The 70,383-nt window shown below is 49.4% G+C and overlaps 3 protein-coding genes across 3 annotated transcripts; 1 reads left to right on the top strand and 2 right to left on the bottom strand.

The window, feature by feature from the left end:
* Positions 1-20,324: 20,324 nt before the first annotated feature.
* Positions 20,325-27,987, bottom strand: LOC148813469 (uncharacterized). The gene is made up of 7 exons (XM_088908242.1): positions 27,716-27,987; positions 24,156-24,208; positions 23,662-23,994; positions 22,937-23,215; positions 22,351-22,629; positions 21,969-22,259; positions 20,325-21,569 (listed from the first exon to the last, which is right to left on the bottom strand). Exons 2-7 carry the CDS (start codon positions 24,196-24,198, stop codon positions 21,472-21,474), a joined length of 1,323 nt encoding a protein of 440 aa, XP_088764368.1. The 5' UTR covers positions 24,199-24,208; positions 27,716-27,987; the 3' UTR covers positions 20,325-21,471.
* A 2,911-nt stretch (positions 27,988-30,898) lies between these two features.
* On the bottom strand, positions 30,899-40,001 carry LOC148813468 (uncharacterized). Its single transcript, XM_088908234.1, has 6 exons — positions 38,959-40,001; positions 34,340-34,392; positions 33,863-34,195; positions 33,252-33,524; positions 32,671-32,955; positions 30,899-32,395 (listed from the first exon to the last, which is right to left on the bottom strand). The coding sequence occupies exons 2-6, from the start codon at positions 34,380-34,382 to the stop codon at positions 31,872-31,874; spliced, it is 1,458 nt and encodes a 485-aa protein (XP_088764360.1). The 5' UTR covers positions 34,383-34,392; positions 38,959-40,001; the 3' UTR covers positions 30,899-31,871.
* Positions 40,002-54,344: 14,343 nt separating this feature from the next.
* On the top strand, positions 54,345-62,946 carry LOC148813467 (uncharacterized). Its single transcript, XM_088908244.1, has 6 exons — positions 54,345-54,766; positions 56,080-56,138; positions 56,548-56,871; positions 57,159-57,446; positions 57,844-58,131; positions 58,309-62,946. Exons 2-6 carry the CDS (start codon positions 56,090-56,092, stop codon positions 58,578-58,580), a joined length of 1,221 nt encoding a protein of 406 aa, XP_088764370.1. The 5' UTR covers positions 54,345-54,766; positions 56,080-56,089; the 3' UTR covers positions 58,581-62,946.
* The last annotated feature ends 7,437 nt before the right edge of the window (positions 62,947-70,383 follow it).

Raw genomic sequence — 70,383 nt, 5'->3', positions numbered from 1 at the left:
ATAACTACACCTGTCTGCTGTACTCTGAACTGTCATCTGTCCTGTAGCGCAGTTGGGGACTGTTCTAGTGTGAAGGGGTTAGATGTCTGTACTAAACTGACTAATATTTTAATCCTCCATTCTCTGTTCATCAGTATGGTGCTGTAATGGACAAACTGGCCTTTTTTTAAGCTTTAGCTGTTGAGATGTTGACCTGTTCCTGTGCTGCGTCATTTCCTGTTTTACACCACCCCTGGGTGAGGCCTCAGCTGCAGCCTTTTTTCCCCCCACCCCTGGGTGCTGCATGTTAATAAAACCACTGTGCTGGAGGTGTTCAAACAGGGAACATGAGACCACACAGGCCCCCCTGAGGGGTGGGATGTGGGAATGAAGTCGGGTGCGTGCTGTTTCAGAGGGGGGGGGGCGATGTGTTCAGGTTTGGTTGGTGTAGAGGAAGGGACTTTATTTTTTGGTACGGTCTTGGTGTTCAGGCACAATTCCTTTTGTTTCTGGTTGGAGCTCATCGCTGTTTGTTTTTTTGCCTCATTTTTCCCTACCCAGTGGGAACAGGAACATGCACGGCCGCAGTTCTGTTCTGTGGTCATCAGGAAGTAGACTGGTTTGCAGGGGGCAGTCTGATCTCTTGGGTGGTCTTTTGTGTTGTGACTGTGTGTGGGCTCTTAGATGTGTTTTTAAGGTTGTAACGCTCCCTGATTTAACTGCTCTGAGCTGCGACAGGGTTATTGGAGAGGTGTGTGACTCCTGGCTGGCGTTGTGCTCCAGGACAGAGCTCTGCGTGGTGCCTGTATGCCGGTAGAAGGAATATCAGCTCTTCTAGAGGAAACGTAGCCTGTGTGCAGCAGGAGCTGTGTACAAACACACCACCCCTCTGTCTGAAAGGGGAGAGAGCTGACTGAGCTGTGAGTGAAGCCAGTAAGTACTGGAGAGACTGAATATTAACCCACCTGCTGCCTCTGGATACGAGTGATAGAGGTTGAGCAGGAGCTCTTAACTGTTCAAGAGGGAGAGAGCAGGTCACTATTCCACAGAGACAACCAGTCTGCTTTCTTTTTAATCTAATATACCACCTTGCTCTTGGCTCCCTGTTGCAGTCATCCACTCCAGGCTGGACTGGTCTTACACTGAGCTATACAGGTGGGGCAGTGTACGAGTGTGTTTAAAATGGGCCAAGGGAGGGGTACAGTCTCAACCGTCTGTTACTCTCTCACTGGGACTGTCCTGCTGCACGACTTCCTGAACTACATTTCCCAGCAGGCCATGAGGATGGTGGTGGCCAATAGGCTGCCTCCCCTGGGTTAATGAGGCTCAGCTGGTGTATATAAGGAGGGTATGGGAGCTCAGCTCCTGCAGAGGGGTGGAAGGTGGAGGCAGGGGTCTGTTCAGTTATTTGGACTTGGTGGTGGGAAGAAAACATCGGAGCTGCAGAGAAACTGGCAGCAGTTTTAAGAAAGGAAGAGATGGAGGGACAAGCTGGGTGGTTCTCAACGAACTAGGAGCTGTGATAGGGGTTGGGTTCGGGTGTTATTAATCTCTTCCTGAATCAGTCCTCTCCCCTGGGAGGGGGATCTGTGTTCCTGCTGTTTGAAGGCCAGTGGGGAGGGCTCTGGGGTGCAGGCAGGGCCAGTGTTTCACTTTCCTCTCAGAGGAGGCTCAGCAGGAGCCCTCATGAACCTCTAGAACTAGACTGGGCAGGGGCCCTTATTTCTTCCTGTGCTTGTCTCTCAGGGACCTGGGATGGATGTGTGCTGGTGACCCTCTCTCATTTGACACCCACCCTGTAGTCAGACCCTCAGGAAGAGGGCTCAGCTAGAGACTCATCACTGGTTTTTCTTCCCATCTTTTTTAGCTGGGAGGGGTCGAGGGGCTCACCTGGGCCCAGTCCTCCAGTGCAGGAGGCCCAGCGGGGCAGCTCTGGGCACAAACACTCACAGCCACAAGGTAAGGGATCGCAGTGCTCTTTATTCACAGCGAGGGACACAGCAGGCCAGAAACCACAAGACAGACCCTCGCTCTTACCTGGAGCCACCACCAGCTTCAAACCAGGCCTGTGGCAAGAAAGCCAGCACTCCCAGTTCAGACCTTCTCCTCTTCCAACAGCAGCAGCAGCACAGCTCTGAAGCTCCTCTCTCTCCTGCTCCGCTCAGCACAACCACTCTCTTCCCCAGCCAAGGCCTGACTGAAGGGCTCCGCTGCCTGCTTTTTAAATGTCTCCTGACCAATGGGCTTCCACCAGTTAGCCAGGTAATTGTTTGGCGTGGCCTGCTGGGAAATGGAGTTGACATCTTGCTGCCCCTCACAGCGTCCAGAGCGAGTGGCACAGAAGCTGTTCCTGAAGTAGCTGAGCCCGTCGGCGAGGGAAATAAACCCAATTCAAATAAAAAAGAGCAAGTAGTCTTCTCGGGTGAATAAAATAATAATTGTTAACGTTTGTGAGAATTCAATGTAAAACACTTGTCCTGTGGAGGATTTGAACCTTCAGGCTGGAGGGGAGCAGGTGAGAGCTCTTCCACAGAGCCACCGTGTCTCTCAGCAGGCTGGGGCTCCTGTGGGCTCTTGCTCTTCCCGGCTCAGGGTTCCAGACTGAGCAGTAAAAGGCAGAGCGATGGCATCTCCTCTCAGGGCAGGAGCAGGTGGAGCAGTGGAGATGGTGCTGCGCTCGTGACTGGGAGGTTGCGAGTTCGAATCCCAGGTGGGACTTGAGGTTGATAAGAAAAGTACATGATCTCAGTGTCTCTATTTATCAACTTGTCCCTGTTTTCAAGAATTAAATTGAATAAAACAAGCAGCTAGTTTCTCCCTGGATTTGAACCCACAACCTCTCGGGTACAGAGGCAGAGCTCTTCCACTGAGCCACCGTGTCTCTGTTGGTCTGGGGCTCCTGTGGGCTCTTGGTCTTCTTCCCAGTTCAGGGCTGAAACGGAGGGATAAGAGCCGGACCGAATCCCTCTCCCCTTGGGCCTGGAGCAGGTGGAGGAGTGGAGATGGTGCTGTGCTCATGACCAGGAGGTTGTGGGTTCAAGACCTGGCTGATCCCTGGTAAGTAAACCAAGGTGAGTATGTGGGCAGGATGATGGGGAGGGGCTATTACTGGGGGGTAGTGGGGGGGTGGAGGAGGCAGGGCCAGGAACAGGTAGTGGGGTGGGTTAGGTAGGGCAGGTGCTGGGTTAGAGAGAGGGGTGGAGGAGGAGTGGGCTAGGGGGAGGTGTAGGGTAGATGGGGTAGTGGTGGGGTGGCAGAGGCAGAGGCAAAGGTAGGGGTAGAGGAGGAGGAGTGGGCTGGGGTGGGGGTAGAGAGGGGAGTAGGAGAGGGGGCAGTCAAGGAGAGGTGAGGGAGGAGGAGTGGCAGGTGCCCTGGGCCTGAGGGGCAGCAGGAGGAGTTGGGAGGGGGGCCCAGGCCAAGGTGGGGTGGGGTGGGGTGGGAGGGAGAAGGTAGTGGGGGATGAGGCAGGGTGAGGGTAGATGGGGGGGGTCAGGCAGGAGGGAGGATGGGGTTGGTGGCTGCAGGAAGGGAAGGAAGGAAGGAAGGAAGGAAGGAAGGAAGGAAGGGAGAGGGGGGGGTGGGGCAGGCACCTCAAATTTTCCCTTGATTTTTTCTCCCCCCCCCTTATTAGAATTTTGGGAGATAAAATTTGAGGTGCCTGCCCTCCTCACTGCTACTAACCTACTAACCACTGACCCCATCCTCTTCTCCACCCACCCCCATCTACCCTCACTTACCAACCTTCTCCCTGCCTCACCCCCACTACCTTCTCCCTCCACCCCCACCTTGGCCTGGGCCCCCCGCCACTCCTCCTCCCTCACCTCTCCTTGACTGCCCCCTCTCCTACTCCCCTCTCTACCCCCACCCCACCTACACCTCCCCCTATCTACCCTAGCCCCCTCCTCCTCCTCCTCCACCCCTACCTCTGCCACCCCACCACTACCCCATCTACCCTACACCTCCCCCTAGCCTAGCCCACTCTTCCCCCACCTCTACCTCACCCCACCACTACCCCTGTCTACCCTAGCCCACTCCTCCTCCACCCCAGCACCTGCCCTACCTAGCCCACCCCACTACCTGCCTCTGCCCCCTAGCCCTGCTCTGTCTCCTCCACCCCTCCCTTCCTAGCCCACCCCACTACCTGTTCCTGGCCTGCCTCCTCCACCCCCCCACTAGCCCCCAGTAATAGCCCCTCCCCATCATCCTGCCCACATACTCACCTCAGTTTACTTACCAGGGATCAGCCAGGTCTTGAACCCACAACCTCCTGGTCATGAGCGCAGCACCATCTCCACTCCTCCACCTGCTCCAGGCCCAAGGGGAGAGGGATTCGGTCCGGCTCTTATCCCTCCGTTTCAGCCCTGAACTGGGAAGAAGACCAAGAGCCCACAGGAGCCCCAGACCAACAGAGACACGGTGGCTCTGTGGAAGAGCTCTGCCTCTGTACCGGAGAGGTTGTGGGTTCAAATCCAGGGAGAAACTAGCTGCTTGTTTTATTCAATTTAATTCTTGAAAACAGAGACATGTTGATAAATAGAGACACTGAGATCATGTACTTTTCTTACCAACCTCACGTCCCACCTGGGATTCGAACTTGCAACCTCCCAGTCACGAGCGCAGCACCGTCTCCACTGCTCCACCTGCCCCTGCCCTGAGAGGAGATGCCATCGCTCTGCCTTTTACTGCTCAGTCTGGAACCCTGAGCCGGGAAGAGCAAGAGCCCACAGGAGCCCCAGCCTGCAGAGAGACACAGTGGCTCTGTGGAAGAGCTCTCGCCTGCTCCCCTCCAGCCTGCAGGTTCAAATCCTCCACAGGACAAGTGTTTTACATTTGATTCTCACAAACATTAACAATGATTATTTTATTCACCCAAGAAGACTACTTGCTCTTTTTTATTTGAATTGGGTTTATTTCCCTCGCCGACGGGCTCAGCTACTTCAGGAACAGCTCCTGTGCCACTCGCTCTGGACGCTGTGAGGGGCAGCAAGACGTCAACTCCATTTCCCAGCAGGCCACACCAAACAATTACCTGGCTGATTGGTGGAAGCCCATTGGTCAGGAGACATTTAAAAAGCAGGCAGCGGAGCCCTTCAGTCCGGCCTTGGCTGGGGAAGAGAGTGGTTGTGCTGAGTGGAGCAGGAGAGAGAGGAGCTTCAGAGCTGTGCTGCTGCTGCGTCAGAAGAGAAGGTCTGAACTGGGAGTGCTGGCTTTCTTGCCACAGGCCTGGTTTGAAGCTGCCTGCACCCCAGTGCCCCCCGCTACTGGCCTTCAAACAGCAGGAACACAGATCCCCCTCCCAGGGGAGAGGACTGATTCAGGAAGAGATTAATAACACCTGAACCCAACCCCTAGCACAGCTCCTAGTTCTCTGAGAACCACCCAGCTTGTCCCTCCATCTCTTCCTTTCTTAAAACTGCTGCCAGTTTCTCTACAGCTCAGATGTCCTCTTCCCACCACCAAGTCCAACTAAGTGGACAGACCCCTGCCTCCACCTTCCACCCCTCTGCAGGAGCTGAGCTGAGCTCCCATATCCTCCTTATATACACCAGCTGAGCCTCATTCCCCCAGGGGAGGCAGCCTATTGGCCACCATCATCCTCATACCTGCTGGGAAATGTAGTTCATGTAGTCCTGCAGCAGGACAGTCCCAGTGAGAGAGTAACAGAGGGTTGAGACTGTACCTCTCCCTTTGCCCATTTTAAACACACTCCTACACTGCCCCACCTGTATAGCTCAGTGTAAGACCAGTCCAGCCTGGAGTGGATGACTGCAACAGGGAGCCAAGAGCAAGGTGGTGTGTTAGATCGAAAAGAAAGCAGACTGGTTGTCTCTGTGGAATAGGGACCTGCTCTCTCCCTCTTGAACAGTTAAGAGCTCCTGCTCAACCTCTATCGCTCGTATCCAGAGGCAGCAGGTGGGTTAATATTCAGTCTCCCCAGTACTTACTGGCTTCACTCACAGCTCAGTCAGCTCTCTCCCCTTTCAGACAGAGGGGTGGTGTGTTTGTACACAGCTCCTGCTGCACACAGGCTACGTTTCCTCTAGAAGAGCCGATATTCCGTCTACCGGCACACAGGCACCACGCAGAGCTCTGTCCTGCAGCACAACTCCAGCCAGCAGTCACACACCTCTCCAATAACCCTGTCACAGCTCAGAGTAGTTAAATCAGGGAGCGTTATGACCTTAAAAACACATCTAAGAGCCCACACACAGTCACAACACAATAACACCCAAGAGATCGGACTGCCCCCTGGAAACAAGTCCACTTCCTGATGAGCACAGAACAGAAGTAGTACTCCGGCCGTGTACGTTCCTAATCCATTGGGAAGGGAAAGATGAAGCTAAACAGAACCCAATGATGGGCTAGAACTGGAAAAAAGGGAGTTGTGCCTAAACAGTAGGACCGTTCCAAGAAGAGTCTTCCTCCCCTCTCTGAGACACCACGCCCCTGACTCCCTTCCCCCCATCCCACCTCGCAGGGGGGCCCTGGGGGGGCTCATGTTCCCTGTTTGAAGACCTCTATCCCCTGTGGGGAAAAAACAAAAGGACTCCAGCTACAGCCTCACCCCCCGAGAGGGTGTAAAACACAGGAACAAGCTCAGGCTCGACGAGGCTCAAGCTTAGGAAAGGACATTTTGTCCACTACAGCACCATACTGGGGAGTGGATAGTTGAGGATTAAAGTAATAGTAAGATTAGTACAGCCCTCTGACCCATTCACACTAGAACAGTCCCCCACTGTGTGTGACACTACAGGAGCCCAGTGTGGGAATTACAACAGCAGGCCTGAACCAAGGCAGCAAATCACACTATTACACTACACACCTTTAAATATTCCAATCACGTACAGGTAAGAATTTAGGTCAGACATCTGAGTATTACACTACAATGCAAACTATTAAGGTGACAGTTCACATGACACTATTGACAGTAGACTAGTACAGACAGTATTGAGTACAGGTGATGGATTTAGACAGAAGTGAGTACTACACTGCAGCACAGGCCCCAGGGTTGGGTATTACAACACAGTACAGGTAACGGAGCACAGGGCAGCACAGTACACAGGGCTGTGTATTACAACACTACAGGTAACAGAGCACAGGGCAGTACTGGACCTTGGGCTAGCAATTACAATCAACTACAGGTGATGTTTTCAGATAGAAATCTGTTACACTCAAATACAGTAGAGAGGGTGATTGTTACAATATTGTGAAAGTGACAGTTCAGTAGAGTAGTCCATATCTTACAGTAGTACAATAGACAGGCATGAGTAAGACAGAACAGCACAGGTGACAGTTTCAGACATGTGAACTGCTGTCTCTGGTGTGTTGTAATACGCAGTTTTAATACAGCACCAAGGGCTGAGTATTACAATCAAGTACCAGTGATGTTTTCAGTTAGTCCACGATCCATGTCACACTGAAATACAGTACAGAAGAAATGTTACATTATAGTACAAGTGACAGTGCAGTATACCAGTCCATCTATTACAACACCATACACTACAGAGGTCTGAGTATTAACAAACAGTACAGATGACAGTTCAACACACCAGTCTTAATTTTAGAACAGTACACAGGACTGAGTGTTACAGTTAAGCACAGATGACATTGGCAGATAGTTCACACTGCATGTGTTACACTGAAACAGTACAGAGAGCTGAGTGTTACAACGTTGGACAAGTGACAGTTCAGTATACAACACCGTACACTAGAGAAGTCCGCGTCCTAAAAAACAGTACAGATGACAGTTCAACACAGTTTTACTCTTACAACAGCACAGTACACAGGGCTGAGTGTTACAACACAGTTGAAGTAGGAATGTACATCAGCAGCTGTAGGCAGCACAGGAACAAGTCCAGGGTTCTGCCCTGCTGAAAAGACAAGAAAGGAAACAAGATTTCAGCTGTGGAGTTTTCTTCACACCTGTTAGTACACAGCACAAGTGACAGTTCAGTATGACATTAGATCACAGGTGACAGTTTGGAACAGTGGTTATTACACTGTGGTATAATCCACCTGACTGGATGACACAGCACAATATAGAAAATCAGGATATCACACTAGATTACAGGTGACAGTTTGGTACACTGGTTGTGTTATTACACTGTAATACAATACACATGAATTGATATTAAAGCACAATACAGGGGACAGTTGACATCACAGTACAGGAGAGAGGGCTGGGTATCACAATACAAGTGACAGTTCACATCACCCTACAGTACACAGGTCTGGGTATTACACTCAGGTACAGCTGGAAGATTTGGGCAGAAGACTGGGTGTCACACTGAAATACAATTCAAAGAATTACTGTTACAAAAGTGTAGAAGTGACACTTCAGTACACCAGTCTATTATAAGAGCACAGTACACAGGATTGAGTATTATAATAGAGATTAGAGTATTAAAATACACTGCCAGTGAAGGTTTCAGAAATGGTTTGAGCACTGAGTAGCACAAGTTCAGTTTGAACAAGAGATCAGTCCACTAGTTTAAGTATTTTAGTACAGTCCAAGGGAGAGCTGAACACACAGATCTGAGAATTATTTTATTTTAAAAGGTGAGAGTAAAGCACACAGGTGTAGCATTGAGTATTAAAACTCAGTCAAGGTGAGTGTAGCACACAGATTTGAGTATTAAAGTACACGATAGATGAAGGTTTAGCATACACGTCACTCAATATTACAGATCAGTACAAGTCAGAGTTCAGCACACTGGTGTATTAAAGCTCAGTACTGGTGAGAGTTCAGAACAAGTCTGAGCACCGCAAAATAGTACCAGTCCAACATGCGAGTTCACAGATCTGAGTATTGCAACACAGTACAGGTCACAGTTCATCACACAGGGCTGAGTATTCTAATAGTACAGTTGACAGTCCAGCACACATACTTGAGCATTAAAATACACTGCTTGTGAAGGTTTAGCATGCGTGTCACTGAGGATTAAAGCTTACTTACAAGTTAGGGATCAGCACACTGGTTTCACTTTTATAGTACAGCAAACGTGAGTAAAGCACACAGGTGTGTCATTGAATACAACTCCAGAGAGGTAAGAGTGTAGCACACAGATGAGTATTGAAGTACACTACAGATGAAGGCTCAGCATACACGTCTCTGAATATTGAAGCTCAGTACAAGCTCACCTCCCTGGTTTAAGTATTTCAGTACAGTCCAGGTGAGACTTGATGACAGATTGAAGTATTAAAGCACAGTCAATGTAAGAGTTAAGTTCACAGGTTAAAGTATTACCCCACATTACAGCTCAGTGGAGAGGAGAGTTCAGCACACAGGTCTCAGTGTTAGAAACACAGAAAAACAGTACCCGTTCTGTTGAGTACACTCCAGGTGAGAGATGAGCACACAGGTATCAGTATTAAAGCACAGGAAAAAGCACTGGTTTAGTCTTTTAGTCCAGAACTGACCACACAGATCTGAGAAAATTTAAAATGAGAGTAAAGCCCACAGGTGTGTCAGAGTATTAAAACTCAATCAAGGTAAGAGTGTAGCACACAGATTTGAGATGTAAAGAACACTGCAGGTTCAAGTTAAGCATACGGGTGTGTCACAGAATATTAAAGCTCACTTACAAGGTAGGGATCAGCACAGTGGGTTAATTATTTTAGTCCAGTCCAGGTGGGAGCTGAGCACAGAGTTTGAGTATTCAAGCACAGTCAAGGTGAGAGTTTAGCACACAGGTGTATCACACTGGTTTAAGTAGGATAGTACAGTTCACATGAGGGGTCAGTACACACTTTTGAGTACTAAAGCACAGTAATAGGTGAGAGTTCAGCACTCATGTGTCAATGTGAGAATTAAATTAAGTACAAGTTCAGCACCCTGGTTTCAGTATTACAGCACAGTCCACAGGATAGCTCAGCACACAGGTCTGTCATTGAGTATTAAAGCTCAGGACAGGAGAGAGTTTCATATACAAGTGTGAGGATTACCAGTATTAATGCTCAGTGGAGATGGGAGTACAGTACAAAGGTTTGGGTGTTCAAGTATTATATAGGAAAGACTTCAGCACTCTGGTCTATTTCAGGGAGTAACAAAGCTCAGTACAGGTTACAGTTCAACACAGACATATCAGTGTACTAAGGTACAATACTCTTGAGAATTGAGTACACCATTGTCAACACTCCACTCCCTACAGTACAGCCACTAATAACCATGATCAGAACAGTCCATCTGAGCAACGTACCTCACTCTGGGGTTCAAGACTGTGTCCCCTCTGGAATCAAACCTGCAACCCACAGTCAAAAAACCCTGTTTAATACTGCAGAAGTGTAGTGTTTTACAGAGCACAAGCAGCTGGACTGAGAGAAAGACACAGCTCAAGAGACAAGCAGAGAGACGTCACAGAGACCGACACAAGGAGGAAGAAAGACAGGAAAGAGCTTCTCACCTCCATCCCAACTACCAGCCATACCCGTCTTCCCACTGGCAGCCTCTGGACAACAATACAGGAGAGAGAGTTCAGCATCAATCCCAACACCACACCTGCCTCTCGACTAACTGCTTATGGACATCCTGGAAAATTAGGGAAAAGAACTCAGGACAGGGTGCAGAGCCCGACATTGTGTATGAAGTTTGTACATTTCCTGGAAAATAAGGAAAAAAAAACAGGGATAGAGCAGCTAACCTCTATCCCAACTCCTCATACATACCAGTCTTCCCACTGGCAGCCTCTGGACATTCTGGAAAACTACAGAAATGATCACAGGGCAGAGCGTCAACCTCCATCCACACTAATCTTCCCACTATCTTCCTCAGAACATCCTGGAAGATCAGGGAAAAAAGAACACATGAGAGGGTTCAATCTTCATACAAACCCATCTTCCCACTATCAGCCTCTGGCCAGCCTGGACAATTAAGGAAAATATAGTCCAATGTCAATCCCAACACCTCTTTCATACCCATCTTCCCCCTGGCTGTTTTCTGGACATCCTAGACAGCATCCAAACTCCAATCCGTCTTCCCACTGTCAATTCTTTTGGACACTCTAGAAAATTAGGGAAAAGTTACAGGAGAGGGTAACCAACCTCTATCCCAACTCCCAGCCATACTGGTCTTCTCACTGTCTGCCTCTGGACATTCTGGGAAAACTACAGAAATGAACACAGGGCAGAGCGTCAACCTCCATCCCAACACTTCATCCACACTGGTCTTCCCCCTGGCTGCCCCTGCACTGGAGTCCATCTTGACCTTTGACCCCTGACATTGGCGTTTGAGCTCAGAGAGCAGGAGACGCTGCTGGAGACAGGAGAGACCATCAATTCCCATTCTATCTTCCTATCCATACCAGTCTTCCCAGTGTGAGCCTCTAGACATCCTGGAAAATTAAGGAAAACAGTCCAATGACAATCCCAACAACTCATCCATATCGATCGTCCCACTGGAAGTCCCTGGACTCTGGGAAATTAGGGAAAAGAGAAGTGAGCATCCAACCTCCATTCCAACTCCTCATCCATACCCATCTTCCCACTGTCTGCCACTGGACAGCCCGTCGTCTTCCCACTGGACATTTTGGGAAAACTACAGAAATGAACACAGGACAGAGCATCAACCTCCATCCCAACACTCCATCCACACTGGTGTTCCCACCGGCAGTCTCTGGCCATCCTGGAAAATTAGGGAAAAGAGATAGGAGAGAGAGTTAACCTCAATTCCAAGTCCTCCTCCATACCCGTCTTCCCAGTGTCAATTTTACGGACATCCTAGAAAAATCGGGGAAAAGATTATAGGAGAGAACATCCAACCTCTATCCCAGCCATACTTGTCTCTCCACTGTCTGCCCCTGGACATCTTGGAAAATTAGGGAAGAGAAAACAGGAGAGGGTTCAATCTTCATACAGCCCGTCATCTTCCCACTGGACATTTTGGAAAACTACAGAAATGAGAAGACAGAGCATCAACCTCCATCCCAACACTTCAACCACACTGGTCTCCCCACTGTCTGAAAAAAAGATTCCCACCTCCATTCCAACTCCCCTTCCACTCCGTCTTCCCACTGTCAATTCTTTTGGACATCCTAGAAAATGAGGGAAGAGAAAACAGGAGAGGGTTCAGTCTTCATACATACAGGTCTTCCCAGTGTCAGCCAGCAGACTTACTGGAAAATGGAAAAGAGACAGGAGAGAGCATCCCACCTCCATCCCAGGACACGCTGCTGTAGGCTGCACAGCTGTGACAGCTGGTTCGTGTGTCTGAGGGCAGCAGTCTGGCTCTGCAGTCTCTCTGTGCCTCATCATCCGTGTTCAGTCCAGCGTTCACCTGTCACTCAAGATTGTGTTAATTCAACAATAACAATACTTAACCAGGCTCTAATATCAATACTAGTAACTTTATAACAGTTCTCCTCTCTCACTAGTAGGGTTGTGTGTTCATGCCCTGAGTGCGACACAGGAGTGACAGGACTAACCTGACCTTGTGCTCATGCTGGACTCGGGTTCGAGAGTGTAGTGTCAACAGCACACTGACCAGGTTCTTGTGGGCGAGAGACAGCAGGAGGTCAGGATACAGCCCTGAGGGTCACCCCCTGGAGCCCCGATAGGAGGAGTCCACTGGCTCTCCGCCTGGAGCTCGTCTCCCAGGAGCAGCCTGAATCAGGGTCACCTGCACCTCTTCGTCATCATGATCATCCTCACAGGCTCCAGCAGGCAGGAGATCGGGACACCCTGGATGTCTCCTTGAGACGACTCCTACTCTGTCCCCTCGGAGTCTGTGGATCCAGATTGGTCCGATCAGCACAGATCATGTAAGACCAGCGTCACCTGCGAGGGAAAGCCAGTGAAGGAGAGACTCACCTCCATCCCAACTCCCAGCCATACCCGACTTCCCACTGGCCACCTCTGGCCAGCCTGGAAAATTAATGAATAACAGTCCAATGTCAATACCAACATCCTGGAAAACTAGGGAAAGAGGCAGGAGGAAGCACCCAACTCCCCATTTATCTTCCCATCCATATCTGGCTCTTCACCGGCAGCCTCTGGACATGTTGGAAAATTAAGGAAAATACAGGAGAGGGTATAATTTTCACACACACCTGTCTTCCTACAGTCAGTCTCATCATGGAAAATATGGGACAAGAGAGTATCCCACTTCCATTCCAACTCCCCAGTCTTCCTAGTGTTTGTCTCTGGACATCCTGGAGAATTAAGGAAAAGAATTCAGCAGAGAGAGTCCAGCCTATACCCGATCTCCACCCCTACGTGTTGTGAACCAACGTGCCCACTGACCTCAGACCTGGACAGCTCCCGGGCTCGGTAACCCGCTCTGTAGAGTGTAGAGGAGAAGGGCAGCTCTCTGCAGACCACAGTGGCCCTGAAAGCAAGGAAACAGCGCCTGTGTGCTCTGGATGGGGACAGAAGGGACACTGAAAGTCGCCCAGTTTGTGTCCCGTCCCCCCAGTGAAAGGTACTCCGATACTGTACGTCCCACACCTGACTCACCCAGGTGACACCAGCGATCCTCTAACTCCAGGGAGGGTCTCCTCCCAGTGACGACTGTGGGAAGATCCAACAGCACACAGCCGCTGGGAAGACCTGCGCTGCGGTCATGGAGATCAGGAGGAAGAGCCTGAAGCAGACAGGACCGTCAGAACCGAGGGACACAGCTCGAGGCTCGCCGTGGGTAGTGCTGAGGAGTCACTGAACCCATCCTGGTGGACTCCTCACAAGATCCCGATACGAGCTCCCAGGAGTCGGGATGAGAGGAGTCCCAGCACAGTCCCGTGAGGGTTCGAGATGAGGTCGACTGGAACGACAATGGCAGAGAACACAGGAGACACACAAGAGGTGTATTTCACAAGACTGGCTCAATCAGTTGTGCTCCTGCAGAAAATAACAGCAATACTGCTTCTGTTGGTCTTACTCCAGCTAAAAACAATACTTCTAGTGCAAGTGGGGCTAATAAAAACATCCAACTAATATTAATACCGTTAATAAAACTAACAATATTTCCTCAAGTACAAATATCAATACTGGTAGAATATTAACGGTTCTCCTCTCTCACTAGTAGGGTTGTGTGTTCATGCCCTGAGTGTGACACAGGAGTGACAGGACTAACCTGACATTGTGCTCGTGCTGGAGGGTGGTGTTGGACTCGGGTTCGAGACTGTAGTGTCAACAGCACACTGACCTTGATCTTGTGGATGAGAGACAGCAGGAGGTCAGGACACAGCCAAGAGGGTCACCCCCTGACACCCCGACAGGATGAGTTCTCTTGGGGCTCCAGATCTCCACCTGGACCAGGGGCATCAGCAGCTCTTTATCAAGATCATCCTCATCCTCACAGGCTCCAGCAGGCAGGGAGGAGGAGGAAGGCAGTCGGGACATCCTGTCTTCCCAAGACAACTCCTGCTCTGCCCCCTGGGAGTGTGTCGATCCCAGACTGGTCCGATGATCCCTGCAGGATCGATGAAGACCAGCGTCACTTGTGAGGGAAATCCAGCGAAGGAGAGACTCACCTGCTCTGCACTCACCTGCCTGGCTGATGGGGGGTCCCCTGTTCCCCTGTCCTCTAACTGCAGGTCTGGGGGTGCCCTCTCCAGCCTGGTACAGTGTTGCCCCACTTCACCCCTGGTTGCCTGATCCTGTTTCCCAACACGGGGGGCAGCTCCCACATTCCCAGTCCCCCCCACCTGTCCCACAGCCTCCCTGCAGGGTCAGGTTCCTCCTGCAGGAGCTGTGTCTGGTGGGAATAAACATGCCTGAAGGCAGCCTGTGCTCCACCGAGTCCCGACTGCTCCGGTCCAGAGCTGCTGTTCTGGTGACCCGTCCTGGAGAAACACAGGCGTGTTGTCCACAGGCTCTCTCTCCCCCTTCGGAGGTTCTGACACCCCTGGGCTCCTCTTCATTGTGGCACAACTGGGCTCCTCCTCCTCCTCCTGGTCAGCCCGAGCCTTCGGGGGGGGTCCAGGTGCTGGGCACCTCCCAGAGTCGAGGTCCAGGAGGAGTTTCTTCCTGTTGGCTTCTCCCAGATCTTCCAGACTCCTCAGGCCTGAGCCGGGCTGGGAGGAGGGAACCTTCCCCGAGATCCTGGAGCCCGACGTCCAGACGAGACGACCGGAGAGATGGAGCCGATGGGGGAGGATGAGGGCGTCGGGGCTCCTGGTGTCCGACTGGGAGAGAGCTCCGATGTTGGGGCGTCTGTCCTTCCTCTTGACCTGAAATTTCCCACAAATAATTCAGTAGCCTGATACCCCAACTCTTGCTCTCAGCCAGCTGGTACCCCAACACCCCCTGCTCTCATCAAGACTATCATTAGCTTAATAATTAACAATTACAATAAACATCTAGTACATTGAATATCCAGGACAGAGATTGACTAGTAATTACAGGGAACTTGTACAATAACCATTGAAGACAAACACTGGCTTAGTGTTGAACAGTTAAGGTGAAGACCCAGTAGAGTCAAGTCAGTGATCACTCAGGAAAGAAACTGACTAGCAGAGTGATGAACATGCCAGTGAATATCTGTCAAAGTGACTAACCAGTACAGTGAATTTCCAGGAAATATTCAGGAGAGAGTATGTGTACGTGACAGACCAGCACAGTGAATATGTAGTAAAGCACTTCAGTAAACTGTAAGGGACTACAGTTCCACTGAATAAACAGCAAACATCACAAAATAACTAATCAAGGAAAAAACAGTTCACCAACTAAACAGTACAGTTTCTATCCAAGAAAACGGCTCTATGTTGTTCCTCTGCCTGGTTTGTACAGAATATTGAGTCAGGTGCTCCAGCAGGAGTTTCTGACTTCCTCTGCTCTGTGAGCTCCACACTTCTGTCCTGTGAATCGCACACAGAGCTGCAGCAGGGATGAGTGAGAAGTACCTGCATGGGGACAACACTGAGCTCTTCCTCCCAGTGTCTCCCCGCCCCACAGCCCCCCAGTGTCTCCCCGCACCACAGCCCCCCAGTGTCTCCCAGTGTCCCCACTGTCCCCAGGTTTAAACAGGTTTAAACAGCTCACCTCACCTGTCCCTCCTCTCTAATCACACTCCTGCTTCTGGGCTCAGCAGTCTTTTCAGGAGCCCACCTACAACTGAAAAACAGGATTTATCTGTACAGTGAGTAACAGACAGCACTCTGAATACACCATGTAGTGATGACTACAGTGATTATTAATACTCAGTGCAGTGATTATTACAGTGAACACCCAGTACAGTGATTAATAATACTCAGTGCAGCAATTATTACAGTGAATACCCAGTAAATTGACTATGCTGAAAACCCAGTACAGTGATCATCCCTCAATGACAACAGTTCAGTGATTATTAAATACCCAGTACAGTGATTATTATACTGAATACCCAGTCCAGTGTCTGTCCATCACAGAGAATAAGCAGCCCAGTGAACAGCCAGTGATCTTCTATTACAGGGAACACTGGGCCAGTCGGAGCTGTGCTGTCCCCTGCAGAAGACCTGTCCTGAGGTCAGAGTCACCGGTGGTCTCGCCCTGTCCTCTCTGGGGTCCTGCTCACGGGCCTCGTACAGGTGCTGGAGCTCCCTGCAGCCCCAGAGTGCAGGATCCGGTACAGGCCAGCTCCTCGAACCCGGCTCTTCCTCCTGCTGTGAGGACGGTGGCCCTGAGGTTCTCAATGGAGGCTCTGGCTCAACTCCCCCATCACCAACAACGGGGCCCAGGGTTCGACTCCTGACCCAAGACTCACCTCCCACAGCGAATCCCAGAGTCCAGGCCAGGACTGGGAGCAGACCGGTCAGGGGTGAGTCCAGGAGATCCACTCCAGACCTCTGCCGGCTCTCTTCCTGAAGAGCTTCCCGAGAACCTGCTGGAAGGCCCCTCTGAGACACCCGTCCACAAACACGACCACATGAGCCCACAGACACAGTCCTCACCAGCCCACTGCCTGCAGGTGCACCCCCATCCATCACTAGAACCCCAACCTGCCCTGGTCACTCCACACTCGCCCTTTCACACCGACGTCTCGCACAATAACCAACATTCGTGCAAAACTCCACCTGGTGTACAGAAAACACTGGTTCTGACTGAAGCAATCTTATTGGCAAATACACTAGTATTTTAGATGATGAAATTTCCCCCTGAAGTAAGAAGAAACAGCACACATCTACAGTCTAGGTGTTAATTTATAAGAGGAGCATGTAAAACAAACCAGCAGGACTCAGTTTTCAGGGAGAAGCTGTGGAGTGAAAATGACTCAAGACAGAAACAGAATGAGAACAGTCCCTCTGTCTCAGCTACACTCTCTCTGACTCTCGCTCATGTTAATGTGCATCAGAAGAACCTGTTTGTTGTTTTGAGAGGGTGTAATGTAGCGGCCTCAGAATAAATATTTTTCTTTTTTTGTTTAACAATGAGAGGATTTACAAATACTACACAAAATAAGAACTACTGCTTTCACCTTCCGGTTGTTTTTATTATATAAAATATTTACATTATGCCAGCACAGATAACACAAACACGGTCTTTCAAATAAATAATGTCACAGATCCAATTTAATGATTACTTTAAGAGCAGCTCTGTACATCTTTCGTTACTTAATGCTGTAAACATATTTTCCATTATAAACTCACCGGAAATTTTTGTGGGTCAGTATTATTATATCCAGGGTTGTAAATATGCGTTTAACGACAAAAAATACTTTCTTTGCACCATTTAATGGGCTTTGAAACCTCATGTTAAAGCACCGGTTTATCCCATAAAAAACAAACTGAACCAAACAATGGATTTGTGTATAAAACCGACCCGAGCTGAAATATCCAATGTCTTCAAGCACAGACACACACTGCTGGGTCTTTAACTTTTAACAGCCCACAACAGACACACCCGACTACACGTGTGTATTTGCTTACAACGCGACGCTTCTCAGTTCCCCAAACATTTTGAAATCGTTTCTCAAAATAAACACAAATGCCTCTAAACACGAACATTAAGTTTGTTTTCAAAGCAATTAGACTATTTTGTAATAAACGAGTCAACGCTGACAAAGGCACTTCAGACAGAAACTGCGTAACGGGCAAATAAAATACATTTTTACCCGCAAAATCAAAACAACACCACGGACTAAACACCACAAAACACAAGACAGCCTAAACTTTGCAGAACCGTGTTGTGTCACCAGATACAACCGCACAAAGCAAGCGAACCTCTTTCACAGAAATATTCACCTCGCGTTTCAGTTTAAAACACGCCAAAGCACATCGCTCATGTATCAGCTTTCCAGCAAATGTCCCCTAAATTACCTAAAAACGCTTCCCCTTACCTTGGAAACAACGTTTTAGAACAGTTTAAAACACGACAGAGCACATCGATAACTTACCGGTAACATTTAAAGCAAAGGTTTGCTAAAGGTGCATCAAAACGGTTTCCTTCACCTCGAAAAATCACCGGTGTGTTCTCGCAATAAAAGCAGCGCACCTGCTCGCCTGAACACACCTCACAGCCGGAATGACGACCAGCCCCTCCCACCGGCTCAAGTAGCCCGGCTGTGGAAACCGCTCCTCTAACAGGTGGAAACCTCTGTCACTCAGCGACCTCCGGCCAATCAGAGACTGGTCTCCATCGCGCACCCGCCCGCTCTGCTTTCCCAGCCTGTTTCTCATTAAGACCTCAGACCAGCTCACGGTCACCTGCACAGGTGCGATGACAGGCTTATGCGCGTGTAGGCTCCAGGACAGAGACATTGAGGAAACACCAAAAACACAAACGCACAGCAGCAGCAACAAGGAGTTGAATAACACACATCTTTAAAAAGAGAGCATCGGTGTGAGCCGGCGGTGGGGTAGAGTTCAGAACTTGAGTCACTTGGGAGAAAACACAGAAACGTGCAAGTAAAAAAAAGGGTAAAATCGCTTTTTTAACTGTAAACATTAAAATAAGGCCCATGTAGGACCAGCAGTAGTGAGATACATCATCAAAATAATACATCAATTAAATCATCTAAGGGGGTCTCTTTAATTCAAGACCCCAGCCCGGCCTGCACTCAGCTCCCTGTAAGTGCGCAGCAGTCTGATCCGCTCCAGGTGTGACAGTGCAGCAGTCTGATCCGCTCCAGGTGTGACAGTGCTGTCAGTCAGACTCCCAGTGCGCAGCAGTCTGATCCGCTCCAGGTGTGACAGTGCTGTCAGTCAGACTCCCAGTGTGCAGCAGTCTGATCCGCTCCAGGTGTGACAGTGCTGTCAATCAGACTCCCAGTGCGCAGCAGTCTGATCCGCTCCAGGTGTGACAGTGCTGTCAGTCAGACTCCCAGTGCGCAGCAGTCTGATCCGCTCCAGGTGTGACAGTGCTGTCAGTCAGACTCCCAGTGCGCAGCAGTCTGATCTGCTCCAGGTGTGACAGTGCTGTCAGTCAGACTCCCAGTGCGCAGCAGTCTGATTCGCTCCTGGTTTTGCAGTGTTATCAAAGACTCGATCCTATAAGAGCTCTTCAGGCATTCTGAATGTGTCACAGCCCTCTCACTGTCTAATTCTGAGCCTTTCACACACAAGCCCAGCACTAGTGACACTGAGCCCAACAGTTAATTTCCCAATCCCAGCTCCGCCCAACCACAGCCCTCATCCCACTACACTCAGAAACCCAGGATCCGTCTCACAACCACACTGCCCTGCAGGAGGATCTGCCTCACTTCCCTGGAGGGGTGTCAACATCACACCTGCCTTCCCTGGGGGATGATGGAGGACCAGTTCCCCTCGGACAGGAGCTGGGCGCCCTGCGTGTGCGGTTCTGCAGGCTGGACGGCCGTCAGGAGACGTGGAGAGACGCCACAGCCCCCCGTCAGTCTCATTTTCCCTGGACTCTGTCTCCTTCTGCAGCGCGAGTCTGCAGGGCGCCGCTGGGCTCCGAGCAGCAGGACTGGGAGTCTGGACGCGAGGACAGCGCCGCTGGGCTCCGAGCAGCAGGACTGGGAGTCTGGACAAGAGGACAGCGCCGCTGGGCTCCGAGCAGCAGGACTGGGAGTCTGGACAAGAGGACAGCGCCGCTGGGCTCCGAGCAGCAGGACTGGGAGTCTGGACAAGAGGACAGCGCCGCTGGGCTCCGAGCAGCAGGACTGGGAGTCTGGACAAGAGGACAGCGCCGCTGGGCTCCGAGCAGCAGGACTGGGAGTCTGGACAAGGGGACCACTCCCACTCTCCTCACGGAGGTCAAGACCACCGAGATCTCAGGGAGAGCGCGTCTGGCCCCTGGGGGCCGGGGTTCGAGTACAGAGCGGGCTCCCAGGCCCAGGTCTCCCAGGGGACCGACTCTTCTCGGCTCGGGGACGAGGGACAGCGGCTCTCGGGCTCCCCCCCAGAGAGACTGGAAAACTGGGACTGGGAGCTTCCAAAATAAGAACGCCTTCCGGAGACAAAGGACAAACAAGCCCCTTGTGTCTTTGATTCTTTTTATTGAAAAACTAAAAAAACAAATGATGTACAGCAAACTTTTACAGTAACAAGTGCTCCAAGCAGCAGCTGCTAGTAAGCAATACAAGTCAAACTACAGAGTCTACATTATCTTTATAACGAAGACCGTTCCAACTATCCAGCGCTTGAAGAATAAAAGTAAGGCCGCTAACAAGAGGATATTGGTAGTTAATGCCTCATTAATGTCTTGGCTTCTTTGGCAAGGATCTGCTTCAACATCAGGGCCAGGCAATTTGTTCCCCACCCCCACCCCCCTCTGTGTACAGTAGAGCCTCCTGTCCTGACTGGAGGAGCTCACCCAGCTGTGTCTGGAGAGAAGCCAGGGTATCGGCTTCAACCACAGGGCTGGGCAGCCTGTTCCCCACCCCCACCCCCCTCTGTGTACAGGAGAGCCTCCTGTCCTGACTGGAGGAGCTCACCCAGCTTGTTCCCCACCCCCACCCCCCTCTGTGTACAGAAGAGCCTCCTGTCCTGACTGGAGGAGCTCACCCAGCTGTGTCTGGAGAGGAGCCAGGGTATCGGCTTCAACCACAGGGCTGGGCAGCTTGTTCCCCCCCCCCCACCTCCCACACAATAGCTTCCTATGCACCTAGGCTGTGCAATGAATAACACTCACATACATGGCACATGTATTGAAGACAGTAGGGAGCTGTGTCAGCATGTGCAGCATACTCCACAGTATGAGGGAGAGAGGGCAAGCAGCAGATCGGTAAGGCACAGGGGAACAGGAGACAGTAGGGAGCTACTTCAACAACATGGCTGGGCAGCAGATCTGCTGCACACCCCCTCTCTCCCTCGCACCTGGAGACGACAGGCTGGCCTACTCCTATCGACCCCGGAGGGCATCGTCCAGCAGAAGTTGGATCAGAAACCACCCAAAAGTGTCCAAAATATCCCAAGGCGATGGTGAGAAACAAAAAATGTGTCAAATTGGTCTGTGCTCCGCTTTTGCAAGACGCCTGTAACCCCAACGTTTCTTTTTCCTCAAATATCAGATGCTCTGGATTCTGGATTCACATCAGTGAGCTTCTCAGATTCCTCCAGGTGTCCGTTTTCTTTACGGCTCTTAACAATCCTGCTCTTTCATCTGACTGGACAGTGGTCACTACCTATTCTTACAACAGCACCCAATGCAGCACATCAGCACAACCAACACCGCAACAGTGATTCCAGCAATTGCAGACCATGACATGGTCCTTGCGTCTGAAAAAAAACGAGAACAGAGGCAATTCAATAAAAACAAACCTAGCGCAGCAAAATGAAAAATATCCAGCAGCCGGCGTCTGAGACACAAAGCTTTCTACGTCAGTAAGGGATCTTGTTGTCAAGAATCACATCTCTAATCGCAGCTCAGAGCCCGAGAGACGCCAGGAGAGGAGCTGGAAAACAAGACAGCCTCACCTCTCATATCTGAAACAGCAGCGGACTGGTTTCACACTACAGGAGAAAACAGCACTGAAACAGCTGGAGCAGAGGGCTGATCTCAAGTCAGTTTTATTCATGCAGTTGCTTGATTTTGTATACTGAGATTGAATGATAGAAGACATTTACTTTAACTGAAGATGAGCTTAACTCATAGTTTTTCCTGTAATGAAGACTCACCTCCTCCAGTGACAGTGACGATCACAGTGCTGATGGTGTTTCCCTGAAGGTTCCTCACTGTGTAGCTCCCCTGATCAGACGCCCTCAGCTCCTGCAGTCTCAGCTCCTGATTCTCCACTGACACTCTGTCTCTGTACTGGGGGACACAGCTGGCTGTGCTCCTCTGGACAGAACACACTGAGGTCCAGTCTCCTGAGCCTACAGGGTCAAACAGCACCTCCACTGGCTCTCCAGTGAACAGGGGGACAGACAGAGAGGCTCCAGCCTGCAGGGTGACATTGTCTCTGTGAGCTGGAAGACAATCAGGACAGAGAGCAATATTAGAACCCCCCTCTGTCAGGAGTGGAGACCCCTCTAGTCCCCCTGCTGTAGACCTGCTCACCCTCCACAGTGACGATCACAGTGCTGATGGTGTTTCCCTGAAGGTCCCTCACTGTGTAGCTCCCCTGATCAGCTGGTGTGAGGGAGCGCAGTGTCAGAGAGCTGTCCTGCACCCACACTCTCTGCTGGTACCCGGGGCCAGGGAGCCCTGCGCTGCTCAGTAAAACCCTGAGAGACCTAGCAGATCCTGCAGGGTCAAACAGCACCTCCACTGGAGCAGCAGTGTGGAGCAGGAGAGACAGACTGTCTCCAGACTGCAGGGTGAGGACTTCTGATCGAGCTGAAATTCAAGGAAAGGAGCAGAGTGAAAGAATGATGCAGACAGCAATTCATCAGCTGTAAAGACTGCACTCACTCAGAGGAAACTATTTATCACCAACCCCTCCCCTGTGCTGCTGTGCCGCCCATCTACTGCATTAGTGCTTCTTCGGGGGTGGCTCACAGCTCGAGAAGCCTTGCTCTAGGTTACTGAAGCCAGCAAGTGTTTCCTGGAAACGTGACAGCCTGCTGCTGTCTGAAGACTACTCCTGCGATGACTGAGCAGCTGCGTTTGCGTGAAAGCTGCTCAGAAGATCAAAACGACTCACCTCCCACAGTGACCATCGCAGTGCTGATGCTGTTTCCCTGAAGGTTCCTTACTGTGTAGCTCCCCTGATCAGCTGGTGTGAGGGAGCGCAGCGTCAGAGAGCCGTCCTGCACCCACACTCTCTGCTCGTACCCGGGGCCAGGGAGCCCTGCGCTGCTCAGTAAGACTCTGTGAGACTGGGCAGATCCTGCAGGATCAAACAGCACCTCCACTGGACCAGCAGTGTAGAGAGGGAGAGTCAGATTGTCTCCAGAATGTTGGGTGAGGACTTTTGATTGAGCTGAAATTCAAGGTACAGAGTAAGACTGATTCATACAGCAAATTATCAGCCTGCGAGACTCTCCTCCCTCAGGCCTGAACCACAGCTCTACAGCCTGCTGTGTGCGCAGAGGGACACTGAGGGGGTCTCCCCAGGAGAGACTGATGTTCTCCTCTTGCACTGACAAATGATCAGTCAGAAACACCAGGAAAAACGCAGTGTTCTCCCAAAATTCCCAGACTCTCCTGAAGAGAGAGTTCAGCAACGTAACCCAACATTGCCTGAGTCGAGCCCCGGCCATTATAATGAGCTAAAATTTAGCAACAACCCTTTTCTGAGGTTTGGGATAAAAGAAGTGTAGCAGAAAAATCTAAAAGAGGAAAAACAGCTCCTTTCTCAGGATCCTTTCTCTTACAGAACTGATTTCCTCAAACTGCTCGGATCACAAGGGAGAGAAAGGAGATTACCTAGAACTGTGAGCTTCACATCTCCCAGGAGTTTCCTGTAGCTGTTTTCATCCACAATTCGACACTCGTAGGTATCTTCATCCAAGAATTTCACATTATGAAGGATCAGGGAGAAATCTCCAGCTCTGATCCTCTCTCTGGACAGCTCAGCTCTGTTCTCGAACCCTGGGCCAGTGTGGATTTGTCCTTTGTAGAAATCCACCACACGGTGACTGGCAGTCTCCCACTGTATAATCTTTTTTTCCTGAGTAATGTGTCTGTAGGAGCTCCCATCACAGGGCAGAAAGACTGTGTCCCCATACAGCCCAGACACAGAGAGGAGAGCAGAGCACACTGGGAGAAAAAGGACAGACAGCGAGACACTCAGCAAGACAAGTCAGACTTCAGCTCCCTTAAAACACACAACAGTGAGACACAGCACTCTGGACGTGACTGTACCTGCTTGTGGACAGCATTTCTTCACAGGCGAGCGAACGACAACTCTGATCTCTTACCTTGAGAGCAAAACACCGTCAGGACAACAGCCAGGACCGTCATGATGAGGGACCTGCAGTAAGATTGCAATATGAATGAGGCAATTCAAGCCGAAAAGAAAACCGGTGTCCACTGTGGTTTAAATAACCAGTCAGGAAAAATACAAAGTAAGAATGTTCTTTGTCAGATGATGAAAAGACACCAGGATCCAGCTACAAGGAGTAAATTCTACAAATAAAAATGGATGTCATAATAATGTTCAATGCGTTCTTTCAACACTAGAACAACCAGGTAAACGTGCTCTCATTTATTTTCAGTGCCATGCAAAGGTATCCAAACCCTTTAAACGTTTCCAAAAGTTGCAGGATTACAAAACATACAAAACATACGCGCCCATCGTTTTCCAGTCAGTATGGGGCATGGCAAACAGAATAAGCAGTTATCTGCTGCCAAATATCGAGAAGTCAAAAACTGAAATATAGCGTTTGCAGAAGTTTGCAGACCCCACACACATTGTCTTTCATGGCACAGGAGGTGTGCACGAGCTCAGCACACTGGTTGGGAGTGATGCTCATTCACAGTCATGGGACAGCGCCTGAGGACCCCAGATTCTGGCTGGGGTTGAGGTGGGGACGTTGACTTTTATTGACCGGTCCACTCGAGGACATTCGGCTCGTCTGTCTTGAGCCACACAGCCATGGTGAATGTGGCGTCACCGCCCTGCTCCCCAGCGCCGGATCTTCAGCAGACCCCCCCCCCAGTGCACGATGCTGCCTCTGTCATGCCTCACTGCAGGGACGTGGGCCGTGTCAGCCCAGCGTCACACACAGCTCCTCGAATGTGGGTCCAAAAAGCTCAATCTTGGTCTCATCCGGCTGCAGCACCTTTTCCCAAATCCTAGCTCAATCCCGCTTGTGCTGCAAGCTCCAGAGAGACTGTAAGAAGGTCCTTTCTGAGCTGACCGGTGTTCTTCTGAGACGCGCCTTGACTCCACTCTGAGCCCCTGAGCTCCTCAGGTCTGTCAGAGTGGCTGCCGGTCTCTCGGCGGTATTGCTCACAACCTGTTCCTCGGTCAGAGCCTGCGTTCCGAGAAACAGCCTTTTCCAGGCCCAGTCCGGGTGGTGTGACAGAGCCAGCGGTGCTCGCCGGGCTGCCCAAACGCTCTGGTATTTGTCCACTCCCTTTTCCTAATCTACTCATTCCTACCCTTCCGAAAAAAACGAGCTCATCCACCATCAGCTCGCGGTTTGAGAAGGACTTTGAATACCCATCCACTGGGTGGCACTGAGACGCTTTGGAACGATACTAAACCACACCCTGAACTCGGACACCCACGAATAAACCTCCTTGTATCTTCAGTTTCTGGTTTCAAGACCTAGCACATATTTACCAACCCCTTTAAAAAACGAGCACGTCCACCATCAGCAAATATGAAATAAACCCACCCCACAGAGGGGAGTTTTCAGTGTCCTGTCCCAAGAACACGGCTCTACTGAGGGACTTCACGCTGTTAAAAACGAGGGGTACAAGCACAGCCTGGGTGGCCTTTATTTCAGCGATGGCTCAAAAGTTTTGTTTTTTTTCACGAGGACATAATCAGGTCTTAAATCTTGCGGTTATCGAGATGAAGCTAATTCGAAACAGGACAAAAGGCACCGGGCTTTATATATATATAATAAGACGTACACGTAGGATGATGAACAGATTTGTTTAGGGGTTCATGCTGTGTGTTCCCTGCCTGCAGGCTGGGTGTCCCCATCTGGGACGGTTGAAGGTTTCTGGAACGTGACGTTTAAAAAACCAGGGACAGAAAACCGCACTCAGAACGACAACGGTCGACCCTGGACTTGTCTCTCTCTATTTTCCAGGTGTCATGGCGGACAGCAGTGGACAGGAGGGAGACTTTCAGATTTTTCAGAATGAAGCCACTTTGTATTCCACTCTCTACATAACGTTTCCAGGAAACCTCTCTCGTCTCTCTGCGTTCATGAGTTTATTCTGGAGCTGGTCTGTGGTCTACCCAGGTGCCCTGGCCCAGTGTGAGGGGTTCTGGGGAATATCCATCATCGCTTCCACTGCAAACTGGGAGGGCAGCCAGTCTGTCTCCTGCCCCAGGCCAGCAGACACACCTGCACCACCAGCACAGTCCTGACCCTCACTGAACTGCACCGGGTTCAAACCAGTTCACAAACACAAAGAGGCCTCAAACAGAAGATCTGAACAAACTCTGTGATGAGGAACTCCACTACAAGACAAGCCGGGAGATACAGGGATACTACCAGGCTGGGAGCAAGATCCATATCACCATCCAATTAAAATACACAAAGAACAGCGATTTCAGCTTTTAACACAGGTGCGGCCATATTCACTACGGTTCTTGTATCTATGTAGTAAACCAGTATGTGTGAGGCTGTGTGCAGACCTAGAAGAGAGAGCAGTGCTGTAGATATTCACACTGTGAGGATTCAGAGATCTCTAGAAACCCTGCAGGTCTGTGTGTTACTGCAGTTTCTAACCCCAGTGGCTCAGAGAGAGCAGTGCTGTAGATATTCACACTGTGAGGATTCAGAGATCTCTAGAAACCCTGCAGGTCTGTGTGTTACTGCAGTTTCTAACCCCAGTGGCTCAGAGAGAGCAGTGCTGTTGATATTCACACTGCGAGGATTCAGAGATCTCTAGAAACCCTGCAGGTCTGTGTGTTACTGTAGTTTCTAACCCCAGTGGCTCAGAGAGATCAGTGCTGTTGATATTCACACTGTGAGGATTCAGAGATCTCTAGAAACCCTGCAGGTCTGTGTGTTACTGTAGTTTCTAACCCCAGTGGCTCAGAGAGAGCAGTGCTGTCGATATTCACACTGTGAGGATTCAGAGATCTCTAGAAACCCTGCAGGTCTGTGTGTGTTACTGTAGTTTCTAACCCCAGTGGCTCAGAGAGAGCAGTGCTGTTGATATTCACACTGTGAGGATTCAGAGATCTCTAGAAACCCTGCAGGTCTGTGTGTGTTACTGCAGTTTCTAACCCCAGTGGCTCAGAGAGAGCAGTGCTGTCAATATTCACACTGTGAGGATTCAGAGATCTCTGGAAACCCTGCAGGTCTGTGTGTGTTACTGTAGTTTCTAACCCCAGTGGCTCAGAGAGAGCAGTGCTGTAGATATTCACACTGTGAGGATTCAGAGATCTCTAGAAACCCTGCAGGTCTGTGTGTTACTGTAGTTTCTAACCCCAGTGGCTCAGAGAGAGCAGTGCTGTTGATATTCACACTGTGAGGATTCAGAGATCTCTAGAAACCCTGCAGGTCTGTGTGTGTTACTGTAGTTTCTAACCCCGGTGGCTCAGAGAGAGCAGTGCTGTAGATATTCACACTGTGAGGATTCAGAGATCTCTAGAAACCCCGGAAGTCTGTCTCCGTTTCTGCACTTCATAACTTCCTGTCGAAGCTGCCGAAGCGAAAGCTGTGAAAACATTCACACATCACTTGATGCACAACGCAGGCGTTTTCATATCCCTAGGACTCTTCGTAAAAAGGCTACTGACGTTCCAAAATGAGCTGTTATTTACAAGAGAAAAAAACAGCTTTACCTGTGATTGCTCCAGATCAAGTGCTTGATGAGCTAATGGAGATCACGTTCCACCGAAAGTGAAAGTAATTTTCAGGTGACTTAGACCTCCCTCGTTTCTCTACCTTCTTTTGACAGCCTGAAGCAGGTCGCAGACGATTAAAGTCCTGTCATGTCGCTAGACGACACGTACCCAACGCAATATCCACGCAAAGCCCGCGGATCCCAACCCAAACTGGAGCGCAGCTCGTCAGCGAACAGGGGGGGCGGTCCTTCTCTTCCGGGGGAGCAGGGAGGATGTGACGTCACACAGCCATCACATCCTGCAACCCGCAGTCGTCAAGCGTGGGGAAAGACACTTCACACGAGAACGCGAGTGTAGCGCCCTCGCCGGACGCTTTAGGGGCCCCCCTTAGCTAAGCGCCCGCAAGGCGGGCTGGGAGCAGCACCCGAGTGAGCGGGACTTGGGGGGACCGGACTGTATAAACGGCTGGGAGTGGCTCTCTCCCCTCGGGGTTCTGGGAATAGTGTGGGTAAGATCAAGTGGGCCTGGCTTGTCCGCAGCATCGGTCTCCCAAGGGGCCTGGGGGGCGATCGGAGCTTCCCGGAGAGAGCTGGTCTCGCCCTGGGTCGAGCCCTTCGGGTTGAGGCCAGGCAGCCGCTGAGCTGGGTGCTGTCCGCTCCCTCCTCTCCCTCCTCTCTCCCGCCTCTTGGCCGGGCCCGGGTGTGTGCAGGCTGGCCCGCAGCGCTCGTCTCCCTCCTCGAGCCCAGCGAAGGCTCTTCTCCGGGCGCCTGCGCCTAGCTGGGCTCACCCCCCGAGGACACAGGCCAGGGGGCTCCTTCTGCTGCTCCAGAAACCTGGAGAAGACCTCTGCTTGGCAGGCAGAAGATGGCAGAAGGGAAGCGTCTCCAGCCCCACTGGAGGAGGGCAGGGGAGGCCCCGCAGGGGGGGCACGGTTCCGGCCTCCAGGGGAACTGGGCAGAGAGGCACACGGAGGTCCACATGGCCTCCGGCACCTGCTACCACAAGGCGACCAAGAGATGCAGAGAAGTGGGCAACAGAACCGATGAGGGAGACGGACCAGAGGGCCGAACGACCCCTGAGGGCCAAGGGAGCTGGTAGCGGCCCGCCCGGGGAGGGACGCCAACGAGGGGGCCCAGCCCCGGGACGGGAGGGGGTGAGTTCGGCATCTGGAGGGGCAAGCGCCAGTACACCAGCGCCCACCGGCTCGGTTCACCATCGGAGCCTCTTCCTCGTCTGCCCCAGACAGGAGATGCAGGAAGTCCGGCCGCACAGCTGTGGGGGTTCTGGGAAGGGACGAACCGTGGAGAGGCAGGAGAGCGAAAATAGACCCTCTGCATAGCGGCGAGACGGGGGTTAGCCCGGGCGCACGCTCACGGCCCACTCAGTACTGATGGAACGGAAGTGGGAACAGTCACCAGCTCTAGGTTTTTGGGAATTCACATCTCTAAAGGTCTAACCTGGACTGCGCACACGGACTCTATCTTGAAGAGGGCTCAGCAGCGCCTCTATTTCCTGAGGTGCCTCAGCCGATGGGGGGCGCCAGTACCCCCTGTTGGTGAACTTCTACCGCTGCACCAATGGGATCACCCTGTGATACGGCAACACCTCTTCTCGAGAGAGAGAAAGGCACTGCAGAGAATGGTCAATATGGCCCAGAAGATCATCGGCCGTGGTCTCACCGAGATTAAACAGCTCTGTGAGGACCGCTGCCGTGGTCGAGTTCTGGCCATCACAGAGGACAGTCAGCACCCCGGGCATGAGCTCTTCACCCCACTGCCCTCAGGCAAGAGATACAAGAGCAAACGGACACTGAGCACCAGATTCCTCAATAGCTTCTGTCCACAAGCAGTGCGATAGGCGAACACATTTGGCCAGGCCCCTCGGACCACACCTACACCTCATTATGATTTCTTATTTATTGCACATCTGGGGGGGGGGGGGGGGGGGGGGGGGGGTGGAGGGGATCCCCATTACCTGTAAAGCACTTTGAGTGGAGTGTCCAGAAAAGCGCTATATAAGTGTAAGCAATTATCATTATTAATTATAATCTGCAGTCATTGTTTACATGCAAACTGTTTACTTGTTTACTTGTGACTTGTCTGCTGTTGGTCTGGATGTTGTCTTGATGCACTGTCCGCACTTTGCTTTTACAATCGAGAGACTTTCTGCCAGTAAGAATTGCCTTGTCCCAGTACGTGTACTGGTTCCATATGGCAATACAGTTCAAGTTCAAGGGTAAGAAGTGAAGGAGCGGAGTCAGACGTTCCCCTGACGCACCACGAGCGTGAAGATGACCTTCCTTACCCCCGGCCCCAGGGCTGAGAGACCCGGGCAGAGACCGGCACTCTCCCGCTCCTTGGCCTCCGTGCCGTTCCCAGGGCGTCTCCCGCAGGAAGCCCAGCTGAGGGATGAAACCGACCAGCGGGTGTCCTCCGTGGAAGAGCCACGCTGGTGGGAACCCTCCTCGGACAGCCGGAGACGGCCAGTTCAAACAGCCGTCTCACCTCTACTCTCCCTCCTGTCTCGGCTCTTACTGGGTGAAGGTGCTGCTTCCCGGACTCACAGACGTGATCATTCACACGTCTTCAAACATGGTACGTGTAAGACTCTACACATTCTTGTTTCACCCCGTCACATAGTTTCTGCTGTGTTCTGCTCGGCCATTCGCCCAATTCTGCCCAACGCTTTATGCCAACACTCCCCTCTAGTGGTCAGCGGCTGTAATGATCGCAGAGAGGTGAAGGATCAGAGCTGAGGCCTGCAGTCAGTGTCTTCACCCAGTAGGAGCCGAGACAGGTCCAAGTGGAGATGATGTGAAGATCTGACCAGCGTCTCCACTTCCCAGCCTGAGCTGGCAGGAACCCAGACTGGAACCAGCAGGGTATTTACTCAGCGTGATCTCCCCCTGACAGCCTGAACTGGCCCTCTCCCTGGAGCCTGAGGTCACTCTGAGCTGGCAGGAACCAGACTGGTCCTGGGCTGGAGAGTCACTACCAGCAGGGTATTTACTCAGCGTGATCTCCCCCTGACAGCCTGAACTGCCCCTCTCCCTGGAGCCTGAGGTCACTCTGAGCCGACAGCTGGACTGTACCTGAACATTCAGAAACTGGGACAGGACCTTCCCAGAGGACTTCATGGCTACTAGGAGCCAATCAGAGCAAACAGAGACGTACACACACCTGGATATTAAAATCTATCATTATTTACTACAATACTGGTCCTCCTAATACTGGGGTCAGCATTAGTAAAATCAATAATAAAAAGTGAGAAAATAATAAAAATATGTATACAAAATACAATTAAGTAGAAATTAACTCCTTTTCAGAAGTTACATTCCAAACTTGTATACAACTATAATTATCACCCCCCACCTTACTTATATTTTATATAAATATATATATTTTGTGTTTTCTCTCTTCTCTTCAGCATGGAATAAACCTTTACTTGTTCCTAAATGTAATGATGTCAAATTCCAGATTAAGTTCAAATCCCCTGTGCAGCTGCAGAGGGAAAAGTCCGTTCAGATCCGCCACTAGGGGGCGCGAGTGTCCAGGCTCCTTGTTCACACAGCTTTGATCGTGTCCTGCGGCTCAGCTCTTTCCCTGGTTATATCGGCGTTTTGTTCGAGGCAAACCAGCGAATCAGGTCCATTATCCAGGCAGGAGGTCAGTTAGAGTGGCTTCCTGTGAGGACGTGATGCAGCTCTGTGACACAGGGATCAGGTCAGGAGCAGCAGGCAGGGGAGGGGCCCCTCCTTGTGAGGGTGAGGTTCCTGTGGGGAGAGTCGCCCCTGGATGAAGATCAGGCTGGTGGAGGTGAGGAAGAGCTCTGTGGGTCCAGGGGGTCTCTCTCTGATCAGTCTGTACCCCCAGTACAGCAGGAGAGCTGGGAGTCCCTTCACCTTGACAAGAGGAGTGATCTCCCCACTGTGACGTCAGCAGCTCTCGTCCTGGGCTTGGCAGGGTCTCTCTCCCTGCGTCTTTGAAATGTACACAAACTATGAGGCAATAAAAACTTAGTTCTATTGCACTGAAATGTGGAAGGAGCTCAAGTTCACTGTGCAAAGGCCGGTCTGGCTTCCTGCGCTGTCTGACGGGGATGTCCGACAGCTGCACCAGTAACTTGGCCGGCGACACTGGCTGTGATGGTCAGGTCACTGATCTCCTCCTTCAGACAGCAGAGGCTCTTCCAGACTCGACTGGTCTTCAGGGTCAGCTGGGGTCGTCACTCCACTGAGCTCCTGGACTGTCGATTCTTCTTCACCTGCAGGAGGCAGCTCACCCTCCTCACCCTCAGGATAATATCCTGAGTCTGTCCCCTGCTCTGGGTCTTTCACACTAACAGTGCCAGAAGAGATTCCTGGAGTAACACTGGGAGAACTGGATCCACCGGGAACTGGAGTATAATGGAGTTTAACCAATGGGACAATCTCACTTCCTGTACCATCGTCTTCCTCCATGCGCAGGGACACAGCATCACTGAGCCTCTCAGATCCCTCAAGGATTCCATTTTCTTTATGGATATTAATATTGTTGCTTTCAGCTGGTATCTTGTTTCTCTTCTCTCTCATCTTCCACCGGTTCTTACAGCAAACAGCACCCAGTGCAGCACCCATCAGCACAGCCACTATCGCAGTGATGACTGCAACACTTACAGGCCATGACACGCTGCTCATCTCTGAAAACACAAGAGCAGAGACAGTCACACAGAGAGCAAACCTACAACAGCAAGAAGGAAAAGAAAAACTATCCAGCAGCCGGTGTGAGAGAGTGTTCTTGCTGCCCAGAAAACTGCCGTCTCTGAAACACCAGCTGACACACTGGACCTGTGTGATCGGCTTCAAACCACAGGAGAAAACCAGCACTGAAACAGCTCAAGTTTTGTTTCTTCATAAGCAGGTAAGTTCAGGTGGAGATCAGTTTAACTCAGTTTGTCCTGTGATGAAGACTCACCTCCCCCAGTGACAGTGACGATCGCAGTGCTGATGGTGTTTCCCTGAAGGTCCCTCACTGTGTAGCTCCCCTGATCAGCTGGTGTGAGGGAGCGCAGTGTCAGAGAGCCGTCCTGCACCCACACTCTCTGCTCGTACCCGGGGCCGGGGAGCCCTGCGCTGCTCAGTAAGACTCTGGGAGACTGGGCAGATCCTGCAGGATCAAACAGCACCTCCACTGGAGCAGCAGTGTGGAGAGGGAGAGTCAGACTGTCTCCAGACCTCAGGGTGAGGACTTCTGATCGAGCTGAAATTCAAGGAAAGGAGCAGAGTGAAAGAATGATGCAGACAGCAATTCATCAGCTGTAAAGACTGCACTCACTCAGAGGAGACAGTATTGATCACATTTAAGTCTTGAGATTGAAGATAGTTTCAGAACAGCAACACTCATTTAGAGTTCTAAGTTCAAATATATTCAAGTACCGTAATGAAATATCCTTCAATATCAGGAAATCAATACCTCCTATTAACCCCACACATCAGGGACTGACACTGGTGAAAGAGTCACACTGTGCAAGTTCCCCACTGGAGCCCCACTCTCACCTCCCACAGTGACGTGGACAGTGCTGATGGGGGTCCCCTGGGAGTCCTGCACTGTGTAAGTGCCCCCGTCTTCAGCTCTCACACTGGAGATCTTCAGCACCTGGTCTTGAACCTTCAGCCTGCTGGAGTCTGGGGTCACAGTGCTGTCGAGCACAGAGCACAGCCTGCGAGACTCTCCTCCCTCAGGCCTGAACCACAGCTCTACAGCCTGCTGTGTGCGCAGAGGGACACTGAGGGGGTCTCCACAGGAGAGACTGATGTTGTCCTCGTGTCCTACAGGAAGACATTGACAAGGGAGCGGTCAGCAACACCAGGCAAGTCACATGGTTGTGTCCCAGAATTCCCTGTCTGGTCTGAAGAGTGTATTCAGTCATATACCCCAACATCATCCGAGTTGAGCCCTGGCTAAAATTCACCAAGGGTCCTGATCTGGGGTTTGGGATGAAGGAGAAGGAAGAAAAATGATAAACAGAAGATGCTGGTGCACCCTAGAGAACTGAGAGAGAAAACAGCTGTAGGTCAGGTTAGTCGACACGAGTCAGGAATCACTACACTGTAAACACCCCCTTCCCTCAAACTGCTCGGATCACAAGGGAGAGAAAGGAGATTACCTAGAACTGTGAGCTTCACATCTCCCAGGAATCTCCTGTTGCTGTTGTCATCCACAAATCGACACTCGTAGATATCTTGATCCGAGAATTTCACATTATGAAGGATCAGAGAGAAATCTCCATCTCTCATCCTCTCTCTGGACAGCTCAGCTCTGTTCTCGAACCCTGGGTAAGTGTGGATATGTCCTCTGTTGAACTCCAGCACACGGCGGTCAGCTGTCTCCCACTGGATAATCTTCTTCTCCTCGGGAATGTGTCTGTAGGAGCTCCCATCACAGGGCAGAGCGACAGTGTCCCCATACAGCCCAGACACAGGGAGGAGAGCAGAGCACACTGGGAGACAGAGGACAGAGACAGAGAGACACTTCAGCTCCCTTAAAACACACAACAGTGAGACACAGCTCTCTGGACGTGACTGTACCTGCTTGTGGACAGCATTTCTTCACAGGCGAGCGAACGACAACTCTGATCTCTTACCTTGAGAGCAAAACACCGTCAGGACAACAACCAGGACCGTCATGATGAGGGACCTGCAGTAAGATTGCAATATGAGAGAGGCAATTCAAGCTGAAAAGAAAACCAGTGTCCACTGTGGTTTAAATAACCAGTTAGGAAAAATACAAAGTAAGAATGTTCTTTGTAAGATGATGAAAAGACACCAGGATCCAGCTACAAGGAGCACAGTAACTTGAACACATACAATGTAAAATGTTCTTTCACACTAGAACAGCAAGAGAAACATGCACACATTTTCACTTACAGTGCCTTGCACAAGTATCCAGACCCTTTAAAAGTTTACTGATGTTGCTGGATTACAAAAGACATCTTTTCCAACCAGTATTTGGACTGCAAACAGTCGGCATTTAAAGATAAAACCAGTTATCAGCTGACAAATATCGTCACGTCAAAACCTGAAATACAGCGCTTGCAGGAGTATTCAGACCCCACTCATTAATATTCGGTGGACCGACCTTTTACCACAACAACAGCTTTAAGTCCTTTTGGGTACAGTAGGTGTCTGCCAGTTTACCACACTGGTTAGGAGTGAGCTCCGGCAGTATGACCGAGCTCTCACAATCTGGAGAACCAGATAGACTTCACGCAGTGATCTCACCCAGAACACTGCGCTGATACGACAGTTTCACGGAATAATCTTCTCACCTGAAGAGCTTTCAGATGAAAGCTACTCCTTGATAAAACGCTTACTAAACTCGCTCCGCTTTGATGGAAGACGAATTTCGCCTAAGTGTGAACTGACCGGCGACAGAGGAGCAACAGCTCTTGGATCTCTCCCCCGCTCGTAACAGTGTAAAATAAGTTTAATGCTGGTACAGCTGGGCCCTGCTTACCGCAGAACAATAGGGGGCTTCTTATCTTGTTGCGATTGCATGTGTAACCTTGTCTTAAGGGGAGCCGGGTTTTAGAACTGGGTACAGCTGCTCACAGCGGCCTTTACGAACTACAACTCCCATGAACGCACTGGGCAACTTCCGTCTTTCATAGGCGAGTAGGGGGGGGGGGCAGTCACTCACTGCCGAGGGGAGGAGCTCCTTTCTAAAGTTTATTTTCTAGAAAATTAGAAAAGGCCATGCCGTCTTCCCCGGTCTCAAACGTTTACTATAACCCCACACGCTTAAACAACAGAATGATCTCTCATATTACTACAACACACTTTTCACCCAGCGACTCGACACGACTCGCAAACGAGGGTCGGTCTTCGTCTGTGACAACCCGCAGCCCCTGAAAATACACTTTAAAACAAATCTACACGCTTAATCCTTAAACTGGAGCGGTGACCGCGGTAAACGGAACTCCAGACCTTTTAAAAAAGAAGCTCATTACTTCGGGTTTACGGCTCTTAACTACGAAATCAGACAAACACCTCGGGGGGTTTGCAGAGATGTGTACAGGTCGGGGTACAGCAGGCTGGTAGAGAGGCGCTATTCTACTTAGCGAGATGTCTGGAGAGTACAGGTCCATTCTCAAGGGCCCCAGTCATCCCAGTCACAAACTGGTTTCCCTCCTACCGGCCGGTAAACGGTACCAGAGCATCCGGTCCAAGTCCGACAGACTCCGGAACAGCTTCCACCTCCAGGCAGTCAGACTGCTGAACAGCCAGCCTGCGGCTCCTTCAGCTCATCCCCCGTCCTGGCTACACGGACACAGCGCTGTCACTGTACTGGGCACAACTGCACCACTGGGACACCATGGACTGCACACACCCTGGACACATCGCAGCTCGACTCATATCGAGTTTTATTCCATTTCTATTACATCTATCATCATGTAACCTTATTTTCGTAACCTCAATTGTGTGATTTTTGTGTTTTTGCGATTCTTGTGAGCTCGCAGAAAAGACACTTCATTGCGAGCAGCTACTGCTGCACGCTGTCTTGTGGTGCGTTTGAGAGAGAAACTTTGATTTGCTTTGATTCATTCCCCTCCCCTGGTTGGTTACTCGTGTAAAACGATATGAATCTCCTTCGCTGAAGTTCTGCACCCTGACAGACCTCGACTCGCCTTCCTGAGCCCAGAGACCGGCCGGGTACTGGAGTACTGGGGTACTGGAGTCAGACACTGTGACTGTGTCACTGAACAGACACACTGGACTGTAACAACCTCAAGGGGAGGAGCCAGCTGGGAACATTGACTACCCCCCTCCCCTAGACTAGCCAATCACAATGTAGTTTCAATGCGGAACAGGACGCGCCCACCAATCAGCTTCCAGGCTTAAGAAAGGGGAGGGGCGGTGGTACAATAGGAGCGGTTTGCACGTCACTGTACAGAGGACACTGCGCTACCGACTGAATTCGCTCCGTTTTCAAGCCCGTGTGCTTTTTTAATTTTATTCTTTAATTTAACGATGGCTCTTACATAGTTTGCCGCTGGTTTTTTTTAAATATATGGACTTAATGGCGATGCTCGTCTCTCTATCTCCCATATGGACTTAATGGCGATGCTCGTCTCTATCTCTCTCTTATGGACTTAATGGCGATGTTCGTCTCCCTCTCTCTCCTATGGACTTAATGGCGATGTTCGTCTCTCCCTCTGAAAACAAAAGCGTAATCGCTGTGCTTCACTAAGCAGGTACGTTTGTCGAACTGGCTTCCTCCTCTTTATTTTCAGGAGAGGCGGGCGGGGAGGGGGGCCGTGTGGCTCATTTGTCAACATATTTATGCTTTACCTGCCTGTAAAGTACTTTTACCCCTTTGGGTTTCTTCAATATGGTTCTTTTTTTAAAAAAAAAAACGAGGCAGGAAGCCAACGGCTTTGGTTTCGAGGTCAGTCAGCATGACGTGGTGGGGTCCTGGAGCGCTCATTGGCTGAGCGGCGGAGGGGGCGGTTGTTGTTATTGTCCTTGTTTCGAGCTCAGTCGGTCGCCATGACGGCACCTCCCCGCCGCCATTTTGTCAAAGGGAAGGTTTACGCCTGTGCTGAATTATTTTTGTTAAAATTTAAGTTATTTAAACACCAAAAACAAAAAAGGAGACAGAATAGTGAAATGTACACAGAGAGACACTTCACAGCCGGGGGAATTCACAATTGTGAAAACTAAAAGCTATACTTTTACATATTTCCCCCCCTTTGATTCTTTAAATTTCTAATAGAATTTAAATAAAAAAGGAAGTCAACTTTAAAAGCATGAATAGAGGGAGCAGTATTAGACCATTTAGATTTGTGGGTAAAATATTAAGCCAAAATATTCAACAGATTAATAAAAACATCCTTTATCCAAATCAGATCTAACAAAATATAAAATGATAATCTTTCAGTTTAACATTTAACTTTAAGTGTTGAGCATTCATATTTTGCAGATCTATCCAAAACAATTCTGTATATATGCAGTTAAACAAATGTAATTTAAGATTCCTTCTCACTATTACAAAATACACAGAAGTCATCTTGCTCATGTTTAAATCTAGAAAGTGTCAATTTAACAGGATAAAAATCTGTGAGCGATCTTAAATGAAATTTCCCTAACTTTATTTGTAAGACAATATTTATCAGGATTTGACCACACTAATTTCCAATTTATATTCCTAAACATAGCATTCCAAAAGGAGATACAAGAATGTATAACATGACTTACACAAGTTCCTAACATAGTAATTATTGCATTTCTTATATCTATTCCATCCAACAATGGCTTGTGAATAATCAGGACTCCCAGGGGACCCCCATCAGCACTGTCCACGTCACTGTGGGAGGTGAGGAGTGGGGCTCCAGTGGGGAACGTGCACAGTGTGACTTTCACCAGTGCATTATAATTGTGTCCTATCTTGTGTATTCTTGTTATTTATTGTTGTAGTCTTCTTATTTATTGTTATTGTCATCCTGTAAAGCGCTTTGAGAAGCCACCTTTAAAGGCGATATATAAAATAAAGTTTATTATTATTACTTGACCCCGGGCTCTGCCTAAACTCGCTCCGCTTTGATGGAAGACGAATTTCGCCTAAGTGTGAACTAACAGAGTAACTAACAGAGAGGACAGAGGAGCAACAGCTCTTGGATCTCTCCCCCGCTCGTAACAGTGTAAAATAAGTTTAATGCTGGTACAGCTGGGCCCTGCTTACCGCAGAACAATAGGGGGCTTCTTTCCTTTTTGCGATTGCATGTGTAACCTTGTCTAAAGGGGAGCCGGGCTTTAGAACTGGGTACAGCTGCTCACAGCGGCCTTTACGAACTACAACTCCCATGAACGCACTGGGCAACTTCCGTCTTTCATAGGCGAGTGGGAGGGGCAGTCACTCACTGCCGAGGAGAGGAGCTCCTTTCTAAAGTTTATTTTCTAGAAAATTAGAAAATGCCATGTCGTCTTCCCCGGTCTCAAACTTTTACTATAACCTCACACGCTTAAACAACAGAATGGTCTCTCATATTACTACAACACACTTTTCACCCAGCGACTCGACACGACTCGCAAACGAGGGTCGGTCTTCGTCTGTGACGACCCGCAGCCCCTGAAAATACACCTTAAAACAAATCTACACGCTTAAACCTTAAACTGGAGCGGTGACCGCGGTAAACGGAACCTTTTAAAAAAGAAGCTCATTACTTCGGGTTCACGGCTCTTAACTACGAAATCAGACGAATACCTCGGGGGGTTTGCAGAGATGTGTGCAGGTCGGGGTACAGCAGGCTGGTAGAGAGGCGCTACTCCCTCCCTCTGGTTGGTTACTCGTGAAAAACGCTGGGAATCTCCTTCGCTAAAGTCTCGCACCCGGGACAGACCTCGACTCGCCTTCCTGAGCCCAGAGACCGGCCGGGTACTGCGAGTAAGGCACTGTGACTGTGTCACTGAACAGACACACTGCTGAACTATAATAACCTCAAGGGGAGGAGCCAGCTGGGAACATTGACTACCCCCCCTCCCCTAGACTAGCCAATCACAGTGTAGTTTCAATGCGGAACAGGACGCGCCCACCAATCAGCTTCCAGGCTTAAGAAAGGGGGCGGTGGGTACAATAGGAACGGTTGCACGTCACTGTACAGAGGACACTGCGCCACGTGTAGGCGTGTGGCTCATTTTTCAAGATATTCATGCTTTACCTGCCTGTGAAGTACTTTTACCCCTTTGGGTTTCTTCAATATGGTTCTTTTTTAAAAAAGGAGAACGAGGCAGGAAGCCAACGGCTGTGGTTTCGAGTTCAGTCAGCGTCACGTGGTGGGGTCCTGGAGCGCTCATTGGCTGAGCGGCGGAGGGGGCGGTTGTTGTTATTGTTCTTGTTTCGAGCTCAGTCGGTCGCCATGACGGCACCTCCCCGCCGCCATTTTGTGAAAGGGAAGGTTTACGCCTGTGCTGAATTATTTTTGTTAAAATTTAAGTTATTTAAACACCAAAAACAAAAAAGGAGACAGAATAGTGAAATGTACACAGAGAGACACTTCACAGCCGGGGGAATTCACAATTGTGAAAACTAAAAGCTATACTTTTACATATTTCCCACTGTATTTCTCCCCCTTTGATTCTTTAAATTTCTAATAGAATTTAAATAAAAAAGGAAGTCAACTTTAAAAGCATGAATAGAGGGAGCAGTATTAGACCATTTAGATTTGTGGGTAAAATATTAAGCCAAAATATTCAACAGATTAATAAAAGCATCCTTTATCCAAATCAGATCTAACAAAATATAAAATGATAATCTTTCAGTTTAACATTTAACTTTAAGTGTTGAGCATTCATATTTTGCAGATCTATCCAAAACAATTCTGTATATATGCAGTTAAACAAATGTTATTTAAGATTCCTTCTCATTATTACAAAATACACAGAAGTCATCTTGCTCATGTTTAAATCTAGAAAGTGTCGATTTAACAGGATAAAAATCTGTGAGCGATCTTAAATGAAATTTCTTTAACTTTATTTGTAAGACAATATTTATCAGGATTTGACCACACTAATTTCCAATTTATATTCCTAAACATAGCATTCCAAAATGAGATACAAGAATATATAACATGACTTACACAAGTTCCTAACATAGTAATTATTGCATTTCTTATATCTATTCCATCCAACAATAAATTATTAAATTATCAGAAGATAATCTATTGGCAAGGCCAAGACTACCTCTAAACAGCCTCATCACTTTCTCAGGAATAGCATCAAAGATTATAGCATATTCATAGGGAGTAAACCGTTTTTATACCTTATCTTTATTATTCCAAATATAATATATGTGGTGAAAAGTTATGCTTATATAGTATATAAGTACCAACATCATAAAACTGTTTAAGAGGAATTCTATTAATATCAAAATTACATTTGAACAAATTTGAGATCATCTATACATTTAAAAACCAACCTGGGAATCAAATTCCATATACTATTTTTGTTTAGTATTATTTCTAACCCAGTTGCTTTTAAAGATATTAGCAGCATACAAATCTGACATTCAATCCACTGCAATTCCTAGGTGGAATTGGATGCTGCACATTGGTGGTGGTGGAGGGGATCCCAATTACCTGTAAAGTGCTTTGAGTGGAATGTCCAGAAAAGCGCTATATAAGTGTAAGCAATTATTAATAATAATAATAATAATAATAATAATAATATTATTATTAGAAGAGACTCTTATATAATGGTTTGTTTTTCCAAATGAAGTTAAAGTATTTTATCAAAATCACTCATAATATACTTGTTGCAGCAGCAGCAGCTCTGGGAAACAGTGCGTCAGCGTCACGTGGTGGCGCCTCGGAGCGCTCATTGGCTGAGCGGCGGGGGGGGGGGGGGGCGTTGTGATTTTTGACCTCTCTCGGGCACCTCTCTCTTCCGCTATAAATAAAGGTTTTCTCCAGGCTGAAAGGAGACGAGACACGACCGTTCAGTAAACCTAGACTTGATTTCCGGTTCTGATCCTCTGGTTGTATTTTAAAATTCTTTATACGTTTATTTTTTAAAAAATACCATAGGCAAGGCCGAGACTACCTCTAAACAGCCTCACCACTTTCTCGGGAACAGTATCAAAGACCATAGCGTGTTCTCGGAGAGTAATAGGAATCTTATTTTCCATCAGCTCAGTAAACAATCTGCCCTCTTCATGTAACAGTTGGGCCACTCTAGACAGACTCTGTCATCACACCAAGTCGTCTCTGAAAGTTAGGTAATTGAAGATGAATTCTAGTGATATTAAAAGTCAATTTGAACACATTCAAGATCAAGGGTGGGTGTTCTGCTCGGTTCACCTCCCCATTACAGTTTTCTGTCTCCTCTTTTCTCTTTCTGGTGTTTAAAAACGCGTTTTAAAACTCTCCCTGCCGCGATGTTGGTACAGTAAAGGAGAAGAAAATGGACAACGTTTCGGGTGTTTCTTTTCAACCGGGAATAAACCTTTGCTTGTGCTTTTATTAAGTTGGTCTGTGCTCCTCGCATCTTCCACTACTCCCCCCCCCCCGTGTGTAATGGCGCTAACCGGACCTCCAGCCTGCAGCCCTTTCTTACTGCGAGGTGCAGAAGTGAGAAGCTATTTTAGAGGCGGCTTCATAAAATAGTTGTTTGCTTTTACAAGCCGCTCGGTTTGTACGTGTGAGGACTGGAGAGCTACAGGGGTAAATGCGTTTACTCTGGCAGGAGACACAGACCTGTGATGGGTTTTTATTTCCAAGAGAGGAGGCTGTACCGGGAGCTCCACGTGATTCAGAGTTTAATAATAAAGGAAACGTTGATGTTGAGGTCTCTGGCGTTACGGGTTTTAAAAACTGCATTTTCTTTTAATTAGGAAACATGTCTTTGTTTAACACGGACGACGTGATCAGAGAGCTGCGCCTGGTTAGCAGGAAACCACAGTAGAAGCGAAAGTCAGACTGGAGACTTTGTGGACATGTAATACGGATTAAACCCCAGCGGCTTCTTTTTGATTGCTGTGTAGCTTGTACAAAATCTGGCCCTTTCCTTTAAAAATCGGATTTAAATTCCATTTAGACACGCAGAAACAACACCGGTATGTATATATGTATCTAAAACACATCAGGTGTCTATAGATGAGTTTTCCTGGAGTTCTGAGACCACGTCCCCCGTTTAAACTTCAAGTTCTTCACAAACCTTTTCCAGCTTTAAAAGGTTACTTACCGCAAACGTGAAGAACAGACGGGGGGGAAAATAACCGGAAAGGAGAGCCCAGATTGTTCTTGTTCTGGAGTGAGAGCCGTGGCCTGCTCTGTCTCTCTGCCTCTCTGGACGGGTCGCGGCGGTGCTGCTGGCAGGTCACGGTGACGAGGGGAGAAATACAGCGCCGTGTCTGAGTCTCCGTGTCCGCCCTCACAGCTTCCGCCCTCGGTACAACGTGAAGAACAGACGGGTGACGCCCTTTTTTCGTCGAAGAGGGGAAAAAACAATGCTTTGTCTCTCTGCCTCTCTGGACGGGTCGCGGCAGTGCTGCTGGCAGGTCACGGTGACGAGGGGAGAAATACAGCGCCGTGTCCGTCCTCACCGAACCCGCACTCGGTACAACATGTCTGTGTGCTTTCGGCTCCGACCGGCAGCGGATAAACCAAAGCGTCTGTTTTACGGAAGTGGAGAGGGTTCAGTCACGCCTACAGCACGAATGAACCAATGAACACCTGCAAGAGACTGAGCACTGTCCAATCCCCCTCCTGTCACTCCTACAGCACAAATAACCCTGCAAGAGACTGAGCACTGTCCAATCCCCCTCCTGTCACTCCTACAGCACAAATAACCCTGCAAGAGACTGAGCACTGTCCAATCCCCCTCCTGTCACTCCTACAGCACAAATAACCCTGCAAGAGACTGAGCACTGTCCAATCCCCCTCCTGTCACTCCTACAGCACAAATAACCCTGCAAGAGACTGAGCACTGTCCAATCCCCCCCCCTCCAGTCAGATACCTTCTACAGCAGCAGCTGGTGTCCTTCTGCAGCGTATGATGTGTTTCTGCAGCGTATGTTATCATACAAAATAATTCATCGGCTTTACCCAGTTAAGACTCCTGTTACCCAGCGATCTAAAACCAATATAGACGACCGGTGTGTTTTTTGTGACGATAGCCCTGAAACTATTCAGCACGTGTTTGGGTTGTGTCCCGGGGTAAACATTTCCTGGACTAAGTTGCGGACTTGTATTAAAACAGAAACCCATATTGATATTTGTTGTGATGGAAAAACATGTTATGTGAAGTTTCAGCCCCATCGAAAACAATATTAAATTGTCGTTTGTAATAAATTTAACGATTATAACGGCACGTTATTATAAACGTAAACTGAGGTGGTCCGGGAAGACCCCTGTGTTGGAGCATTTTAAACTGGATGTAAGGGGGTATTTGCAGACTATTATGTCTGCTCTTCATATGCACAGATCTGAAAGCGGTGCGGACATTATTCTTATTTAATGTGTTTAATCTTCTTTCGGAACTTGAATTGATGTAGTACTGTGCACCCCTGACGATCTTTCTGTCTTGAACTGTTATATGTGCTCTTGTGTGTATTGTAATCTTTGTTCTCTTGTTAAGCATAAGAAAGCAGTGTGTATTAATGTTTGACAGGGCAAAAGAGCAGCGTGGGAGGATAAAGAACTGGAGAAGCTCTTTCTTTTCCTCTGAGCATGTGTCTGTACCTTGTGTGGTGAGGCTCCAGTTGAAGGGGTTCCAGCGAGGAGGAAGCTGGGCTCCCCCACAGACAGCCCACACAGTGACCCCCTCCAGCTCCTGACTGCTGCTGCTCTGCTCCCCGGGATCTGGAGCTGCCTGCTCAGCTGTGACTTTGCTCCCCGATGTGTTTGACTCAACATCACGACCCCCCCAGAGCTGTCCCTGTTCGTGAAGCTGACAGCAGCGCCCAGTGTGGGACTGGACTGGGAGATACAACCTGCACCTTCCACTGGGGCCTCTGCAAATCCTGAGTTATTTTATAACACTCTTGTGGGATATTAGGGTATTATTAATGGGGTACATTAGTTTTTAGTGGAGATGTTTTAATTGCAGGAAGCAGCTGGATGAGGTCATCAGATCAGTTAACGGCTCACTACTGGACCAGACTGGTCAGATGGCCTCTGCCTCTTGGTCTCTGGTCTTGCGTTGGTTTGGGTGGTGGTACCCCACATCGCCAAATACAGGATTCAAATTCAGGGTTTCCCAGCTGTTCCTGACCCTGGACTTTTCTCTGTTTTGCAGGTGTCATGGTGTCCCGGGACAGGCTGGGAGGAGGTGACTGTGGCTGCGCTGACCGCTGAGCTCCTGGCCCAGGAGAGCAGGCCTGTCCAGCAGTGGACAGGAGGAAGACCGCTGAGCTCCTGGCCCAGGAGAGGAGGCCTGTCCAGCAGTGGACAGGAGGAAGACCGCTGAGCTCCTGGCCCAGGAGAGGAGGCCTGTCTGGCAGTGGACAGGAGGAAGACCGCTGAGCTCCTGGCCCAGGAGAGCAGGCCTGTCCAGCAGTGGACAGGAGGAAGACCGCTGAGCTCCTGGCCCAGGAGAGCAGGCCTGTCCAGCAGTGGACAGGAGGAAGACCGCTGAGCTCCTGGCCCAGGAGAGGAGGCCTGTCCAGCAGTGGACAGGAGGAAGACCGCTGAGCTCCTGGCCCAGGAGAGCAGGCCTGTCCGGCAGTGGACAGGAGGAAGACCGCTGAGCTCCTGGCCCAGGAGAGCAGGCCTGTCCAGCAGTGGACAGGAGGAAGACCGCTGAGCTCCTGGCCCAGGAGAGCAGGCCTGTCCAGCAGTGGACAGGAGGAAGACCGCTGAGCTCCTGGCCCAGGAGAGCAGGCCTGTCCAGCAGTGGACAGGAGGAAGACTGCTGAGCTCCTGCCCCGGAGAGGAGGCCTGTCCAGCAGTGGACAGGAGGAAGACTGCGGGCTGGAGGTGTTGTAGCACAGGTGAGGAAGGTGAGAGTGTAGAGAGGAATGAAAGTGCTTTGTATTTCACGATGCTTTCCAACTCTGAATAAAGTTTTCAGAAAACCTTTCATGTGTTTGTGTTCATTAAGTTATTTCTGAAATTTGGAATCTAACCAGATGCCCATGGGTCACTATAAATAGCACCGGGGCCCAGGTTTCAATTGTGTGTGTGTGTGTGTCCTGTGAGGGACTGGTGTCCTGTCCAGGGTGTGTGCGTGTATGTGTGTCCTGTGAGGGACTAGTGTCCTGTCCAGGGTGTGTGAGTGTCCTATGATGGACTGCTGTCCTGTCCAGGGTGTGGGAGTGTGTGTGTGCCCTGTGAGGGACTAGTGTCCTGTCCAGGGTGTGTGAGTGTCCTATGATGGACTGCTGTCCTGTCCAGGGTATGTGAGTGTGTGTCCTGTGAGGGACTAGTGTCCTGTCCAGGGTGTGTGAGTGTGTGTGTGTGTTCTGTGATGGACTGCTGTCCTGTCCAGGGTGTGTGAGTGTGTGTGTGTGTCCTGTGATGGACACAATGGCTTTCATGCCTTTTAAAAATAAGAGCCTTTTCTTCGGAGGGAGATGAAACTCTTTTGAGCTCTTACAGTGCTCCACTAAGGGAGGAGTGTGTGAGGAGAGGCTTTGTGACAGTGATGAGGTTGCACAGCACTGTCGCTCGTATAGAAAGCCGGGGCAGTAGAATTCAAGTAGGCTCGATTTCGCGCAGACAAGCTGTTGAATTAGGAATCATTTACATTGAGAAGGTCCAGCGGGGTGGTGATACACACTAGATCCAGCAGCGGGCGCTCTTGTGATGTATTTCACTCTCGCTGTGTAGCGGAAGGCAGGCGACAGTGATCGCAAGCAGGTTGTTTAATCAAGTTTGATTTGACATCGAGCTTCTAAATTCACTAATTCAGCTGCTACAGTCATGTCACCCTGTAGCACACCGCTGGGAACCCCACTGGAGCCCAGCAGGTGTGAGCCTGGCCAGTACCTGCAGGGGAGACTCCTGGGAGGAGAGCTGAGGCTGCTGCTGGAGGAGGTGAGTGGGGCCAGCAGGGGGCGCTCTCACCCTGCGGTCTGTGTGGCTCCTGATGCCCCAGTATAGTGACGGGGACACTGGACTGTAAACAGGCGCTGTACATTGGATGAGACGTAAAACCGAGGTCCTGACTCTCTGTGCTCATTAACAATCCCGGGGTGTCTCTCGAGAAGAGTAGGGGTGTTACCCCAGTGTCCTCGTCAAATACCCCCCTGGTCTTTACCCATCATGGCCTCCTAATCACCCCCCTCTCTGAACTGGCTCCATCCCTCTGCTCTCCTCCCCACTGAGAGCTGGTGTGTGCTGAGCGGACTGGAGCATCATCCAGGTGGGGTACACACTGGGGGGGCTGGAGGGGATCCCCCTGACCTGGGAAGAGCTCGGAGGGGAGGGTCCGGCAAGGCACTATAGAAGTGTGAGGATTATTATTATTACAGGCAGAATTTGACTGTTCTCGGTTTCTTCAGTGCGGTGAAGCGGCGCTACCTCGTCCGGCCAGCAGGGGGAGGCAGCGGCCACCGGCTCTGGGCCTGAAGGTGTCGCCTGAATCTCATCAGACCGACCCTGTCCGGATGAACAGTGTGTGTGTGAGCAAGCAGAGCTTCCGGTGTGAAGTGTTAGACCTAGCAGAACAGGGTGGAGTAAAATATACTCATTTTATTTATTCTCATTTGGATATAATACACTAAGCTGGTATCAGAAAAGGTGATTTAAATAATTCTAAAGGTGATTTAAAGACCAGAAGACTGTTCTTTACACAGAGAGTGGTGGGGGTGTGGAACAAGCTGCCCAGCCATGTTATTGAAGCCGATACCCTGGCTTCCTTCAAGAATGTGATCTTCACTCTGTCATTTTCAAATCTCTAGTTGAGACCTTCGAACTGATTAGCCACAAACTACCCAACGTTTGCGGCCTCTCGTTTGTGACCTGTGTTGTGTCCTCGGTCCAGGAAGGCACCACTTGTCTAACAGGTGCAGCTCTCCTGTGCAGAACCAAAAGCGTCTGATGTCTGACAAACAGTCTGTGGGATAATAATAATAATTATAATAATAATAGCTTACACTTATATAGCACTTTTCTGGATAGAGAGGTCTTGAAAAAACAGGGTTTTTTTACACAGTTTTCTGTTCCTAATTCTGCTTGATGATGCATTTTGGGGAGTCCGAGGAGTAAACAAGCACACGGCCCAGCAGAGACACAGCAACAGAAACAAGACAGGAAACTGTCAGTGCGAACCTGTTGTCAAGTTCTCCACCTTCCTCCCCAGCCCCCTCTCCTCCCGAGCCCAGTGTGACTATCACAGGCCTGAGAGAGTAAATATAGAGAGCAGTTGAGCTCATGGAAACATCTGCGGTCGTCGTGCTGAACAGCGCTCTGAAGCTCTGGTCCGGAGCCGAGCTCAGCCTGCAGTCGGGTCGGTGCTGCTGCACACAGGCTGCACACAGGCTGCACACAGGCTGCACAGAGCCCTTGATCTGCTCACAGTTCAGGGCTCGTTAGCATTGATGAACACAAGCATCAGACACAAAGAACAAATGCTGTTTGGTTCCTTTGTTGACTGCCTATGAAACACTTGTACCAGCTTTTGTCTTCTGTGTGGTGTAAGTCTTTTTTTCATGACACCTCTATGTGCAAACCTGTTCAGTAGCAGGGGACTCTGGTAATTGTCACTTATCAACCGACCAGATGGATAGATGTATCTTGCATTATCTCTTTATTATCTATGTAGATTCAAAGGACTTTACAAGGTAGCTGCCAAGCAGAAGTATCCTGATGTGAAATCCATAGATACTTCAGCTCATAAGTAATTCTTTCAGAGAAATATGTTCTTAGAAATTGCTGGATCACTCCATCCAGTTTTCAGCAAACAAATATGACTAGATTTTATTTCAGAGGAAGTTGTCTGGATGGTCCCCACTCATTAAATCAGCTGAACAAAACAACTGGAGATAAAGGAAATGAAGATAAAAGAGAAAAATGTACTTCAACTAGTTCTTGACCAGTAGTCTTGATAAAAGACTTTTTTATGGGTTGTTATGCATTTATCAGTTTTGATTCCCAGTACTCCACCTGATTATGTTTTTCAGCTCAGCTAAGCGCTCTGTGAGTGTACTTCTGTACTTTACTGTCACACACGTCTCCCATGCTTGATCTCAGCATATGTCGTGGGCTGTGTGTTGTAGCCACCTCTCTTCTTGTGCTCTGTGTTTTGTCTGCTGATCTCTATAGTGGCGTACTGCAGTCCTGCCTCCTCCTCCTGCAAACACATAGACAGTGAGGTGAGGACGAGCCTGAACACGCACACACACACTCTGCTAATTTCATCTGTGACCCTCCTGACACACGGTGATAAGATTGTCAATCTTTTATCAGTGTCAACATAAAACAATACTCTTAACAGCCCACAAAAAATAAACTCAATGTCTACTCTGCCCTAATCATCATCACAAACACCATCATCACTATTATTAGACGGATGTGAGACACAGTGTCCTGTCTGAAATAAAAATCTGGTCGGTACCTGACTGTCCTGTCTCTTGCTGTGTCCTCCAGTCTGGGGGCGACTCTCAGAGCTTCTACTGCCTGGTTTCAAAGAGGAAACACAGTTATACTCCACTGTGACCCCAAAATATTTTTCACTTCCCAGCATCACTGTAAAAGATGGTTTTGTTCATCTGTCAGATCAGAGTGAAGAATATGTAACTCTCTGGATCTGAGTATATAAAGACAATATACAGCACTTTCAGTAGTTTGATGCAGTAGGCAAAAAGGGCTTTTATAAATGACTTTTCAGCGTCGATTGAAAATAAATAAGTGTGACAGAGAAATTTAAATCTTCCTCACCTGTCTTTTTAAAAGACACAAGCAGATCAAATTAAAAACCCCTTGGAGTTGATCTTAAATATTTAATTCTGACGTTTTCTACTTTTTCCACAATAAGTGTTTCTTGGGATTGGGACAAACTGGAATGACTGAGAAAGTTTCTTTGGACTGAAAAAGCTACTAGCACTGGCTATAAAGGTCAATGCAAACAGACGTAGATAATTCACATCAGGTTTTCATTTAGTTTATTTAGATTTTAGCATCAGAAATAAAACATTCCAGTTTAACGCATGAATCTTCAAATTAAACCGATACTGAAAAACAGAAGTTCTATCGTCCAGTTAAACTCACAGCCACACAAGACAAGCTGGTCTAGTAGAATTATACACTATAATATTGTTAAAACATTTTTGAAACAATAACACTATGAAAGACTTAATTGGACTATTTCCATCTGCCTTTCACGCATTTAAGTGTCTGTTGATGTTTTCCTAACTAAAAGCAGAATATTTCTATCTCACTTTTCATAATAAAACACAGCTGTGTGGGCAGTCTTACCTCTTCTAAGGGAAACGCAGGAGAAAATGCAGACGGAGGACACGATGGCACAGACCACACTCACAGAGGGCAGAAGAGTCCAGCACGTCAGGCAGGGACTGACCACTGTCCGGTCTGACTCCTCTACAGGACCACAGATAGAGCAGGTGAGAGGCTAATTCACAACATCTTCACTGCTGCTGACAGCCTTTCTGAAGTAACAGCTCAGACATGAAGAATCAGGGACTGGGACTGACCACTGTCCGGTCTGACTCCTCTACAGGACCACAGATAGAGCAGGTGAGAGGCTAATTCACAACATCTTCACTGCTGCTGACAGCCTTTCTGAAGTAACAGCTCAGACATGAAGAATCAGGGACTGGGACTGACCACTGTCCGGTCTGACTCCTCTACAGGACCACAGATAGAGCAGGTGAGAGGCTAATTCACAACATCTTCACTGCTGCTGACAGCCTTTCTGAAGTAACAGCTCAGACATGAAGAATCAGGGACTGGGACTGACCACTGTCCGGTCTGACTCCTCTACAGGACCACAGATAGAGCAGGTGAGAGGCTAATTCACAACATCTTCACTGCTGCTGACAGCCTTTCTGAAGTAACAGCTCAGACATGAAGAATCAGGGACTGGGACTGACCACTGTCCGTCTGACTCCTCTACAGGACCACAGATAGAGCAGGTGAGAGGCTAATTCACAACATCTTCACTGCTGCTGACAGCCTTTCTGAAGTAACAGCTCAGACATGAAGAATCAGGGACTGGGACTGACCACTGTCCGGTCTGACTCCTCTACAGGACCACAGATAGAGCAGGTGAGAGGCTAATTCACAACATCTTCACTGCTGCTGGACAGCCTTTCTGAAGTAACAGCTCAGACAATGTTCATTTTCTGTGATATAGGTAATGAGTTTCTCAAAAAGGAAATGCAAACGACCGTATTGCTTGGAACTTGTCTCATCACAGTAAGATTCGCGGGTGGAAATCATGTCGTATAGTTTCAGTGAGGTCAGATTCAAAGCTTATCCATTGTGAAGCCTTTTTCAAATACCGAGAGACACCGGGAAGGAGGGTCGTGTAGAAACATGGCAACACCGGAACCGGTACCGAACAAGACTGCAGTTTTGAACAGTGAAGGAGTGGGACCCCAGGGTGTCTGTAAAGAGCTGCTTAGGGGAGCGGGTGCACAGACTGGAACTGCTCATTCATTCCTCAGTGTAAATGTGTCAGACTTCTCTATTTCACTGTGAAGTGACCCGAGTAAGATCTGCAGGCGCGTGTTAGTGTGCGTGAGGGGTTATCGGGGTGTCGGGCGGTGGCTGGGGCTCACCGGGGAAGACGAGCTGCGTCCCGTTTCCGAAGCTCAGCCGCCCGTCGACTCTGTCGGCGCAGTAGTACAGCGCCCGGTCGGACTCCGTCAGGTTGGCGAGCGTCAGGCTGACGGAGGGGGTCGAGGGTTCGAGGACGAGGGAGAGGCGAGACCGGTACCCCTCTTCCACCTCCTTGGTGACCTGGGAGCCGCTGACCCGAGCGACGGCGGCGATGAGCGGCACCTCCAGGGGCCGCTGTATCATCCACAGCGTCTCCTTCAGGTGCCTGATGCCGCAGGGCAGGGTGACCGTGTCTCCGGCTCGGACCCGCAGCTCCACGACCCCGGCCGAGCCAGCGAACAGTCCTCCCGCCAGGAAGACACCTGAGACAGGAAACTCGCGTCAGTCCTTTTCAGAAGCTCGGAACGAATTGGTTCTTGGTTATTACAGAAATCCGAAAAAGATCAAAACGCTTTGGCAAGTGAAAATCAAAATAGCGGTAAAGAAAAGATGAACAAAATCATCATTACAAATAACTTAATTATACAGATGGGAGATAAGTTTACAAAAGCAGAGCTGTTCTTTCCTAGACCTGAATTATTTTCTCTGGCCTTGGCCTTGATCGGCACACAACCAGCCTTTGCCCGTCTCCTAATTTAAAAAAAAAAATCTGTTGTCTTCTGCAAGACACAGATAATAAAACTGTAATCACACTGGCGAGACCACTTCGTAAGGAAGACGCGCTAATGTCGCTCATTTCAATCGCTTTCTGCTGGCGGGTGCAACACCGTTCATTCGGAAAAACCCCACAGAAGAAGAGACAGAAATGATTGATTTCAACCTCAAGTTTTCAAAAATAATTAGATCATCGTGAGCAACAGGCACAGGCGGCATCACTCAAACTAAAAACTATCATGTAAAAAGACACTACATACTGCAAACTGAGGCTATTGGACCTACAGTATGTTATTAACTTGCGTAATTGATATAAATAAATCAGCAATCGATTTGATATTCGGAGAACGCGCTTAACTGAAAAGTGCCCCAGTTCTAAATAATTTTATTTAACAATAAGCATGATCAGTACGAAGTCCGCCGAGCGTTTAGTTTTTATCGAAGTCAAAGAATTCCTACAAATTGGCGATTCAGCCGGTAACACCACCATGTCACTCACAGAGGAAGAGAGGCAGGGTGCGCGCTGCGTCCATGTCATCCTCTGCGCTGCTGTTGTAAAGAAGACCTGCTAGTTCTCAGCCTATTTTGTACTTTACCCGGATTCTCATTGGTCGGAGGCCCAACTATTACACGTCTAACAACGAATGAACTATTTCAGTTCCTCTGATAGTCGACCTACAGTACACTGACGAAGGTGTCACTGTCGTCGTGATCTTGACATAGAGAAGGGCGTTTTCTGTTTAGATCGCAATTATGAGGAGTCCATACAGACTGTTTACCGGTATATGAAGCAGTAATTATACAAAATAACATAAAAAAGTTTATAAATGAGAGGAGGTCATTCGGGCCATCTGGTCGTTAATTCATCCCAGGAGCTCACCCAGCTGTGTCTGGAGAGAAGCCTGGGTATCGGCTTCAACCACAGGGCTGGGCAGCTTGTTCCCCACCCCCACCACCCTCTGTGTACAGAAGAGCCTCCTGTCCTGACTGGAGGAGCTCGCCCAGCTGTGTCTGGAGAGAAGCCGGGGTATCGGCTTCAACCACAGGGCTGGGCAGCTTGTTCCCCACCCCCCCCCACCCTCTGTGTACAGAACTTATCAGGTCACCTAACTGTCTTCTCTGTTCAAGACTAAAGAGACTCTGTTCCTCCAGCCTGTCAGTGTGGGATACTCCCTTCGGATTAAAGAGACTCAGTTCCCCCAGCCTGTCAGTGTGGGACACTCCCTTCAGACTAAAGAGACTCAGTTCCTCTAGCCTGTCAGTGCGGGACGCTCCCTTCAGACTAAAGAGACTCAGTTCCTAAAGACGGTCAGTGTGGGACCCTCCCTTCAGACTAAAGAGACTCAGTTCCTCCAGCCTGTCAGTGTGGGACACTCCCTTCAGAGTAAAGAGACTCAGTTCTTCCAGCCTGTTGGTGCAGGACGCTCCCTTCAGACTAAAGAGACTCAGTTCCTCCGGCCTGTCAGTGTGGGACACTCCCTTCAGACTGAAGAGACTCAGTTCCTCCGGCCTGTCAGTGTGGGACGCTCCCTTCAGACTGAAATAAATAGAAGACAAACACAATGGTCCAGAATTATTTGGGATGGTTTTGTCGCCCCTTATGTAAATGGGTAATACTTCAGCAATTCTCTACGTACTGCTCCTGTCTTAACTGTTTAAACTAGTAAAGTTTGTGAACGGTTTATCTTTCCATCTGGACAATTACTTAAACCGACCAATTTACACATTTTAGGACGTACAGTGGTTGTTAATAGAGAAGGTAATGATTGTTCTGTGTTAAACACTTCCCTCTAGTGGGCGTTTGTGTGTAATGCATCAAGATGGCCTTAAGCGAATGAGAACGTCTTGTTATCATGTACAACTCTTCTGCTAAACGATGCATTTTAACGACTTAGAATATGATTTTGAGCTTTTATCACTTAATCACCTACTAATAAAATATACCTACTCATTAATGCACAATTGTTTTTATGCAAAGTTACATAAAGACGTGGTCTGATGAAACATCCACAGACCTGTGCGAGTGTCACATGGTCTATAAGCATATTCACTGCAAACTGTGCACTGAGAAGATCTACAGTTCAGCTGACGGGCGAGTTCATGCTCGATCACATCCGAGATACAGGACAGACTCCAGTCTGGTGAGAACTGGCAACAACCCTACACCAGCACCACATGTTTTCTAAGACAACGAGCTTGTCATTTGTTCATCAAGCTTCTGAATATAATGAGACTTCTGGTGCTCTTTCCATGCTGCAGCACCACGAGCCGGTGTGATCTCGGATCTAAAACTCTGATTGCAAATCCTGATCTCAAAACGCGACAATGGAAGGATTTCCCCCGCAGATGTTAAATTACTCCTCAGCTGGGCCAACGCCAACACATTGCCTACGAAGAGACGATTTGTGCTCCAGAGCGGGTAACAAGCCCCCGACTGTGTGCTTGAGGTCTTCCCTCCTTCTTAAAGCTGAAAAATCAGACTGTCCGGTCATTGTACTGCGGCGAGAGCGTCGTCATTATGGTAAATCCGTAGTGCTGGGTGGGGAGCCCACAACACAGAGCGCGTTTGAGGCTGCTTGACCACGGACACGCCCCTCACACAAGAGTTAAAGTGCAAAGACGAGATTTTCAGTGGTAGAAATGTCCTCTGACAAAAATAAGCTTCTTCCAACCGGTGTCCGGCAAAGATTAACACCTTCAATTGAGGGGGGCGGAGCTTCGAGAATATTGTACTGTGTAACATGAACATAACATCCGCTGAAGGGTTTGAGCGATTTCAGGAAGAGAAGGTCTGTTAGCCACCATTTTTTGTACGAAATCATACCCCCAGTTTGAGCTGGACAGCGGTCGAGTTGTGAAGGAGATGGACATACTGTATGTCGTCTAACTACATAACAGAACGTCTTTCTGTTACCTGCCTCAGAAGACAATAGAAAAAAACTTTCGGCAAACTCGTTTTCAAATTACTTTTAGTTTCGGTTGTGGGATCTAAGTATATGCCTAAGTAGTAGCAGAAACAGTTTTGTATTGAACATTTAAGATACTTCATATATTGTTTCTGTTTCTGGACATTGACAGTCAAATGTCTTCATTTGTTTTCTTTTTTTCGGGCGATCGGATCTTATGCATAAGAGACGTTCTTGAATTTTCACGAAGGATTTTTTTTCGGAGGAATTAAAGGTGAAGTGTTTCTTTTGTATAAATCTCTTGAACCGGATAAACAATGTCTAGTTTATTTAATAAAAACGTATTGTAACGCAACGGGGGCTCAGGCGGGCGCCCTTGCCGCATTAGGTCGGCCCCATCCCGACTGAGGCTCGAACCCGGGCCTCCCGCGTCTCTCTGCAGTGACCCAGCCCCGTGAGCTATTTTTGTATGGAATTTGTATGGAATCTTTAGTTCTCTGAGCTAAAGAGACATCTCTCTTTAGCTCAGTCGGGATGGGGTTATATATATATAGGAAACCTAGATCAGGGCAGGCTAACTGCAGTTCATAGTGATTCGTCATTGTCTCACTTCCTGAATGAAAACGTCTGTTTTTCAGTGCTTGGGACACTTTGGCATGACATAAAATGTGCTTCAATGCCAGAATAAATAATCAAGTTAAAAATGCCCACAGTGCACATTCATAGCTGTGATTAGAGGGATGGTATATATCAGGCGGGCAGCCGCGTCAGCAGGCGTAGGCTGGAAAGGAACAAGTAAAGGTTTATCCCTGCTGAAAAGAGAAGAAAGGAAACGCAACGTTTCAGCTGTGGAGCCCTCTTCAGGTGTGAGAGAGACAGGGATAATGATCTTTTCCTCTTTGCTGTCTGCAGTTTCTCTTTGCTGACAACATCAAAAAAGTGAAGGAATCTTTCTGGGATACAGCTCCTCCTCGTGTTCCTTCGATAACGCATCTCATCGGATCCCTCGACCCCCACCTCCACCCGTTTCCCACTTCCGAGAAGGATAACAAACTCCCCCAGCACCCCACCAGTCCTTACTGAAACGTGTAATATCCTAAAGAGAAGACTGAATAAGGCATCATGCGGAATATTTTTTTAAAATATGTACGAAACGTTAAGAAGCATTTTTGTAACTTTCAACGTATTTTTCTTTGTGTACAAAGTATTATTGATGTATTTTGTATTATGGTATCATTCCCCTCTTCAGGGGCGCTACACCTGCGCTGGTATATTTGACTCGGATTCACCTTTTGCAAAGACAGAGCTTCAGACATCAAGTTTGTTCTGCGTGAATTTGCACACCTGCCATTTTGCTTTCACATCTATGCTCTGTGACGAGAGGTGTCCGTTCACTGACCTGCGCGGTGGCCATTAGTGCTAAAATTAGGAGCCTTAACGCCGTGAAAGTGGGCTGACATCACCTGATCACCCCCACACTCTGAATAAAATACCCCACTCCACGTAAGATGTATATCACTGTGGGCCACCTCTGCTGTCGTCATGACTTCTGCTCTTGTCATTACGGTATTTCTGTCTGTTTTGCAGATCTTTAATCATGAAGAGGATAACACTTCTGTTGTTTCTGGTCGGGAGTGTTCTGAACGGTAAGGGCTTTGAAATCATATCTAGAAAATAATGTCTGATTTATAACCCGTCTTGCATTCAGAGGTATGGGTGTGTCTGGTATCTCACACAGTTCTAGGTGCTGTAGAGTTGTGTTTTTCTGTTCCTCTCCAGGATGTGTCTAGCTGTGTCGCTGTGTCTCTGAATATCTACTCTGTCTCCAGACTGAAGAGACTCAGTTCCTCCAGCCTGTCAGTGTGGGACACTCCCTTCACACTAAAATGAGGGGGTGTCGAGCTGTGTCGCTGTGTCTCTGAATATCTTTTCTGTCTCCAGACTAAAGAGACTCAGTTCCTCCAGCATGTCAGTGTGGGACACTCCCTTCAGACTAAAATGAGGGGGTGTCTAGCTGTGTCGCTGTGTCTCTGAATATCTACTCTGTCTCCTCAGATCCTCTCTTGGTGGTAGTGAAATATGGCGGCTCTGTCATTTTGCCCTGTAAGGGAAACTCTACGGCAGTCCCCTTTAAGCTGATACACTTCAGATGGGACACGGACAAAGACGATCCTGTGCTGGAGTTCTTCAGTGAAGTGGTCTACCCTGGCGCCGGGTTCGAGACGGCAGCTGAAATCTCCAGAGAGCTGATTGGCCAGGGGGACTTTTCCCTGACTGTGCACAATGTGACATTCGCTCAAGAACATATCTATGAGTGCCGATATATAGACCTGGACCATACCAGAAAATTCCTTGGAGAGGTGCGCCTGTCTGTCACAGGTAGATACGTCCTGTGTTTTGCTGCAGGTATTAATGCAGATTGAACTAAGTTCTGGAAAATATGTGTGAAGTGAACCATCCCACTTGATAGACAAAGAACACTTCCTGCAGTATTGTCCTGTGTCCTTTATACTCTTGTTGCTAATCTGTCCAGGGAGAACAAGAGTCTAACATAGGTTACAGTGCCAGGAAGTGGGAACTGTTTTCACGAAACTGAGGCAGGAGGGCAAAGTGGTGCAGACCTGTCTTTTTGTCACTTCAAATGTTCATTCTTGTTCTGTGTGCAGGTCATGAGGAGAATGTCACTGTCACTGATGGACACCCTCTGAACATCCGCCTCTACACCAGAGAGGCTGTGAAGGTTCAGTTTACTCCTGAGGGCTCTGGAGACTCTGTGCTAGTGTGTGCTGTAGAGAAGAGCTCAGTGACCCCAGACCAGCACTACAAACCCAGAGTCTCCGTCCAGGACGAGACTCTCCAGCTGTCTGGAGTCTCCTTCAGTGATCAGGGCTCTTACACAGTACTGGACCTCAGGGCCGACAGGATCATCAGCACTGTGAGAGTCCGTGTGGAAGGTAGGACAGGAGACAGAGCACATTCATTTATAAGATCAGATCACTTTACTGGCCCTATACGATGTCCTGCATGAGGAATGTGTCTTCTCACAGACCCCAGCTTGCTCTCCATGAGACACACAGACAGGGAGAGAAGCTGGGGGTCAGAGCACAGGGTTGAACATTTATATGGCGCCCCTGGAGCAGCTGGGATGAAGGGTCTTGCTCAGGGGCCCAGCGGAGTAGGATTCCTCTGCCGGCCGCGGGATTTGAACCAGCAAACCCTTCCAGTCACAGGGCCACCACTCTGCCCCATCTTCTGCAGAAGAGTCTGTGACCGAGCACATGTTAATGGCGTCCTGTTATTGAATTATTCAGGTGTCTGCAGTTTAACATGCCTGTCCTGTTCCTCTTGCAGGTCATGAAGAGAATGTCACTGTCACTGATGGACACCCTCTGAACATCCGTCTCTACACCAGAGAGGCTGTGAAGGTTCAGTTTACTCCTGAGGGCTCTGGAGACTCTGTGCTAGTGTGTGCTGTAGAGAACAGCACAGTGACCCCAGTCCAGCACTACAGACCCAGAGTCTCCCTCCAGGACAAGACTCTCCAGCTGTCTGGAGTCTCCTTCAGTGATCAGGGCTCTTACACAGTACTGGACCTCAGGGCCGACAGGATCATCAGCACTGTGAGAGTCCGTGTGGAAGGTAGGACAGGAGACAGCACATTCATTTGCTGTACAATAGGCTGTGACAGAGCATGTGTTAACGCAGTCCTGTTTCTGAGTTACTCAGCTGTCTGTAGTTAAACATGCTCGTCCTGGTCCTGAAATCTGTCTGTTGCATGAAGTCGGTTGTTAAGCTGGTTTATTGGATGTTTTCCAGACTCTGACTCCACTTGGCTGGCTCCTGTGATTGTCGGTATCGTGATCCTGGCTGTGCTCGTGGCTGCTGGGGTTATATCTGTGCTGGTCAGACACCTGCGGTCAGGTCAGCGTCTCAGAAACCCTGGGCCTGATGTGGAGCTGCTGGGAAACGGAGCTGCTGGAAATCGCCCAGATGACCCAGGGCCTGCAGACCCTCTGGTAACACCACAGTTCCCCCAGTCTCCAGCCCAGCCCCAGTCTGATGGATCCCAGCAGGAGGAGTCCTGTTAAACTAAGCATTGACAGTGGGATGGGGAGAATCCTGATGTGTGCGTTCCTGGGATCAAGTGTAGGTCTCCCTGTGTTGAGTTTGTATGTTCTCTCCCACTCTCACTCAGCACAGCGGTAGAATCTGTCCTTAACACACAACTGGTGCACACTGTGCGTATCTCCTAATTAACACCTACAGGACAGTCAGGGACCCATTGAAATAGTCAAACAAGGGAGACACATCATGTACCATGTAGGGCAGAATCAAAACGCTATGATTTTGTTCCGGATGTCAAGTGAATCGATGTGCTTTCTGTGCTTGTGCACGTGTTCCTCTTATTACTGGACAGACAGTGCTGCTCAGCTGTGGTTACCAGTGAGCCCACTCTCTGGTTTCCCCACTGTGGGGCTGCCTGTGGGAGCAGTCTTACTACAGGGGGGCTGGATCCGGTTGGGCTGTGGAGAGCCAGGCCAGGCTGGACCCAGCCCGTACCACGGTAACAAAAACCACCTAGTGCTGGTGGACCAGTAGGCGGCGCTCTGCCCGATGTCATTTCTGTACTAGAGAGGACCAGGGACACTGAGCTGTAGGAGGTCAGAACTAGATCAAAGGAGGATTACAGCTGAGGTCCCGCCTGCTTAATCGTTCAAGATCCCAGAGACAGTGATTGTAGGAGCAGTCCCACTGTCCCAGAGTCCCGGCTGTATCTGAGCTTAAACTGTCCCCTCCTACACATGAAACACCCTGGGATTGTTTGGAAAGACAAGGGCCAAATGAAGGCAAAGTAGTATTAATAATCAATTAATGCCAACAGTGTTCTTTCAATTCTTATGAGTATTGATTAGAAACAGCTGAGCAGTATTCATAGTCAGTGTCCTGACCTCATTCCTGGCCAGATCAGAGCTTGAACAGTCTGAGATTTTCGGGTGAACAGTGCCCTCCTATGTGTGAAGCACCTTCGGGTCCTTCAGGAAGAACGATAATGCAGTATTGATAACTTATTGTTTTTCCTGTACGTATCCAGTAGGAGGTGCTTGAGGAACATCCCTTCAGGCTGGGGGTGTGTTATGTATTCTGCTCAGTGTTCTGGTCCACAGCTCCCTGTGTTAACAGCAGCTGCTCGGCACTGTCTCCAGACTGATCCGCGGTGCTGAGGGACGACCCCAGCAGGAGTCTGTGATGGTCTACAGGGTGTGCCGTTCACTGACACAGTACGAAGCTCTTTGCACTCTGACAAGTCTGACTCCACAGCGACGGTCTTCTGCTCTCCTCCCTCGAATCCTCGTTCTCCTGACTTCCTCAGATCCGCCGGTCTGTCAGGCTCAATACCTCCCCCAGTTCCCTGTAGCACTAATCTTGATCTGGGATGGTGCATTTTACTGACCGTGTCTAAACACTGGAGTATCGGCTCCGCTGTTTTTCAGGAACCAAAGCGCGAGGTACCAGAAGCCTAGATGCCTCTGTGTCCTGTGGGATTTTGGGAATACAGCACTGGAAAAGTTGGAGAGAGAGGGAGCAGAAGACTGTGAGAGGGAACAGGTGTTAGACCGTTCTCCTGCTCTTTCTGGGAACTGAGCTGAAACCAGAGTTTTGTCGGGTTTAGACAATTCCTTGGAAGTTATTTTTGATGTGTAACGTTCAGCACTGAATGAATCGGAGTGTCTTAAAAGCATTGCACTGATACAACGTCTCTAGATGTGTTACTGGAAGCATCACACACTCCAGGCTGGATTATGCACTGATGAGAGATGTGTTTGTCTCTTTAAATGATGGATTAGTTTGTGCACAGGTTAAAGTCAGTCTTTTACGGAGTATTAGAGAGATCTGCACCCCTGGGTGTTTTTTTATATTGCTCAAAGAGCTTTAAAGCACTTTACATATAGAAGTGATTCCAGATACACAGATCTCAAATGTAAAAAAATACTACAGGTGTAGGAGATGGAAAAATAAACTTTAATTTAATAATAATGATAATAATAATAATAATAATAATTGCTTACACTTACATAGCACTTTTCTGGACACTCCACTCAAAGCACTTTACAGGTAATGGGGATCCCCTCCACCACCAGTGTGCAGCCCCACCTGGATGATGCGACGGCAGCTATAGTGCGCCAGAACGCTCCCCACACACAGCAGCTCTCAGTGGGGAGGAGAGCAGAGTAATGAAGCCAGTTCAGAGAGGGGGGTTATTAGGAGGCCATGATGGGTAAGGGCCAATGGGAAATTTGGCCAGGACGCTGGGGTAACACCCCTACTCTTTTCTAGAGACGCCCTGGGATTGTTAATGAGCACAGAGAGTCAGGACATCAGTTTTACATCTCATCCGAAGGACGGTGCCTGTTTACAGTCCAGTGTCCCCCGTCACTATACTGGGGCATCAGGACCCACACAGACCGCAGGGTGAGAGCGCCCCCTGCTGGCCCCACTCACACCTTTATTTAGAGTTTTAATAGAAAATATTTTATGCAACAAACCATAATTTATACAGTAACTTATTTGAATAAAAAGGATTCTCTGTGTACTTCTTTTAAGCTGATCAGGGGTTCGAATGGCAGTTGAGTAGTTAAGGGCCTGTCCTGTTAATTAGGTAATAGCTGTTCATTATAACACTGCCAAAAGATTAGATGCCAAGATATGATTTCCCCTGTAGTGTGATGAAAAACATAACCGTTGAATGTTATTTTCAGTATTTTTATATTGTTGTTTTTGTGCTATGTTTTATATTTAAGATGTCTTTTGCTGTTTTTGTTATTTCAGGGTAATAGAAAATGATTTGGGGACGTCCCGTCCTCACTGATTTTAAGCTGTATTCTATTACCAACTGGAAGCTGTTGCAGCGATGTGTGTTCTGTTGTGTCGCAGTGATAAATAGCATTTTGTTATATTTTATATTATGATGTTAGATTTTGTTTGCTCAGATGACAGATTCATTGAAATTGTATTACATTTAGTCTGCTGTTGTGCAAACTGAGGAAAATGTTCACTGGTTGTAATGAAGGGAAGAACAGACCTAGATGAAGTAAAAGTGTTCTTGAAAAACTATTTCATGGAGCTACAGGGCTACTTGTGCACTGAACGGAGTGTGTGAGGTGCTCAGTGTTCATAGTTGTACTGAGGGAGCTGTCAGATCCATGTGCGGTTTAAAACCTGGTTTCAGCTCTGCTGTCACGGAGTCGGGCACTTCTTTGTTTTTCATTGTGGTTTTTATTGTCTTTGTCTACGTCTTTGTAAAATGTTGTGAGAATATTATAATTGTAAGTTGCTACTGTTCCAAAGCCATTGACCAAAGGGATGCTGAAGTGATTGTAGGTTTACGATCTGTGAAGGTTTAGTTTTCAATTTGATAGAGATTGTCTTGGTGTGTATATACATGTATGTCATTTCCTTCAGCTGGATAGTGAGTCAGAAGGTATTGTCTGGAGGGGTGGGGGTGGGGGGGGGGGGGACAGGCTGCCCAGTCAGTGTGGTTGAAGCCAATACCCTGGCTCCTCTCCAGACACAGCTGGGTGAGCTCCTCCAGTCAGGACAGGAGGCTCTACTGTACACAGAGGGTGGTGGGGGTGGGGGACAAGCTGCCCATCCTTGTAGTTAAAGCTGATACCCTGGCTTCTCTCCAGACACAGCGGGGTGAGCTCCTCCAGTCAGGACAGGGGGCTCTTCTGTACACAGAGGGGGGTGGGGGTGGGGGACAAGCTGCCCATCCTTGTAGTTAAAGCTGATACCCTGGCTTCTCTCCAGACACAGCGGGGTGAGCTCCTCCAGTCAGGACAGGGGGCTCTTCTGTACACAGAGGGGGGTGGGGGTGGGGGACAAGCTGCCCATCCTTGTAGTTAAAGCTGATACCCTGGCTTCTCTCCAGACACAGCGGGGTGAGCTCCTCCAGTCAGGACAGGGGGCTCTTCTGTACACAGAGGGTGGTGGAGGTGGGGAACAAGCTGCCCAGCCCTGTTGATGAAGCAGAACCTTGCCAAAGAGGCCAAGACATCAATGAGCCATTAACTACCAGCATCCTCTTGTTGGTGTTCTTTTATTCTTCAAGCGCTGTCTTTGTGCACTGGCAGTGTTTACAAGTGCCTGAGATAAAAAATGTTGCTTTAATATGGAGACTTGATCAAATTCAGATTCAGAGCAGAAGGAGATGAAACGAGCCAAGTTGTACATTTTTATCACACAGCAGGCACTTAAAATATGTCCCAGAATATGCAACACTGCTGCTGTGATATTCCAGATACCTTTCCCCCAAACCTGAGACTGGGGAGGACACCTGGAACAGTCTTCCTTCAGAATCTTTTAACTTTTATGACTTACTGACGCCGGTTCTGTTTGGAACTTGTGCAATATTTTTTAATTTGTCAATAAATGAAAAAAAACATGACACAACAGGCTTGTGTGTCCTTTGTCTCCGGAAGGCGTTCTTATTTCGGAAGCTCCCAGTCCCAGTTTTCCGGTCTCTCTGGGGGGGAGCCCGAGAGCCGCTGTCCCTCGTCCCCGAGCCGAGAAGAGTCGGTCCCCTGGGAGACCTGGGCCTGGGAGCCCGCTCTGTACTCGAACCCCGGCCCCCAGGGGCCAGACGCGCTCTCCCTGAGATCTCGGTGGTCTTGACCTCCGTGAAGAGAGTGGGAGTGGTCCTCTTGTCCAGACTCCCAGTCCTGCTGCTCGGAGCCCAGCGGCGCTGTCCTCTTGTCCAGACTCCCGGTCCTGCTGCTCGGAGCCCGGCGGCGCTGTCCTCTTGGCCAGACTCCCGGTCCTGCTGCTCGGAGCCCGGCGGCGCTGTCCTCTTGGCCAGACTCCCGGTCCTGCTGCTCGGAGCCCGGCGGCGCTGTCCTCTTGTCCAGACTCCCGGTCCTGCTGCTCGGAGCCCAGCGGCGCTGTCCTCTTGTCCAGACTCCCAGTCCTGCTGCTCGGAGCCCAGCGACGCGGTCCGCTCGTCCAGACTCCCAAGTCCTGCTGCTCGGAGCCCAGCGGCGCTGTCCTCTTGTCCAGACTCCCGGTCCTGCTGCTCGGAGCCCAGCGGCGCTGTCCTCTTGTCCAGACTCCCAGTCCTGCTGCTCGGAGCCCAGTGGCGCTGTCCTCTTGTCCAGACTCCCAGTCCTGCTGCTCGGAGCCCAGCGGCGCCCTGCAGACTCGTGCTGCAGAAGGAGACAGAGTCCAGGGGAAACGAGACTGACGGGGGGCTGTGGCGTCTCTCCACGTCTCCTGACGGCCGTCCAGCCTGCAGAACCGCACACGCAGGGCGCCCAGCTCCTGTCCGAGGGGAACTGGTCCTCCATCATCCCCCAGGGAAGGCAGGTGTGATGTTGACACCCCTCCAGGGAAGTGAGGCAGATCCTCCTGCAGGGCTGTGTGGCGGTGAGACGGATCCTGGGTTTCTGAGTGTAGTGGGATGAGAGCTGTGGTTGGGCGGAGCTGGGATTGGGAAATTAACTGTTGGGCTCAGTGTCACTAGTGTTGGGCTTGTGTGTGAAAGGCTCAGAATTAGACAGTGAGAGGGCTGACACATTCAGAATGCCTGAAGAGCTCTTATAGGATTGAGTCTTTGATAACACTGCAAAAACAGGAGCGAATCAGACTGCTGCGCACTGGGAGTCTGACTGACAGCACTGTCACACCTGGAGCGGATCAGACTGCTGCGCACTGGGAGTCTGACAGCACTGTCACACCTGGAGCGGGACAGACTGCTGCGCACTGGGAGTCTGACAGCAGTGTCACACCTGGAGTGGATCAGACTGCTGCGCACTGGGAGTCTGACTGACAGCACTGTCACACCTGGAGCGAATCAGACTGCTGCGCACTGGGAGTCTGACAGCAGTGTCACACCTGGAGTGGATCAGACTGCTGCGCACTGGGAGTCTGACTGACAGCACTGTCACACCTGGAGCGGATCAGACTGCTGCGCACTGGGAGTCTGACTGACAGCACTGTCACACCTGGAGCGGATCAGACTGCTGCGCACTGGGAGTCTGACTGACAGCACTGTCACACCTGGAGACAATCAGACTGCTGCACTGTCACACCTGGAGCGGATCAGACTGCTGCGCACTGGGAGTCTGACTGACAGCACTGTCACACCTGGAGCGGATCAGACTGCTGCACACTGGGTGTCTGACTACACTGTCACACCTGGAGCGGATCAGACTGCTGGGCACTGGGAGTCTGACTACACTGTCACACCTGGAGAGGATCAGACTGCTGGGCACTGGGAGTCTGACTACACTGTCACACCTGGAGCGGATCAGACTGCTGCACTGTCACACCTGGAGCGGATCAGACTGCTACACTGTCACACCTGGAGCGGATCAGACTGCTGCACTGTCACACCTGGAGCGGATCAGACTGCTGGGCACTTACAGGGAGCTGATTGCAGGCTGGGCTGGGGTCTTGAATTAAAGAGACCCCCTTAGATGATTTAATTGATGTATTATTTTGATGATGTATCTCACTACTGCTGGTCCTACATGGGGCTTATTTTCAGTTAAAAAAGCGATTGTACCCTCTTTTTTTACTTGCACGTTTCTGTGTTTTCTCCCAAGTGACTCAAGTTCTGAACTCTACCCCACCGCCGGCTCACACCGATGCTCTCTTTTTAAAGATGTGTGTTATTCAACTCCTTGTTGCTGCTGCTGTGTGTTTGTGTTTTTGGTGTTTCCTCAATGTCTCTGTCCTGGAGCCTACACGCGCATAAGCCTGTCATCGCACCTGTGCAGGTGACCGTGAGCTGGTCTGAGGTCTTAATGAGAAACAGGGTGGGAAAGCACAGCGGGCGGGTGCGCGATGGAGACCAGTCTCTGATTGGCCAGAGGCCGCTGAGTGACAGAGGTTTCCGCCTGTTAGAGGAGCGGTTTCCACAGCCGGGCTACTTGAGCCGGTGGGAGGGGCTGGTCGTCATTCCGGCTGTGAGGTGTGTTCAGGCGAGCAGGTGCGCTGCTTTTACTGCGAGAACAAACCGGTGATTTTTCGAGGTGAAGGAAACCGTTTTGATGCACCTTTAGCAAACCTTTGCTTTAAATGTTACCAGTAAGTTATCGATATGCTCTGTCGTGTTTTAAACTGTTCTAAAACGTTGTTTCCAAGGTAAGGGGAAGCGTTTTTAGGTAATTTAGGGGACATTTGCTGGAAAGCTGATACATGAGCGATGTGCTTTGGCGTGTTTTAAACTGAAACGCGAGGTGAACATTTCTGTGAAGGAGGTTCGCTTGCTCTGTGCGGTTGTATCTGGTGACACAACACGGTTCTGCAAAGTTTAGGCTGTCTTGTGTTTTGTGGTGTTTAGTCCGTGGTGTTGTGTTTTGATTTTGCGGGTAAAAATGTATTTTATTTGCCCGTTGCGCAGTTCCTGTCTGAAGTGCCTTGGTCAGTGTTGACTCGTTTATTACAAAATAGTCTAATTGCTTTGAAAACAAACTTAATGTTCGTGTTTAGAGGCGTTTGTGTTTATTTTGCGAAACGATTTCAAAATGTTTGGGGAACTGAGAAGCGTCGCGTTGTAAGCAAATACACACGTGTAGTCGGGTGTGTCTGTTGTGGGCTGTTAAAAGTTAAAGACCCAGCAGTGTGTGTCTGTGCTTGAAGACATTGGATATTTCAGCTTGGGTCGGTTTTATACACAAATCCATTGTTTGGTTCAGTTTGTTTTTTATGGGATAAACCGGTGCTTTAACATGAGGTTTCAAAGCCCATTAAATGGTGCAAAGAAAGTATTTTTTGTCGTTAAACGCATATTTACAACCCTGGATATAATAATACTGACCCACAAAAATTTCCGGTGAGTTTATAATGGAAAATATGTTTACAGCATTAAGTAACGAAAGATGTACAGAGCTGCTCTTAAAGTAATCATTAAATTGGATCTGTGACATTATTTATTTGAAAGACCGTGTTTGTGTTATCTGTGCTGGCATAATGTAAATATTTTATATAATAAAAACAACCGGAAGGTGAAAGCAGTAGTTCTTATTTTGTGTAGTATTTGTAAATCCTCTCATTGTTAAACAAAAAAAGAAAAATATTTATTCTGAGGCCGCTACATTACACCCTCTCAAAACAACAAACAGGTTCTTCTGATGCACATTAACATGAGCGAGAGTCAGAGAGAGTGTAGCTGAGACAGAGGGACTGTTCTCATTCTGTTTCTGTCTTGAGTCATTTTCACTCCACAGCTTCTCCCTGAAAACTGAGTCCTGCTGGTTTGTTTTACAGGCTTCTCTTGTAAATTAACACCTAGACTGTAGATGTGTGCTGTTTCTTCTTACTTCAGGGGGAAATTTCGTTATTTAAAATACTAGTGTATTTGCCAATAAGATTGCTTCAGTCAGAACCAGTGTTTTCTGTACACCAGGTGGAGTTTTGCACGAATGTTGGTTATTGTGCGAGACGTCGGTGTGAAAGGGCGAGTGTGGAGTGACCAGGGCAGGTTGGGGTTCTAGTGATGGATGGGGGTGCACCTGCAGGCAGTGGGCTGGTGAGGACTGTCTGTGGGCTCATGTGGTCGTGTTTGTGGACGGGTGTCTCAGAGGGGCCTTCCAGCAGGTTCTCAGGAAGCTCTTCAGGAAGAGAGCCGGCCGAGGTCTGAAGTGGATCTCCTGGACTCCCCCCTGACCGGTCTGCTCCCAGTCCTGGCCTGGACTCTGGGATTCGCTGTGGGAGGTGAGTCTTGGGTCAGGAGTCGAACCCTGGGCCCCGTTGTTGGTGATGGGGGAGTTGAGCCAGAGCCTCCATTGAGAACCTCAGGTCCACCGTCCTCACAGCAGGAGGAAGAGCCGGGTTCGAGGAGCTGGCCTGTACCGGATCCTGCACTCTGGGGCTGCAGGGAGCTCCAGCACCTGTACGAGGCCCGTGAGCAGGACCCCAGAGAGGACAGGGCGAGACCACCGGTGACTCTGACCTCAGGACAGGTCTTCTGCAGGGGACAGCACAGCTCCGACTGGCCCAGTGTTCCCTGTAATAGAAGATCACTGGCTGTTCACTGGGCTGCTTATTCTCTGTGATGGACAGACACTGGACTGGGTATTCAGTATAATAATCACTGTACTGGGTATTTAATAATCACTGAACTGTTGTCATTGAGGGATGATCACTGTACTGGGTTTTCAGCATAGTCAATTTACTGGGTATTCACTGTAATAATTGCTGCACTGAGTATTATTAATCACTGTACTGGGTGTTCACTGTAATCATCACTGTACTGGGTGTTCACTGTAATCATCACTGCACTGAGTATTAATAATCACTGTAGTCATCACTACATGGTGTATTCAGAGTGCTGTCTGTTACTCACTGTACAGATAAATCCTGTTTTTCAGTTGTAGGTGGGCTCCTGAAAAGACTGCTGAGCCCAGAAGCAGGAGTGTGATTAGAGAGGAGGGACAGGTGAGGTGAGCTGTTTAAACCTGTTTAAACCTGGGGACAGTGGGGACACTGGGAGACAGTGGGGGGCTGTGGCGCGGGGAGACAGTGGGGGGCTGTGGGGCGGGGAGACACTGGGAGGAAGAGCTCAGTGTTGTCCCCATGCAGGTACCTCTCACTCATCCCTGCTGCAGCTCTGTGTGATTCACAGGACAGAAGTGTGGAGCTCACAGAGCAGAGGAAGTCAGAAACTCCTGCTGGAGCACCTGACTCAATATTCTGTACAAACCAGGCAGAGGAACAACATGGAGCCCTTTTCTTGGATGGGAACTGTACTGTTTAGTTGGTGAACTGTTTTTTCCTTGATTAGTTATTTTGTGATGTTTGCTGTTTATTCAGTGGAACTGTAGTCCCTTACAGTTTACTGAAGTGCTTTACTACATATTCACTGTGCTGGTCTGTCACGTACACATACTCTCTCCTGAATATTTACTGGAAATTCACTGTACTGGTTAGTCACTTTGACAGATATTCACTGGCATGTTCATCACTCTGCTAGTCAGTTTCTTTCCTGAGTGATCACTGACTTGACTCTACTGGGTCTTCACCTTAACTGCTCAACACTAAGCCAGTGTTTGTCTTCAATGGTTATTGTACAAGTTCCCTGTAATTACTAGTCAATCTCTGGCCTGGATATTCAATGTACTAGATGTTTATAGTAATTGTTAATTACTAAGCTAATCATTGTCTTGATGAGAGCAGGGGGTGTTGGGGTACCAGTTGGCTGAGAGCAAGAGTTGGGGTATCAGGCTACTGAATTATTTGGTGGGAGAACCTCAAGTCAAGAGGAAGGACAGACACCCCAACATCAGAGCTCTCTCCCAGTCGGACACCAGGAGCCCTGACGCCCTCATCCTCCCCCATCGGCTCCATCTCTCCGGTCGTCTCGTCTGGACGTCGGGCTCCAGGATCTCGGGGAAGGTTCCCTCCTCCCAGCCCGGCTCAGGCCTGAGGAGTCTGGAAGATCTGGGAGAAGCCAACAGGAAGAAACTCCTCCTGGACCTCGACTCTGGGAGGAGCCCAGCACCTGGACCCCCCCGGAGACTCGGACTGACCAGGAGGAGGAGCCCAGCGCCTGGACCCCCCCCGAAGGCTCGGGCTGACCAGGAGGAGGAGGAGCCCAGGGGTGTCGGGAGGAGGTGAGGAAGAGGGGAGAGAGAGCCTGTGGACAGCACACCTGTGTTTCTCCAGGACGGGTCTCCAGAACAGCAGCTCTGGACCGGAGCAGTCGGGACTCGGTGGAGCACAGGCTGCCTTCAGGCATGTTTATTCCCACCAGACACAGCTCCTGCAGGAGGAACCTGACCCTGCAGGGAGGCTGTGGGACAGGTGGGGGGGACTGGGAATGTGGGAGCTGCCCCCCGTGTTGGGGAAACAGGATCAGGCAGCCAGGGGTGAAGTGGGGCAACACTGTACCAGGCTGGAGAGGGCACCCCCAGACCTGCAGTTAGAGGACAGGGGAACAGGGGACCCCCCATCAGCCAGGCAGGTGAGTCTCTTCTTCGCTGGATTTCCCTCACAAGTGACGCTGGTCTTCATCGATCCAGTCAGACCAGTCTGGGATCGACGCACTCCCAGGGGGCAGAGCAGGAGTGGTCTTGGGAAGACAGACAGGATGTCCCGACTGCCTTCCTCCTCCTCCCTGCCTGCTGGAGCCTGTGAGGATGAGGATGATCTTGGTAAAGAGCTGCCGATGCCCCTGGTCCAGGTGGAGATCTGGAGCCCCAAGAGGACTCATCCTGTCGGGGTGTCAGGGGGTGACCCTCAGGGCTGTGTCCTGACCTCCTGCTGTCTCTCGCCCACAAGATCAAGGTCAGTGTGCTGTTGACACTACACTCTCGAACCCGAGTCCAACACCAGCCTCCAGCACGAGCACAAGGTCAGGTTAGTCCTGTCACTCCTGTGTCGCACTCAGGGCATGAACACGCAGCCCTACTAGTGAGAGAGGAGAACTGTTAATATTCTACCAGTATTGATATTCGTACTTGAGGAAATATTGTTAGTTTTATTAACAGTATTAATATTAATTGGATTTTTTTATTAGCACCACTTGCACTAGAAGTAGTGTTATTTTTAGCTGGAGCAAGACCAACAGAAGCAGTATTGCTGTTATCTGCAGGAGCTCAACTGATTGAGCCAGTCTTGTGAAATACACCTCTTGTGTGTCTCCTGTGTTCTCCGCCATTGTCGTTCCAGTCGACCTCATCTCGAACCCTCACGGGACTGTGCTGGGACTCCTCTCATCCCAACTCCTGGGAGCTCGTATGGGGATCTTGTGAGGAGTCCACCAGGATGGGTTCGGTGACTCCTCGGCACTACCCACGGCGAGCCTCGAGCTGTGTCCCTCGGTTCTGACGGTCCTGTCTGCTTCAGGCTCTTCCTCCTGATCTCCATGACTGCAGCGCAGGTCTTCCCAGC

Source organism: Atractosteus spatula (genome assembly GCF_055471065.1).
Source record: "Atractosteus spatula isolate fAtrSpa1 chromosome 10 unlocalized genomic scaffold, fAtrSpa1.hap1 SUPER_10_unloc_1, whole genome shotgun sequence".
Classification (NCBI taxonomy): domain Eukaryota; kingdom Metazoa; phylum Chordata; class Actinopteri; order Semionotiformes; family Lepisosteidae; genus Atractosteus; species Atractosteus spatula.
Note: the sequence above shows the minus strand (reverse complement) of the source record. Positions and strands in the feature narration are given on the sequence as shown.

Excerpts from the sequence above, each read along its gene's own strand:
- LOC148813468 (XM_088908234.1), bottom strand. The coding sequence starts at position 34,382 with ATGACGGTCCTGGTTGTTGTCCTGACGGTGTTTTGCTCTCAAG. Across the intron at positions 33,525-33,862 it reads TGTGAAGCTCACAGTTCTAG|GACACGAGGACAACATCAGT; the intron begins GTAATCTCCTTT and ends GTCTTCCTGTAG. Across the intron at positions 32,956-33,251 it reads TGTCCACGTCACTGTGGGAG|CTCGATCAGAAGTCCTCACC; the intron begins GTGAGAGTGGGG and ends CTTGAATTTCAG.
- LOC148813469 (XM_088908242.1), bottom strand. The coding sequence starts at position 24,198 with ATGACGGTCCTGGCTGTTGTCCTGACGGTGTTTTGCTCTCAAG. Across the intron at positions 22,260-22,350 it reads TGTGATCGTCACTGTGGAGG|CTCACAGAGACAATGTCACC; the intron begins GTGAGCAGGTCT and ends ATTGTCTTCCAG. Across the intron at positions 21,570-21,968 it reads CGTCACTGTCACTGGAGGAG|ACGCAAGGACCATGTCATGG; the intron begins GTGAGTCTTCAT and ends GTTTTTTTTCAG.
- LOC148813467 (XM_088908244.1), top strand. The coding sequence starts at position 56,090 with ATGAAGAGGATAACACTTCTGTTGTTTCTGGTCGGGAGTGTTCTGAAC. Across the intron at positions 56,139-56,547 it reads GGTCGGGAGTGTTCTGAACG|ATCCTCTCTTGGTGGTAGTG; the intron begins GTAAGGGCTTTG and ends CTGTCTCCTCAG. Across the intron at positions 58,132-58,308 it reads TGTGAGAGTCCGTGTGGAAG|ACTCTGACTCCACTTGGCTG; the intron begins GTAGGACAGGAG and ends GATGTTTTCCAG.